The sequence below is a fragment of the Amphibalanus amphitrite genome, unplaced genomic scaffold (assembly GCF_019059575.1).
Source record: "Amphibalanus amphitrite isolate SeventyFive unplaced genomic scaffold, NRLGWU_Aamphi_draft 000086F_arrow, whole genome shotgun sequence".
Lineage (NCBI taxonomy): Eukaryota > Metazoa > Arthropoda > Thecostraca > Balanomorpha > Balanidae > Amphibalanus > Amphibalanus amphitrite.
Genome location: NW_024881582.1, coordinates 612085 through 684173, shown reverse-complemented (window position 1 = coordinate 684173; position 72089 = coordinate 612085). Strand labels below are relative to the sequence as shown.

Sequence of the window (72089 nt, the reverse complement as noted above, 5' to 3'; positions counted from 1 at the left end):
GTATTGGCATGGATGTTTTTGTGTGTGCGTGTTTGTGTGCTTGTCAGTGTTTGTGTGTGTTATGACTGCAGCCGTAACTGGGCCTTGGCCTGTGGTTGTTTTTTGGTCAAATAAACAAATGAACATCAGATCGTGCTGCTGACGCCGCATGGACAGGGGCTCCAAACCGAGCCGTGTTTCGAGAGCGTCGTACCTCAGCGGCACATCAGTGAAGCGTCGTACCTCAGCGGCACATACCTCAGTGAAGCGTCGTACCTCAGCGGCACATACCTCAGTGAAGCGGCACATCACCTCAGCGGCACATACCTCAGTGAAGCGTCGTACCTCAGCGGCACATACCTCAGTGAAGCGTCGTACCTCAGCGGTACATCAGTGAAGCGTCGTACCTCAGCGGCACATACCTCAGTGAAGCGTCGTACCTCAGCGGCACATACCTCAGTGAAGCGTCGTACCTCAGCGGCACATACCTCAGTGAAGCGTCGTACCTCAGCGGCACATACCTCAGTGAAGCGTCGTACCTCAGCGGCACATACCTCAGTGAAGCATCGTACCTCAGCGGCACATACCTCAGTGAAGCGTCGTACCTCAGCGGCACATACCTCAGCGAAGCGGCGACGACAGCACAGCCACACCATAAACTTATGTTGGACGCTCTCCAGGCGCGACAAGTGCACACCGGCAGCACCACTCCATATAACACTGCCGTACTCGAGCACTGACCTGACATTTGCACAGTACGTAGTGTTGTGTTGTGTTGAGGTTGGCGCTGGACCACCTTCTCAACCACCTTGGCAATGACGGGGAGGACGGAAATAGGACGGTAGTTGGAGGGACTGTCAGGATCACCGGATTTCAGAATGGGATGGATCCGGGCATGTTTCCAGGTGGACGGGATGTCGCTAAGGTTAAGGCAGGTGTTGACGACATGCAATAGAACAGGTCCCTCCTATGGCGCTAAAAGACATCTTAAAAACTCTTAATACAAAGTCCGTCAGAACCACACGCGGAAGAATTTCGTATACCAAAAACAACACGTCGTAAGAATCCGAGACTTATAGGGTTGACAGCAAAACCACATGCACCGACACGCGGCAGTCGTACAGGTAAGCGTACCGGAGTGTCGTTCACATCAGATTGTAGCTCTGCAGCACCATTTGAACCGACATTGACGAAGTATTGGTTCAGCGCGTCAGGACTAACGCGGCCACAGACTGTCTGCGTATCGCGCTTACCCTTCACTACTTGGCGTAAGTTACGCCACACGGACGCCGGCCCGTCCGCAGCGATCCTCCCCTCGATATCGCATCTCACATCGGCCCGCACAGCCGCCCGTACCGCTCTGTTGGCGGCCCGGTAGTCATCCGAGCCGCGCCTGCACGGCCGGCGAGCGTCGCAGCCCGCCGGGCCATCAGGTCACGGGTGGCTGCTGACAGGGGCGGCGCGGAGGGCTTTCTGATTTTGATCTCACGGTCGGGAGCATGGTGATCAAGGGCACATCGTACGGTATGGGCAGTGGCGTATACAGGGGGGGGCCATGGGGGCCATGGCCCCCCCTTTTCCGCCCAGCCGCCCAAATGGCGCCCCAATTAGCGCCGACTAGGCTGATGCCGTTTTACAAAGAGAACATGAATTAAAAAGTGATGTGCAGGCAAAGATCGAACTCAATATCTCTTTGGGGGTGCCTGGACACCTAAATGTTTTCCAGGGCACCCCCAAATATGACCTGAGCCCCCAAATGTTGAAGGGCGCCCCTCCGGATACCAGAATATTCCGAACCCCCGGGGTCGATGGCGCCCCTGAAGAGCCGCTGGCACCCACCTGAACGGAACAGTCGCCCCATTAAAGCTTGATGGCGCCTGTTGCCGACAAATTGCACCTATGCAAGGCGGTACGGGCGAGAGACTCAGCGCTGCTGAGCCGAACCGCCGCCGCGCCGCCGAGCCGAGATCCGTCCGCGGTCGCGGGACGCTGGCGTCCCCTCTGACCCGGCTGGCCGGCCGGCGCGGCAGGGCGGCTCCCTGTTTGCGTAGGACCGGCCCAGGTCCGGGCCATTGTGTGGGGCACGCACGTGCGCGCCCGGTGTGTGTGTCTTCCGGGTGGAGCGCTGGACGCCCGGGCCATTTTTAGCCTTTTCTGTGTGCTCTGACCGTCCTCAACGCGTCTTGTTTTCACCCCCTGTCGCCGTATATAAACTAGCTGTAAACACCCCCGGCCCTCGCTTCACCTTTCGACTTCGACGGGGACACTGCGCTGCCCCTAGCTCTCTTCCCGGTACGTTTCGCTGCCTTGTCCGCTAAATATAGTGAACTAGAAGACAAAGTGTGTGAGAAGCCCGAGTGAGAAGTGAAACAGTGCGCGGTCAACACACAGATGAGATATTCGACGGAGATGCGGCAGGCGTATCGGTTCCGGTGACCAGGTCTACTGACTATCCTTTTTGATCCTAAAACATTCCTAAAACTCTCTGAGAAGGGGGTTTCTTTGTCGTCGGCATCCGGCGCTCTATATTTAGGCCCTAACATACTCCCTGAGAGGGGGGTTCCTTTGACGTCGGTATCCGGCGCTCTCATAATTTAGGCCCTAACATACTCCCTAAGAAGGGGGTTCCTTTGACGTCGGTATCCGGCGCTCTCTTATTTAGGCCCTAACATACTTCCTAAGAAGGAGGTTCCTTAGTCGTCGGTATCCGGCGCTCTTTTATTAGGTCCGAATATACTTCCTTAGAAGGAGGTTCCTTAGTCGTCGGCATCCGGCGCTCTATCCTGTATCCAATATTTAGTTGTATCTTAACTAGGCTAACGTGATAGGTTATAACATTATTTTCCCAATTTTCCAATTAAACCATTTTCCTCCTGGATCTCGGTCACCAAACAACCAAATGCTGTGCGATGCGCGATTAAATACGGTCCACACCATGAAAGGAGATTCGAACGAAAGCGTCGCCAACAGCGCCCCTCTAGAGCACCCGGCGCCCCTCTGAAGTTCACAGCTGCCCCAATCGACCCATCCAAGATCGATGGCGCGCCCTGAAACCACTGGCGCCCCTCTAAAGCACCCGCATTCTTCTCAAGATCACAGTCGCCCTATCCGAGATCAATAGCGCCCTCAAGAGCCACTAGCGCCCCCCCCCCCTTGAGACTGAAGTCGTCCCGCTTGAGACTTAAGTCGCCCCATTCAAGCCCAATGACGCCCCTCCAGAGCGTCCGGCGCGCTTCTGAAGATCGCGCCCATCTAAACGAAGGTTACAGCTGCCCCATCGTAAGATCGATGGCAACCCTCTGAAACCAATGGCGCCCTTCTAGACTACCCGGCACCCCTCTGAAAATCACATTCGCCCCATCCGAGACAACGCCCCTGGAGACTACAGTCGGCCCACCCAAGCTCAAGCCCCTCCAGGGCCTCCCTCCAGCGCCCTGCTGAAGGCAACAGTGGCCCCATCCATGCCCAATGGCGCTCCTCAACGCCGTTCTAAAGATCACAGTCGCCCCATCAATCCGAGGTCGCTGGCGCCCCTCAAGAGCCACTGGCGCCTATCTGAACCGGGACTTCAGTCGGCCCATCCTTGATCAATGGCGCCCCTCTGAAACCACTGATGCTCCTCTGAAAATCCCAGTCGGACCATCCGAGATCAATTGCGCCCCTCCAGAGCGTCCGACGCCCTACTGAAGGCAGCAGTGACCCCATCCAAGCATTGCACCCCTCTAGAGCACCCGGTGCCCTTCTGAAGATCACATTCGCCCTATCCGAGGTCGTTGACGCCCTCCAGTAGTCACTGACGCGAAACTGAATGGAGACTTCGGTCGCCCCGCCCCATTCAAGATTGATAGGCCCCCCCCCCCGAATTCACTGACGCTAGGCAATTATTGGACAATGGGGCTTTCTCATCGACACCAAGGGCCCTTTTCAAGATGCAGCAGCCAGGCTTAGATCATTTTTAAGGTTAGGTCGAACTGGTCGAAGGTCAGGTCACCAGCGACAACCGAAAATCAAATTTCGCCGATGTTGACATTTTTCGACAAAGCGGCGCATGTCAGGATTCAGAAAGAGATTGAGCTACAGCGCCACAGCAAAGCGTATATTCGATAGCTCTTTTTATGCTCTCTCTTATTGATTATCTCAGATTTGACCTAAAGTAAACGTTTTAGCCTCAAAATATACTTTTCGCGGAGGCCGTTTGTCTGTAATACTCTTGGCTCAGACCTGCACGAGATTAGTTTATCCAGCATCGTGTTCCATTTTTCGAGACAGACGAGTCAAATGAACTAGAAATTGACATTAAAAGGGCATTTGAGAATTTGACCTAAGGTAAAGGTCATCACCTAACCGGGAAAGGTCATACTGCATATTAGTCGATCCATATTTTCGAGAAGGAAAACAATTATATAGGGTGTTTCATTGGTCTATCATATCTCTATCAAAAGTTATTGTCCAAAATCTACTGGAGACCTTTCATGACCTGAGATGACCTCAGTAACATAAAAGTGGTCACATCACGAGTGACATTTACCGATTAAATGTGTCATATTTACCTGAATCCCGATGTTTAAGGTTGTTTTCGTTCAGAAGAAGAGCATTTCAATTGTCTCCCATTAATCTGCGCCGTGCTGGAAGGGGGTTCCGCCCCCTTAGGTTTTTTTCGCGCATATCTCAAAAACGGCGTAGCGCAGCGCCGCTGTTTTTGGTACACCTGTTCATATATCTTTTCTACACAGCTTGTAAAAATTTCAGATCAGGGTCGTTCAAGGTCAGGTCACCAGGGCACGTCAAGTGGCCTTACCTCAAAAAAGTTTAAAGGCCCGCTATAGCTACAACGACTGAACGATCACTTTTGAAACTTTCAGAGATTGATAAGACTAACAATATGTATAAAATACTCATCTCGGACTTTTTATTTCTGTGACCTAAGGTCAGGTCAATTTTGGGACCTCAAGTCAGTGGGAGAAAAGTGAAATGCGCCTCTTTTGCACGAATGTCGTTTAAAACCCTCCAAACATCGGTTCATAGGTAAACATAACACACTGAATCGTAAAAATGCACCTGTTAAGCTTTTGTGTGCCCTTGAGGTCATCTCAGGTCATAAACGGTCACCAGCAGTTTTTTGGCTATAACTTTTGATAGAGACGTGCTAGAGCGGTGAAAACACGTCAGATGTGGTCAGCTCGACAATACGGATCGACTGATATGCAGCATGGCCCATTCCGGTCAGGTCATGACCTTGACGTGCGGTCAAATTTTCAAAATGACCTTTCAAGGTCAACGTGTAGTTCATTCGACGCGTCTCGACGAGAGGAACACGTTCCGCGGCGCTGTAGCTCTATTGGTTTCCGAGTTAGCCGTTGGCAGTTTCCAAAATTGTTGAAATGGACTAAATTTTACCTTTGATGACCTCTGGTTACCTGACCTTTGACCTGACCTAAAAATTGAAACGAAGTCTTTCCGTCATTATTTTTGACGCTCATTCGATTTCCCCTTACAGCGTGTCGCTACGTGGCCCAGGAGCCGAGTTAGAGGGGGGACTTGAAAACGCCCCCCCCCCCCAGCACGACACGGAAAGCACAGGCCACCAGCACGGCGCGGGTTAACTAATTGATAATAGAGAGGTCGCAAAATTGACCTGGCCATCTCAATGTAGATATTTGGTCTGAGTATTACGCAAGGCGAATGTTCGGTGAGATCAGCAGGTTTCTATGGCGCTTATTAAAGTCGACCATGCACACTTACATCATCAAAAGTCGTCTTCTATACTACGCCGGCCGAAGACATTCCCTTCGTGCCACTATATGGGACAGTCTCACGCCTCACCCATCTGGCACTCATGCAGTCATGAGTGTCTGAGATTCTAAGCACGGCCACCCCGGTCGACCAGAGGCTGCAGTCCACAGGTCACTTTGGATCAGTGAGTGAACTTGTATGTTTTTTTTTTTGCAAAGAATATAGATTGTGCCTATCGATCAACGTATATTTTACCGTTTCGAATTCGCATGGGTGTGTGTTTTGAGATAGCATGTCCGTAGCCTGAGCTCGTTTCCTATATCGTGCTAAATATGCATAAAGATCAAGGCTTTTGATAAAAAACACCGGGCTGCAAATTGCAATAATTTGATTTTATGAACAATCAGCGAAACCTGGTTCTTATACTCGTATTTTGCAACACCTAGTAAATCATGCATGAATATATGACGTTACATTTTAGACTGACCCCCTGTCACTAGCTCAAAATGGCGCCCCTCTCAAGGGAAAAGTCGCCCCCTCGAGCACCATGGCCCCCCCCTTTCGCTGATTTCTGGCTACGCCACTGGGTATGGGCAAGGCCATTCCACTTGTCAGTTACACTAACAGACGAGTAAACATGGCTCCAGTCGTAAGACATATGGTATACGAAGTTTCAAGTTGATAGCGTGAGCGGTTCGTGAGTTATTCATGAAAACGGAGGGAGGGGGGGTCGAATCCGATACCCCCCAAACGGTCGCGGGTTAGCCCGCGCCGGGCCGGTGCTCTGAGATTCCGCGCCGGGCCGGGGGGGGGGTGTCTGAACTCCCCCCTTCTAACTCGGCTCCTGGGCCACGTAGCGACACGCGGTAAGCGGCAATCGAAAGAACGTCCAAAATAAGGACGAAAACACTTCGGTCATTTTTTTGGGTCAGGTCAAAGGTCAGGTCACCAGAGGTCACCAAAGGTAAAATGTTGACTATTTCAACATTTTGGAAACTGCCCACGGCTATCTCGGGAACCGATAGAGCTGCAGCGCCGCCGAAAAGCGCATTCGATAGCCCTTTTACAGATCTTTCTGAGCAATGTTCTCAGATTTGACCTCAGCTCAACGGTTTAGCCTCCAGAGGGCAAAAACTCCAAAAATAGCCGTTTTTACGAAAAGCAGTTTTTCGGCAATAACTTTTGACTCAAAAGAGCCATGACATTACATTTGCCAGCATCGTGTTCCTCTTGTCAAGATGCGTCGAATGAACTATAATTTTACCTTGAAGGATCAACTGGAAAATTTGACCTAAGGTCATGGTCATGACCTGACCGGAAAAGATCATGTTGCATATCAGTCGATCCGCAACGTCGAGCCGAACACATCTCGTTAGGCGGCACGGGCGGACATCGATAGCAGCGCCTCTATCGGTCACTAGGGAAAGCTGGGCTGTAGGCGACGAAATACCGGCTGAGTTGTCACACGTTGAATAGGTTTATAGACATCAGTCTTGTGAAAAAGTTGAACTTTTGCCTTCAATATTTCTACAGGCAATTTTAGAAGTGTCTTCACATAGATTACAACACCGTTTAGATTATTGTATCACTTCAAGCCTTCCCTATTGTTCTTGATGATGCGGGAACTATTTCTAATTAGTGTTTCTAGCTTAATAAAAGAACATATTGTGCAAACGATGAAAAAAGCATAGATGGAAGATTTTAAATGCAATTTTCTCTAGCAATTAATGGTAAATTCTCTACAGATCAAGGAAAAGGTGCATGCTAACTGATAATTTAAAGTTCTTGGGGCCAGTTGTTTTCTTCTTTTCTTACGTCGCCCCAATGGCCGCGAATACACTTGTGATAACGCCTATCGTAAGGCGTTTTCAGCGCTCTAGCACGCCTCTAACAGAAATTATTAGCGAAAAACTGTTAGATTCTGTTCGTGACCTGAGATGACCTCGGGGACATAACGAGGGGTCACAGTTGCCATTTTCCGGTTCAGTGTGTCAATTTTACCTACATCTCGATGTTTGAGAGTGTCTAGAATAGCGTTCGTGCAAAACAGACGCTTTTCAATTTTCTCCCATTGACTTGTAATGGAGAGGCCGCAAAATTGACCTGACCTTAGGTCACCGATATCAAAATTCCGAGATATACATTTAATAGATAATGTTGCTCTCATCAATCGCTGAAAGCTTCAAGGCGATCGATCAATCGGTGTAGCTATGACGAGCATTCTTATTTTTTCTGAGGTGAGGTCACTTGGCGTGACCTGGTGACCTGACCTAAGGCGACCTGGGTCTATAATTTTCACAACATGTGCGAAAAAGATGCACAAACAGGTGTAAAAAACGGCGGCGTTCCGCGCCGCCGTTTTTGAGATATCTGCGAAAAACCGCAGGGGGGTGTTCAAACACCCCCGGCCCGGCCCGGCGCGGGTTAACACCGTGTCTGTTTCCGGCTGATTCGGTGTTACATAATTACCAGCATTGCACTCACACATGGCGCCAGCCGGGACGCGAGCGCCAGGAATCTGTAGCGACTGCATTGCCGAGCCGGGCACTATCCGCAGCAGCTACTGTGGCGTCTGCGGGCGCGACTGGGGTCCTAGCACCGGCCCAGACCACTGGGCAGCCGATAGCCTTCCAATGCAGTGCTGACTGTCGCCTCAGGCTCGCTGTTGGAGAGCTGATGAGAGTCGGCAAGCTGTTCTGACGGGCGGCGGTTGCGCCAGCGCTGCAGTGACGGCGGCGGCGTGTCTTTATTAGTGGCCGGCACGCGGCCGTCAGCCAATAATGCGCCTCGGTCACCGGCGGGCGGCCATCCGTCTCGGTTAGCGGCTGACGTGGCCGCACGGCGGCTGAAACGCCGCTAATGCACGGCCGCCCCGCCGCCACCGGGCCGGGGTCCGACCAGGCCCATGCAATCTGCCGCCGGGGTAGGGGGTCCGGCCAGGCACACGGAACCTACCGCCGGGTTCCAACTCGCCATATGCCACTGCGGTGGTGGTGGTGGTGGTGGGGAGAAGGCGACTCGTTCCATTAAAGTGACCATCCCACCTTAACATTAGTTTTGAGTTGAGATAGCCAAATTGGTGGTCATGGCCTGCAAATACCGGTTTGGGCACTCACAACATCGAAAAATGCTTTATTTCGGAGATATGGAATTTCAAAACTAGCAGTTTTCGGATTCTAAGGGGCTAATGCATTGGAATGCCCCCTAAGAATTTGTGACGCCAGCGGAGATCTAACGATTTTAAATGTTTCACTAAAATGTTTGGTAGCACGCGGCGGTATATGCTGTTTTACGTGCAACAAGTGCCGCACTTTCAAATAAAGTCGCTAGGAACAGCGGAGATCCCAAAAAAGTAAACAAAAGTAAAAATATAATATCTTGAAAACCGGTGAATATTTTTCGGTGAAATTTGGTAGATATTCGTTTTTGCTCTTTCTGAACCGAGCGACATCACTTTCATGCCAATTCATTAACTTTTTTGAAGGTGGGAGGGTCCCTTTAAAAGCGTGCCATTCAACGGCTTGCAGTTGGTCTCAGACACAGAGAACCGGACAAAACAAAGAAGAGCCCTTTCAAATACATGTCCATCAGCAAGAAAAGTAGTCTCCTCACCGACCTACGGGTCGGTGAGGAGAGGAGTGCGGGGCCAGACGGATCCGGCATACGAGTCAAGCTGGTCCCAACCGCGCCTCAGACAGCCCAAGGCCCTAAATGCAAGGTTGCGCGGACTATTTTCTACTAAATCTACCAGAATATAGTTTCACGGTTCAATATTTAAAAAACCGTTTTATCGTTCACTCAACATTTCCTTATTATTATCTCTGTACCATTTATATGCAATTTTGTAAATTAGCTTTCAATTTTGTTACCTTTTATTACAAAAATAGCTTTCTAGTATTGGGCCAAAATAACTGTGTAGCAGTAGGAACCATATCTGGAAAAGCGCCCATACCTATATAGCGCGGGAGAGTGATAGAAAAGTGGGAAAAGTGGTAAAGTAAAGTTTACGTGTGAAATTATAGTTAGAAATAAAGAAAATTGCCACATTTCGTCAGTAACTTCTCCCTTGATAGACGGTCTAAGAAGAAAATGAGCAGACATAATAGAGGAAGAACAAAGACAGAGAAAATATACACCGGTGCTCTGAGATTCCGCGCCGGGCCGAGGGGGGGGGGGTGTTTGAACATCCCCCCTTCTAACTCGGCTCCTGGACCACGTAGCGACACGCGGTAAGCGGCAATCGAAAGAACGTCCAAAATAAGGACGAAAACACTTCGGTCATTTTTTGGGTCAGGTCAAAGGTCAGGTCACCAGAGGTCACCAAAGGTAAAATGTTGACTATTTCAACATTTTGGGATCTGCCAACGGCTATTTCGGGAACTGATAGAGCTACAGCGCTTCGGAAAAGGGCATTCGATAGCCTTTTTACAGATCTTTCTGAGTAATGTTCTCAGATTTGACCTCAGGTCAACGGTCTAGCCTCCAGAGGACAAAAACTCCAAAAATAGCCGTTTTTACGAAAAAACGTTATTTCGGCAATAACTTTTGATTCAAAAGAGCCATGACATTACTTTTGCCAGCATCGTGTTCCTCTCGTCAAGACGCGTCGAATGAACTATAATTTGATCTTGAAAGGTCAACCTGAAAATTTGACCTCAGTTCAAGGTCATAACATGACCGGAAAAGGTAATGTTGCATATCAGTCGATCCGCAACGTCGAGCCGAACACATCTAATGGCTGGGTGGATCCATGTGGTCGCAAGGCACCTCGCAGCTGCGATCAAACGTAAGTTAAATCGGAACAGATATTGGAGGGATCCATCACATCGTAGGCTAAGTAGGTACGCAAGCTGCATCGCAAATTGTATTGTATTGTATTGAACAATCATGAGCGATCCACATTCTGAAAGTGCGTGGCGATTACTGCTCAGAATCCGTATCCGCGGTTACTAATCTAAACATTCACAGCATTCACACATTCACTCACGTCAAAGCACGGACAGAGACACTTTCGTAGTACCACAGGTAAGTACAACTCACTGTTGGTCAGCGACGATCAGTTGATGCCCCGTCCACTATCGCGGCTTTAACAGATCGGGCAAAGGGGGCGGGAGACAGCTGCGACAGCTGAGTTGGGAGACTGTTGAGTAGAGCAGCGGCTCGATAGCCGAACCGCCGCCTACCCGTTTCCAGCCGTGGTCGCGGAAGGTGAAAGAGGTGGTCTTGCCTGGAGTGTCTCTCCCGGACAGCGCTGTTTGTGACGAACATGGTTGCCAATTCCTCGGGTTCGCCGCGCTGAATGGCTTTGTGGGCGATAACAAGGGTTTGGTAATCAGCCATATGACGCGGGGACAACCACCCGAGCTTTTTTCGCAGGTCAGAGACATGGGCAAATTTACGGCGACCGAAAATGACTCTAACAGCGAAGTTCAAAATTTTTTGGAGACGATCGAAATTTTTTTGGGACCCATTGCCATAAACTGAGAGGCAGTACTGGATGCGTGAGATAACGAGTGCTGTCACGAGCGTTCTAATGATGCCATCCGGGAGACTGTGGCGCGCATGGGAGAGACCGATCAACAGTCCCGTACACCGGCGGCTGAGTTCGGAGACGTGAGCGTCCCAGGATAGGGTACTGTCAAAAGTGACGCCCAGGTTCCCCACCTGCGCGCACGGCTGCAACGCTGCGTCACGGAACGATACCCTGAAATCTGGCAATTTGCGTAAATTTTGACGACTGCCGAAGACAATGAGCTGTGTTTTACTGGCGTTGACCTTCAGGGCGTTAGCGCAGAACCATTCGTTGAGTGACGCGAGCGAAACCTCCATGCGCGAGATGAGAACTCCAAGGTCCCTGGCAGGACCGCTAACCAATACTTGGGTGTCGTCGGCATATTGAAAGACTACTGCATCACCCGCGTACAGCGATAAGTTGTTAGAGAAGATGGTGAAAAGTAACGGCCCTAACGCAGAGCCCTGGAAGACACCCATGGTATTAGGAAGAGGCCGAGACAGCACTCTACTTCCGGACCCATTTTTCAACGACACGCTCTGTGTGTGTCCATGAAGATAGGCGGCGAACCAGGAAATTTCGATACCGTGCAGCATAAGTTTTTACATCAGAAGCTCGTGGTCTATCACGTCGAAACATTTACTAAGATCGAGAAGGCATAGCATTGAGATCTCCCCCCTGTCGGTGGCGGCCAGGATGCGTTCAGTGGCGGACAACAACGCGGTTTCAGTAGAGTGCCGGGGGCGGAAGCCGTGCTGTGAGGATGCCAGAAGGTGATTATGAGAGAGATAGATGTAGAGCTGCTGATGGACAATGCGCTCAACCACTTTCATGATTACAGGAACCAGGGAAATGGGCCGGAAGTTTGCGGGGTCTGAAGGATTGCCGGATTTGAACAGAGGGTGAACTATGGAATGTTTCCATGAATCGGGGATATCGGATTGAATTAAGCAGGTATTGATAATATGCAGGATGACACCACCAATAGCTCGGAATCCGGCTTTCAGCATGCGAACGCAGACACTGTCGGTACCGCAAGCACCCGAGCTACGCATGCTGAAAATCGTCCGCTCAAGCTCGGCAAGTGTGATTTCTCGAAGTTGAAAACTGCATGCGCCAACACGGGTAAGACGTACATTCAAATCGGTAGGCGCGTTTTGGGCTCGGATCTCGGCAGCGACACGAGGACCGACGGATACAAAGAAAGAATTTAAGTCATTGGCAGATAGGTCAGGCTGAACATCAGAACCATCCTTCTTACCGGCAACCACCGACCTGATACATTGCCAAACTTTGTTGGGGCCCCGTTCCCCGATTTCCCTCTGTAGTTCCACCCGCCGGTCGCGACGCAAAGCCGCCCGGACAGAGCGGTTAAGGTTTTTGTACTCGCTCGAGTTGCGGCCTAAATGGCGGAGCGCAGCGCGACGTTGGGACATGAGATCTCGAGTGGCGACGGAGACGGGAGGAGCAGTCGGGTTACGGATAGACACACGCTTAATTGGGGCATGGGCATCGAAAACAGGTACGAAGAAAGACAAGAAAGCATCCCACTTATCACTGACGGTTTCGGCGGAGAATACATGATCCCAGTCAACATCGAGTAAGTCATGATGCAGTGCAGGGTGATCTAAACGCTTAAAGGAGCGAGACGAGATAACAGTGGGCTTTTGACGCAGTTTCGGCACATTCACAACGACATCGATAAATTTGTGAGGACTGAAGTGACAATATTTAACACGGGTGTCGCAAACGAGCTCACGGTTGTTAACAATACACACATCCAGGAGCGAGCCGGAGGAAAATGTTGCAGTTGTCACTAATTGATCTAATGAGTAATTTGATAGGAAGCTGCTTAGGTGTTGACGCGCGCGGAAATTAGGCTCTTTCAATAAATCACAGTTGAGGTCGCCGCAGATGACAAGCGGAACACTGGGGTAATCGATTATAACTCGTTGCAGTTGGGCCTCGAGGTCCGTGAAGTCGGCAAGCAGAGCAGCCTCACTGTGTCGGGGTGGCCGATACAGGGAGCAGATAATCAGCTGCCGGCCCTGTTCAAGCTTTAGCAGCGCCCACAGTGACTCCAGGCTGCTGGCAGAGCTCCCACTGCCCGGGATCTTGAGTGCGGTTGACGTGATTTTAGCCTTGGTGATAATTGCGACACCGCCGTAACCGCTACCATCTGGGCGGTCCACACGACAAGGCGTGTATCCTGGAATGACCAGGAGGCGGTTCGGGGTGGTCGAGCGCAGCCAGGTCTCAGCCAGAAGCATGACAAATGGTGAAGATACGAACTAACTTTACGAATCTTCTCGGTCGATCGGAAGGCCGATCGTAGCGAAGTTTTACCTCTTTCTCAAGAGAAAAATATAAGAAATTTTCAAAATTTTCACAAAACCGAAGTATATTTAAAACAAATATGGTTGATGAACACGTGTGCAAAATTTGAAGTCGATCTCTTCAAAAATGGCTGCGCTAGAGCGCGTTTTACATTTACACGTTGAAAACGGTCACTTTCACGTCATTTCTGAAATTATTTTTTTCAATTTTGAAATTTAAAAAGTGTTTTGGGCAATTTTACGTGTTCATTGCGAAAATCTGACCCCAAAAATGTATCGCAACATCAATGATCGGATACGTCATCAGAGGCCGCGCCGCAGACATTTGGGCGCGGCGATAGGCCGCGTGGGGGTTGCACTGGTGTTCGGGAAGGGCTACTCGTATGTCAACGCGAGGCAGGCCGAGGGGGAGGCGGTGGCGGCGCCGGTCCGTATTTGTCGGCGCCTAACAGCGGTGCGTTTATGGCGGAGGGAGGGGAAGCGGTGTAGTGTCAGCAAGGCCGCGCACAGGGAGAGGGCACACGGGCCTTCCCCCCCCCATTCGAGTTGGGGCCCCTAATCTTTAGACCGCCGAAGACCGTGTAAAATGAACTGAAATAATGATTGAAAAGACCGGGAGTGCCTATCTCGTTCCCCCATCGCCAGCAGGCCCATACGAGTCCATAAATGCCCAGTAGCGCAGCCAGGGGTATTGTGGTGAAATTTTAATGGCCCTCAAAAGACCTCAAAGGGCCCACAGATGGGTTCACAGGGTCCTTAGATGGTCTCGAAGGGCCCTGGGTTATCGTCAAATAGCCCTCATCTGGTGTCAAAGGGCCCTCAGATGGCCAAATGAAGGGCCACAAGATGGCATCAAAGGGCCCTCAGATGGGTTCAAAGGGCTCTCAGCCAACGTTAAACCTACCTCAGAAGACCTTAACCCTCGCCGGCACAGGCCATTTTGCGTCCTTCGACGGCACAAGGTGGTGCGACCCCCCTCGCGTTTGGCCCCTGATCGAGCTAGAGCTTCGCGGAAAAAACGAGCGTGTTGCCCGTCACGAGAGAAAGCCGATGATACCCAATTTTAAGGTCCTAGGTCATCGGGTGACCTTCCAGGTCAGGTCAATGACCGGAAAACCGGGAAAATCGGGACCTGTTAGAAAGTCGTAAAGTGTGGCTGCTATGTGGTTTTCCGGGGTGCTGATCACGAATATCGTGTTAGTTTTGATCAGGGATGATGTCTTTAAGCATTTAGACCAGGTCGGGTCAGGTCAGGTCAGGGCAACCGGTAGGGGCTGTGACGGATATTCGTAATACGTGTCAACCGCCTCTGACAGCTTCGTAACATGTTACGAAGGCACCAAAACTACTTCGTCAATGTTCAAATGGTTGCTAAATTCGAATTCAGCTCCAAAAACTAGCCTAGAAACATGTAAAACTCGAAAAAGTGAACCGAGGTCACCCGAGGTCACCAAAGGTCAATGACCTGACCTGACCTTCAGGTGACCTTGACACCCACCCTAATGTATGGGAGCAACATCAAATCACATGTTTGAACGTTTGAAGCCACGAAAAGCTTGCAAACGCGCGGCTAATGCGAGCCGACATATGCCGAATCGCGATTCCGGCCAAACGTGGTCTCGGAAAAGAGGTCACAGGTCAAAGGTCATTGGGGTCAGGGTCATGAAATTTTAAGGGTAGATGTAAAATTGATCAATGCGAGGGTACTGAAAGTTTCGTCGCGATCGGCCGCTTTTTACGCGAGTTATTCGCGAAAAACCTTAGGGAGGGGGTTGCATCAACCCCCCCCTGTGCCGGCGAGGGGCGTCAAAGGGCCCTGAACCTGCGTCAGAGGGCCCTGAGCTCGAGGCAAACGACCCTCCGAAGGCCTTAAAGAGTCCTTAGCTTGTGTCAGAGGGCCCCAGCTGGTGTCAGTGAGCCCTCCTCAGCTGGCGCCAAAAGTCCATCTGAAGGCCTCAAACGGTCCTCGCTGGAGTACAACGGTCCTCAGATGCCGTCAAGCGTCCCTCAAAAGCCCCAAGCAGCCCTTTTAAGGTCTCAAAGGGCCCTCATTTGGCCTCAAAAGGCCCTCAGCTGGCGTTAACCGGACCTCAGAAGGCCTTAAAGGGCCCTTATCTGGTGTCAGAGGGCCCCCAGCTAGTGTCAGAGGGCCCTCAGCTGGCGCAAAATGGCCATCAGAAGGCCTCAAACGGTCCGTAACTGGAGTCCAACGGTCCTCAGCTGGCGTCAAGCGGCCCTCAAAAAGCCTCAAAGGCCGCTTAGAAGGCAGCAAAGGGCCCTCATACGACCCCAAAGGGTCCTCTGCTAGCGTCAAACGGACTTCAGAGGGTCTCAAAGGGCGTCAAAAGGCCCTGAGCTAGCGTTAGAGGGCCCTGAGCTCGTGTTAAATATAAAAGCGCCCTTAGCTGGTGTCAGAAGGCCCCCAGTTGGTGTCAAGGGGCCCCCAGCTGGTGTCAGAGAGCCTTCAGTTGACATCTACTGGCCATCAGAAGGCCCCAAACGGTCCTCAGATGGCGTCCAACGGTCCTGAGATATCTTTTGCTGGACGAGAGAATAGTGTCTCATATCGACCACAACAGGGCCAGCGCACACGGATGCATCAGATCATATCACGATGGCACAGTACACACAGGCAAAGCCGGAGAAGTCAACATCGCATTGTATTTTGATGAGTTCAATGTGGTTAATCCTCTGGGGAATAAGGTAGCCAAAGAGAAGCTTGGAGCCTTTTACTTCAGTCTTGCAGATTTGCCATCAGGTCAGCTGAAACACATTTTCCTGGCATTGATCGTTCGATCGAAACGTTTCAAGAAACACACTCTGAGTCATGTGATTGACCCCCTTCTTAAAGATTTGACGAAGCTGGGGACGGAAGGCATTGACATCATCAAAGAGGGAACCAGGAGGACCTTCAAAGGATCTGTGAGATTTCTTGTTGGTGACAATCTGGGACAACACTTCCTGGGAAGATTCAATGAATGCTTCAGTCGTGGAATTGTTCTGTCGTCGCCGCCGCGCGCTGCGCGCGTTTGACTTAGACGCGCCTATCGCCAGGCCGGCGCAAGGTACCCGACGTCGTGTCTGTTGATCTGTTGATCACTTTACATTTTTTTATTGTTTTGTCGTGGCGCGCCGCCGCGCTATGCACGCGTTTGACTTAGACGCGCCTATCGCCAGGCGCAAGCCTTTGCATCTTGTTCTGTCGTCGCCGCCGCGCCGCCGCGCGCTGCGCGCGTTTGACTTAGACGCGCCAATCGCCAGGCGCAAGCCTTTGCATCTTTCTTGTTCTGTCGTCGCCGCCGCGCCGCCGCGCGCTGCGCGCGTTTGATTTAGACGCGTCTGACGCCAGGCGCAAGCTACCCGGCGTCGACTACGATACAGAGCTACAGCGCTACCAGGCTACGATACCTTTTCATACATAGTTACCTACCTTTATTTTCATTTGTTTGTTTGCGTTCCTCGTTCATAGCGGGGAAGTTCCATTCCACGATAATGGCATAATCAACCATGATTTTCGACGTTGGAGGCGCCAACTTCGCACAGGTACCATGACACGACCGACGACGTGCTCAGACAACCGTCTACGAATATGAATTTACATATTTATTACGTTCAATGTTAAGTTCAAATTTGTCGACGCCACGGGCACGAGGCCTAACCATATCACCTACGTATATGCATACATAACTTTGCATTTTATCCATATCAGGGACAGGCTCAGACACGGCTCATGCCGGATCAGCCACGCATCGGGCACTGGGCAGGCACGAACACGGAGATGACGAGAGATTAGGAGTGGATGGTAACTGATGGCGGCCGGCCGGTCACCGAGACCGGGAGAAGCAAGGGCTGGATGGCGATGACGGCCGGTCACGGGTCCGGAGATCAGGAGAAACTGCAGGACAGTGCTGGATGGCAGTTCTGATGACGGCCGGCAGGAGACTTGTAGGCACAGGACTGCAGGAGAGCCCTCGATAGGTAGGTATACCCTGCAACAAACAGTAGAATGCAAGTGTCAACTTCCAATTCCAAGTGTCATTTGCTGGAGTGTTGTCATTTGTAGTTCGGGTGCCCGATGCCTTGCAGTAGTGATGAGTATCTACTTACTTCATTTTTTCATGTTGTTTCTATAAGTTACGTTTTCCAGCGACTAGCTGTTCACGCTTATTTCGATGCGTTCGTTCATAATTATAATCAATACGCTATCACCGCCCGATGGCCAGGAATTGAATACGCATTTTCTTGTTGATAAGCTGATAGGTATCGGTACATTGATGTAGGTATGAAATGACATCACTTATCATTATAGGTTTTAGATGCAGTGAATATCAACATCGTTATTTCTCATAAAATATTGACGTCTTTGCGCTATTTCGACGTCATGCGGCAATTCAGCACACTCTTGGAAAAAGTGATTTCAGGACACTGTTCGAAGGTATAAGACGCAAGTCGCCAAATATTTCCATCTAATGCCGGGTTCACACCGGATTCCGGACCGGCAAAATTCCGTCTGCCGGGCCGGAAAAATGGCCAATTCCGTGCCGGAAAATTGAAAACTGGTGTGAACCGGCAAATCTGGCAACTTCTTTTGACCGGTCCGGCAGGCCGGAGAGCCAGATTTTCCGGTCCGGCAAAAAGTTGAAATCATCTCAACTTTTGCCTTGCCGGATAGCCACCGTTTGTGATATGAAATTAAGGCACGAGGGAAATAATGTTATGTTTCAGCGCTACAGGACCAATTTAACCAACGGTGCCCTAATAGTCTCGCGATTTTTCACGAGAATATAAAATTCAAGCGTAAATTTGACGGCGTTTCATTTTTATTTCAAAACATTTGCATCTCAAACGGAGTGATAGCTACATTTCTGTTTTTGTATTTCACATGACTCATGGCCTTTTCAAATTATAAATTAATTTCATTGGTGGGAAAATATCCATGACTTTATAGTAAAAAGATAAATATTATAAGGAAGCGGTGAAAAGGGCGAATTTGTGGAACAACATTGCGGACGCGCTGGTTGTAGAAGGAGCGGAGCCAGTATCTGCAGAAGAGATTATCAAGCGCTGGAGCCGGCCGCAGGACAGGTAGCACAATGTACGTATTGCTAACTTCCGTCGTCTACGAAGTGGAGCCAGCCGAGTAGATTCTGAAATCTACATTCTACAAGACGCGCTGACAACACTTCTCTGCCCTCGATGCCCTCCTACACAAGCACATAGCAGCTCGGGAGGGTGGAGGCAGTTTTGCCATTCAATCGCAAGTAGAAGATTCAGGAAATACGATGGTACTGAATGCCAAGGATATTATCCCGCGCCCTGCTGGGGGTGGGGGTGGGGGGGGATATTTGAACCCTCCCTGTGGTTTTTCGCGATCATCTAAAAAACGGCGGCTGTTTTTGGCACACCTTATCATGCATCTTTTCTGCACATGTAAAAATTGTAGAGCAAGGTCACTTAAGGTCAGGTCACCAGGTCACTTCAAGTGACCTCACCTCATACAAAGTTTCAACGTCTTCCATATGCTACATCGAGCGACCGACCTCTTTGAAACTCTCAGCGATTGATAAGGGCAACAATATGTACACAATTTAAATAAATAACTATCTTGGAATTTTGATATCGGTGACCTAAGGTCAGGTCAATTTTGTGACCCCCCCCCCAATTATATGTCAATGGGAGAAAATTGATGCCAAGTTATGCGTTGGCTTGTTGTAAATCGTCGACATTCGACCTGAAAATCGGTGAAATTCGGCTTTCCATTACCTCTGGTGACCTGACCTTTGATTTGACCAAAAAAAGTGACCGAATTAATTTCGTCATTAATTTTGACACTCTTTCGAACGCCGCCTTCCCCGTATCGCTACGTGGCCCAGGAGCCGAGTTAAAAGGGGGGGGGGGTGTTAAACACCCCCACCAGCAAGGCGTGGAAATTTAGGATCCCCAGCGGGGCGCGGGTTATGGCAGTAGAGTTCAGTGACAGTCAGATGACCGATTTTGAGACCCAGCCATCTACATCAGCAAGCGTAATATCAAGCTCGCCGTCTCTAATGCGCCCTGCCCAGCCCTCAATTCCTCTTTGTTCGCAAGTGTTTTTAAACCAACAACAGCCAGCGCGATTGAAATTTATTAGTGTCTTTTTGTCGATACCAAGCCCGCATGCTGTAAATGTTAAATTGTGTTAATCTTGCTAATATACCTACCAGTGAAGTATGGATGATTTTCGGTTGGGTGGAACTGCATCAGGGACTTGTAAAGCCGTCACACAAGTATGTTCGATTTCAAAATAATTCGCGAGATTGCTTGGTACCTACATACTTATCGTACTTGATGGTTGATGATTATGACATTTCCGGCTCGACTTTCCGGTTTTCCGGTTCTAGCGACTTTTTTGACATCTAGCGGCAATTTCAACATTTTGGTGCCGGCCCGGCAGACGGAATTTTTCCGGACCGGAAAACCGGTGTGAGCCCGGCTTAGCCTAATCCTATTTCCATTCTGCCTTCCGATCTTGCCGCACTTGGTAAGATTAATCGCTGTAACAGTGACTTGCATCCTGCCTACCGATCTTGCCGCACTTGGTAAGAATACTCGCTGTAACAGTGACTTGCATCCTGCCAGTGTCCTGCTTCCTAGTTTCCAACCCTGTATATATATGGTCAGGCATCGGTAGGATTGTGATTGCAGGATTGCAAAATCCTGATTGCATTCCTTTTTGGTGGATTGCACCTGGATTTGAAATCCATTCCAAAAAACAGGATTTGATTGCGGATTGGATTGCATCCTGCATCCAATTTTTGCAATCCAATCCGGATTGTGTTTGATTAGTACTTTGAAATGGTTTGTTGCGATTGAAAATTATAAGATCGGCTTCATCGGCTTAATGTACTTTGCTATCAAGGGCTTTACATCGAAACTTGAAATAATTTAAACGCTCAAAATAATATACGCTGATGAACTACATAGGAAGGGCAAAATTACGTATTTGAGGGCAAGTTTTAAAAATATAAAACACTGGTTGGGTAGAGGTTTAAATGTGGGGGTGTTTGAGGCCAGTGGCGGCGGAAGGTAATTTTGGATGGGGGTGCAAATTTTTCTCAAGGGGCCCCTCTGGAAGTTTTGGGCCCCCCTTCATTTTTTTTTTTTGAGTGATTATTATTGACTTATGAAACACGAAGATTTTGGAAAACTATCCCATACACAAAAGTTCTGTAAAAGGTTTGAAATTGCAGTGTACCTTCCTATATCAAATAATGGAAGCATAAAGAAGCAAATGCAGCTAGTTTTTTTATCGGCTAATTTTTTAGTCTAGCCACAGTGGCGCGAGAACAGGGGGGGGGGGGGCTAGCGGGGGCTGAGCCCCCAGCTTTTCGGCTGAGGGGCTCGTAATGTATTTGAGCCCCCCCCCCAGCTGGAGGAATTGAAATCGGAAATCTACCAACATAATTTCATAGATTCATATATAGGCGCGCGGGAACCGGGGGAGGGGCAGTGGGGGAAGCGTGCCCCCATAACTCTGCGGCCGTGAGGGCGGTGCCCCACAACTTTTCATGAGGCCAGGAACCGTTGGGCAGCTTGTCCTCCCCAAATTAGGGGTTGTGGGTCACAAAGGAAGAAAGCATGTAAGTGAAAAATCCACCTCTTTCACTGGCTTGGCAACTCATTTGGCAGATTAAAACCTTTACTCCAGGTTGCCAAAACGGTAGTTTCTTCACTCAGCTGAGACGGAATGCCTCACTTTTTTGCTTTTTTTTTCGTTTTTGTTGTTGTTGAAAAGGCCAAAGTCTGAAAAATAAGTGGCCTAAAACCGGTGATAAAACTAGATTTGGGGGTACCCTAGGTTGATCTCTATTATGGTTCAGCCCCCCCCCCCCCCACAGTCTGGAAGAAGTTCCCGCGCCACTGTCTAGCCACCACCCGCAGCGTCTCAAACCATTTTTCTAGATCCGCAGTGGACCATTGATGGCCCTACGAGACCGTTCCAAGAAGACCGTGTTTAGAAGCCCCTTGGAAACCGAACACATAGAGACTCCTCCAGAGACCTACATGACTCCCCAGACTGAATGAGCCCTCCGATCAGGGTCGGTCCCTTGAAAGTTGCTGAAAGGTTTCAGAAGGCAGTATCTCGAAAGTCTTTTGAGGGCTCTCAGAAACCGGCATCTGACCCCAAAAAAGCCTGTATGGAGGCCCTCCAAAGCCGGGATGGAGGCCACAGGAGCCGATGTTTAGCCTAAAGAGCCGGTATGGAGGACTGAATAGAAGAAAGGTGTCTCAGTGGGGCCTTCAGGGGCAAGCGTTTGAGCCCCAAAAGTATGTGTGGGGTCTTAGAGGCAGGTAGACCCCTGGGGTATGCACGGGGTCCCAGGAGCTCGCGTGTGAGCCCAAATATTCGGCTGGCGGCTACTAGAACCAGCATGGGGATTCTTAGAAGCCGCTTAGACCCACATTTTATGGGTCAATGGTCATGAGTCCCAAGAGTCGATGTAGGGGCCATAAAAGCCGGTGTAGGACCCATGACCCCATAAGTTCCGACATTGAGACTCTCAGAGGCCGGCGACGGGGCACCAAGAGAAGATTAAGTGTCTCAACAAGCCGACATGGGGCCTGAGAATCAGTGCGGAATTCCAGGAGCCTGCGTGAGCCCTCGGAGACCTTCGTATTTCGTAAGGTCCACAAAGGTCGTTGGGTCCTCTGAATCTGAACTCTGCGGGGCCCTCAGAGGCCAGCATGTCTCCTGGCACCTGCCTGCGTTGAGTTGAGAGTTGAGACTCTCTGAGGCTAGGGTTCTTCAGAGGCCAGCGTTGGCCCTTGAAGCCTTCGTTAGGCCCTAGAAACCGTCATGCAGAAATCATGCAGAAACCGTCAGTGTTCCACTGACCGGCCGCGGGGTCAGACGCGCCCGGCCTCGCTCCGCCCGACCGCTGTGACCCCGTGACCTTTACCGGTGTCAGTGCGCCCAGAGCCCGGCTCAGGGATAGGTGCCGAGTAGTTTGTGCGGCGCAGCAGTGGGTGTGTTAGTGTCGTTCCTGTCCAGTCCAGTAAGGCGAAAGTGAGAGAATATGTCTGTTTTGGGAGAAATGAAGACGACGCTACTTGCAATGCTGGAAGACAGCGAAGTAAGAGCGACGCTGCGAGGCTTGTTCGGGATTGAAGAGAAGGAGAAGGAGATCAAGGAACTGAAGCAAGAGGTAGCGGCCCAAAAAGTTCTGATCACTGAGCAGAACGACAGGCTGGCCGAGCTCGAGCAGTACTCGCGGCGTAACTGCTTAAACTTCACCGGCATCCCCGAAGCCCGCGACGAGAATGCGGTTCAGCTGGCGATCGACGTCGCCAAGATGGCCAACGTCAAGCTGGACAGGGTCGACATCGACCGAGCTCATCGTGTGGGCAGGCCCCGGGCCAGGCTCCCCCACCTCCTCGTCCACTGATCGTGAAGTACGTGTCGTACCTGAAACGGGAGGCCGTCTGGTTTGGACGGAAGGAGCTCAGAGGCGCAAAACCGCCACGGGGCTCCAGCTTGACGGAGGGGGTCATGAAAAACGTATTTATTCAAGAGAATCTGACGAAGAGGAACCAAGAAATAATGTACCAGGCAAGGCAGCTGAAGCGTCAAGGTAAACTGTGGGCCGTCTGGTCTGATGGATGTGTCCTCAAGGTCAAAAAGTCCCAGCAGTCGGCGACGGTTCGTCTCAGCTCCAAGGAGGACCTGCGTCAGTTCGAGTAGAGCCGGCACTATCTGGCTTGGCCCGGTGCTGTGTGCTCCCGTGCCTGCCGGTGCTGCCGCCGTCGCCGCCGATCGGACCGTCCACCGCTGTCGTCTGGTGGTGACCGGACTGTCGGCTGCTGCTGCTGCTGCTGGGATCGGTGCGCCCGCTGTTGCCGCGTCTATGGTATGTACAGTGACTACAGTGTAGGCGGGGCCATCGACTGTTTAGGACCAGATGGAGCCTATAAGCGGCAAGTTTTGGCGCATGATCATGCACACCCTACCTGTCCTTCCCTGAAAAGTCATATTTTCCTTCTGTCTTCCTGAGGTGAATGAGGGGGGCGGCCGAGGGTCTCGCCATCGAGACACTTGGTTTGAACTCGCTTCCCGTGTCTCGCCATCGAGATGCGGGTGCGAAACTCCTCTCATTCAAAGGGTGCCAACAGTCGGCTCCGGCTAACCTTGCCATCAAGGCGCCGGAGTACCACAAATCATAGATATGTCTGTATTCAGTGTCCTCGCCATCGAGGGGCTGAATCGGACAGCGGCTGGCACCTTCCTCACCATCCTTATCCTTTCCCATTCCTATGGCTCTTTTTGGCAGTGACCGAACCGTCGGTTACGGGCGGGTGCGAGCTCGTGCCTTCGTTACTGCCGGGACCATCGCCGACGCTTCCGACCGGGGCTACTTAGTGGATGTATTGCTATTACTTTTATTGCTGTTATCATTATTATTATTGTGTGTGTGCTTGTGTGTTCTGAGGAATACTCTCTACATTTCCCTCCTCACCTCGTTTACTACTGTTTGTCTTGTTTGACCAGGCCTCCTTGCTGGGTTATGATATACTATCTTGGCAAATTATCTTTGCTTGTTTAGTTCTGTACCCGACAACCTACTTAACCGTATTGTACAGTGTTGAATATTTTGCACGGATTTCATCATGCCAGATTTACGATTATCTGATTTTGTGGTCAACTGCTGGTTGCTCTTTTATCGTTTTTATTTAATTACTCTTGATTTACGTCTATCGCGTTTTCTGAACACTTATCGTCTATAATAGGACACCCACTGCTGTGCCGCCGCCGACACCTAACGAGCTCCCCTTCTGTGTCTTCCTTGGGCTCCGTCCACGGGGCGGCCTCTGTCGGCTCAGCCACGTCGCCATCACGCCAGTCCACATCACCCAAAGTGCAGGGCTCAGACAACACTCAGCTTAACATCTGTCACGTGAATATAAACTCTGTCACATCTCGCTGCCGACTTGACGAACTTTCCCATTTTTCCTCACTTAACGACATTGACATATTATGCCTATCAGAGACAAAACTAGACGATCAAGTTCATCCTTCCCTCTTCACTCTTGACAATTTCCACGACCCATTGACGAGACACAGAGACAGGAAAGGAGGGGGTGTCGCCATCTATGTGCGCAATAATATAGCTGTTAAACGACTTAACCACTTAGAACTTGAAGGCATCGAGTGGATATGGTGCCTAATCAAAACAAAAACATGTACATTAATAATATGCGCTGTTTACATACCACCAAAATTTACATCAAATCAACATTCCGCATTTCTTGAAAAATTGGGCGAAAGCTTTGCGCTCGCGCAAGTATATTCCCCCGACAATTCACTTATTTTGGGAGACTTTAACGCCGGAAACACTTTCCTCAATCCTATATTCAAAAATCACAGCCCAGTCACCCCTTTCGAAACTGCTCTCCACGATGAAATTTTTTCATTGAATCTCAAGCAGCTCATAAGTGAACCAACACGATATACAGAAGACAACAAGGTTGCAAACCTAAGAGATATTTTACTTGTTTCAAACGATAGTCTGGTTCGCGAGAGCGGTACTCTTTCTAGTTTTTCAAACATAGATCACCTACCAATATTTGCATCGATCGAGATAGGCAAGACCGCGACGACTAGACAAACAACACAAATATGGGACTACAGACACATGGATTCGGACAAACTTGTCGCATTGCTAATGGAGACGGACTGGGACAGCCTAATGAACTGTGACGTAGACGAAGCAACAGACAATTTCACACAGACCTTGCTCACTGCCGCCATGGAATCAATTCCTATCCGAACAATAACAAAGAAAAACAGTGACAAACCATGGCTCACATCTGAACTAAAACGGCAGATACGTAAAAGAGACAGACTATTTCACGCAGCCAAGAAGAGTAACACCGAACTGGATTGGAAGCGTTCGAAACAACAACGAAACTGTACCACATACACTAACCAAAAACTAAAAGATGCTTACATTCAAACACAGGTCATGAAACTGCTGAAATCGAAAAAAGACCCACATATCTATCACGCAATTCTTAAAGATCTAATGGGAAGGAGAAACAATCGAAGCATGCCTCCACTCATCGGACAAGACGGTACACCACTGACTGACGACATTGACAAAGCGACTACACTCAACAAACATTTTGCCGCTCAGACACGACTCGACATGCATGACAAACCAATGCCTCCTATTAGCCCCCCGGGACCTCACGTCCAGGGGCGGATCCAGGAATTTTCGGGAGGGGGGGCGGCAAGTCGAAATAGGGGCGACCTGGCAATCCGTGGGCGCTCCATACAAAGGGGGCGCCAAACCGTCAAAATCGGAAGCTAAAAGCCCGCGCCGTGCTAGGGGGCGTTATCGCGCTCCCCCTCAGGTTTTCGCAAATATCTGAAAAACGGCTGCGCGCAGCGCCGCCATTTTCAGCATACCTTATCATGCATCTTTTTTGCACGTGTTGTAAAAATGTCTGACGCGGGTGATGGAAGGTCAGGTCACCAGGTTATGCCAAGTGACCTAGCCTAAGAAAAAGTTCAAATGCTTACCATTGCTATACCGACTGAACGATTGCTTTGAACCTTTCAGCGATTGATGAAAGCAACACTATTCATGAAATGTATATCTCGGAATTTCGATATCTGTGACCTAAGGTCAGGTCAGTTGTGCGACGTCTCCATTAGGTAGGTAGGTATAATTAAGTCTTTGGGAGAAAACTGAAAGGCATCTCTTTTGAACGAGCGCCATTCTAGACAATATGAAGCATTGGGATACATATAAAATTAACACACTGAATAAGAACATTGGACCTAGTGTGACCACTCATTATGTCCCAGAGGTCATCCCATGTCATGAAGGTCCGCAGCATTTTTTTTTAATAACTTTTGATAGATTCAAGCTAGAGCGATAAAAACACCTCAGCTGTGTTCAGCTCGACGATACGCATCGACTGCTATGCAGCATGACCTTTCCCGGTCAGGTCATGACCTTGACCTGAGGTCAAATTCTCAAAATTACCTTTCATAAGGTCAACCTTTAGTTTGTTCGACGTGTCTCGACGACAGAAACGCAATGCTGGCAAACGTAATGTCGAGACTCTCTTGAGTCAAAAGTTATTGCAGGAAAACATTGTTCGTAAAAAGGCTATTTTTAGAGTCTTTTGCCCTCTGAAGGCTAGACCGTTGACCTGAGGTCAAATCTGAGCGCAGCTTGCAGAAACACCTTTAATAGGGCTATCGAATGCGCTTTTCTGCGGCGCTATAGCTCTATTGGTTTCCGAGTTATGTGCCGCTGCTTCGAAAACGGAAAAATGTTGAAACAGGCAACATTTTACCTTTGATGACCTCTGGTGACCTGACATTCGACCTGACCTAAAAAATGACCGTTTTGTTTTCGTCCTGTTTTTTGACGATCTTTCGAATGCCGCTTATCGCGTGTCACTACGCGGCCCAGGAGCCGAGTTAAACGAGGGAGTGTGCCCCCCCCCTCTCCCCAGCAGGACACGGAAAACTCAGACCACCAGCACGGCACGGGTTAAAAGTCGTAGATGGGCACCGCTACCCTAGCAAAAGATATTAGCAAAAAGGTGACCTCCATTTACTGGTGCAGTCCTTCTTCTCCCGGTGATGCCCCCTCCTTTTTCTGGAAGCGTCTCACTTATGCTGGTATGCCTCACTTCCCGGGGACGCCCAACCTCTGCTTGGATCGCCTAATCCATTATGGAGAGACCCACTTTGCTTAAGTCGCCTCATTTCTTCCTTCTAAGAACGACCAATTTGCTGTAGGCGGCCCACTTATCTGGGACGCCCATCTTCTGCTGGAAGTGCCCCTCTTCTTCCTGATGCGTCCCACTTCTACTACGAGTGCACCTTTTCTGTTAGGGCGCCCCTTTGCTGCTGAGGAGTCTTTTTCTACTGTGAATAGGGCGGCCCTCTCCTGTTGGGCGACCCCAAATTCTGCTGGAGGCGCCCCACTTCTGCCCAACTTTTGGTGGGGTGCCCCTCTCTTGCAGGGGGCACTTCTCTTTTGCTGGAGACGCCACTCTTGTGGGGGCGCCCTTCCACTGCGGGGAACGTCTCTTTTCTGCCAGAGGCACCCCTTTGCTTCTTATAGGGCTCCTGTTTTTTTTTCTGGGGCGAGGCGACCCTCTGCTGCTCGGAACGGGGCACCCCTCTCCTTTTACTGGGGCACCGCCCCTCTGCTGGGGTTGCCCTTCCGCTGTCGTCAGGGGCGCCCCTCTTGGTAGAATATACTCCTTTTCTTTTTGTAATGGGGCACCCCTCTTCTACCGGGGGCGCCCATCTGCTGCTGGGGCGTCTGTCTTCTGCCGGATATTGTCAATGGGGCGCCCATATCCTGTTTGGCGGGCCCAACCTCTGCTGGAGGCTCCCTATTTCTGATTAACTTTTGCTGTGGCGCCTCTCTTCTGCTGCAGGGCGCCCCTCTTCTGCTTGGGGCGCCCGTCTCCTGCTGGAGACCCCTCTCTTCTGCTGGGGCGCCCCTCTTCAATCAATCAATCAATCAATGTGTATTCACGATAGATCCACGCAAAATGGTGGCTTTTCGCCATCGTACGTAGTAAAAATAAAACAGTGATAAAAGGTAAACATACAGTAGCCTCCATCCAAAGCACAGATACACAAACAAAAACGTAAGGCAGGTGACAGTATACCCATTATCCATATAGGGCGCACAGGTAATCACAGCACTCGCCAACAAACCTCATGGCTCCAGCTCTCGTCACGTTTCGACGGCACGCAGGTGGCGCTTTGCAGCAGTCTTGAATGAGGTTCCTGCAGGCTTCGGTACCTCATTATACAATTTCACACCGCTGAAACACAAGCGCTTGCGACCAGTCTCGGTACGAATACGTGGCACAGTCAGGAGGTCAGCAGACCGTGTGTCGTGATCGTGCTGGCGGCGAACAGGAGCACCGATAGTCTGCGCTAATGGCGGCGGAACGAGGCATGACATGAGTCGGTGAATGACAAGAACTCGATGATAGGAAATGAGCTCGTCTGCTTTGAACCAACCCAGCGATCGAACCACGTCAGAAATATGGTCGGTCTTCCGACGTCCAGACACAACACGCGCAGCGAAGTTAATCAACTTTTGAATTCGGTGGACCTGCGTTTTGTTACAAATGCCGTATACAGACATGCAGTATCGCATCACGGGAAAAACTAGCGCGGTAATGAGATATTTTACAGTGGCCATTGGAATCACGTGTTTTGCATGGTTCAAAGCGAGTAACATGCCGGTGCACTTCGGTACAAGCTGGTCTACATGCAGACGAAAGTCGAGGTGTTGGTCAAATATCACTCCTAGGTTGCGGGCCTGGTTCATAGATCTAATGGTGGCACCATTAAATTTAACGGTCACCTCCGCGATATCTCTCAGCATTTGCCTTGTTCCGAATAACATGAGCTCTTCTGCCAGTGGCACCCATTTTCTTATTATGGGGCTCCTTTTTTGCTGGGGCGCCCAGCTGCTGTCAGGGCGCCCCTCTTCTCGGAATGGGGGCGCCTCTCTCCTTTTGCTGGGGCGTCGCTCCTCTTCAGGGGGACACGTCTCCTGCTAAGGGTGCCCTTCCGCTGCCAGGGGCGCCCCTCTTGAACAGAAGGTATTTTATATTTTTGTAACGAGACTCCCTCTTCTGCTGGGGGCGCCCATCTGCTGCTGGGGCGACTCTCATCTGCTGGGAATAGGCAATTGGGCGTCACTCTCCTGCTTGGTGAGCCCAACTTCTGCTGGAGGCGCCCTATTTCTGCTGAACCTTTGCTGTGTCGCCGCTCTTCTGCTCGGGGCGCCCTCTCTGCCGCGGGATATGGGCGCCTTTTTCGGATGGCGGGGGGGGGGGGGGGCGGCCGCCCCCGCCGCCCCCCCCTGGATCCGCGCCTGCTCACGTCCCCACGCTAGCAGAGGTCCGAGTTACTGAGCCTGAAGTTCTTAACATTCTTAATCGCCTGGACTCAAACAAATCCTCGGGTCCAGATAAAATTCCAGCTAAACTGTTGAAAATGTGTGCCATGATAATCGCCAAACCACTAACAATCCTCTTCAACAAATCATTACAATCAGGTGTATTTCCGGAATCTTGGAAAAAAGCATGTGTCATACCCATTTTCAAGAAAAAAGGATCTAGCTCAGACCCGGGAAACTATCGTCCAATAAGCCTCCTTCCAAATGTATCCAAAATCTTAGAAAAATTGGTATTTAACAAAATCTACAAACATATAACTGAAAATGAACTTATATCCGATAAGCAAAGCGGATATCGTCCAAATCACAGTACAGATATACAACTTGTATACCTTACCCACCAATTATTTTCAGCACTAAACAAAAAAGAAAATTTCACAGCCGTCTTTCTCGATATTTCAAAATATTTTGATAAAATATGGCACAAAGGTTTACTTAAAAAATGTGAAATACAATACAACATAACAGGAAACGTCTTGGAATGGACAAAGTCATACTTGAGCAAACGGACGCAAGTAGTAAGAGTAGAAGACAGTTTTTCTCCGCCGGAACAAATTTCGTCAGGCTGCCCACAAGGTTCAGTGCTCGGGCCTCTGCTGGCTATTATGTATCTTAACGACCTGTCAAAAGTCACGCAGAACGAAGCACTTTTTTACGCCGACGACACTTCCTTATATTCATCACATCCACATGACAGCCAGGACCATAGAACGACGATACAAAAAGACTTGGACGACATAGGACGTTACGGAGACGACTGGGCAATCACCTTCAATGCACAGAAAACTATACAATTGACATTTTCCAACGTACATGACAACCAAGACTTCAAGCTACATTTTAAAGGGCAAGACATTCCCACTACGAGTTGCCACAAGCATCTCGGACTCACTCTTTCGACTGATCTTTGTTTTCACCAACATGTTAATAGCATTGTCCGTACAATTAATTCATTACTTGGACCTATCTACCCTATAGCCAAATTTCTCACTAGGCCTATGCTCAGCGACATCTACACAACATACATAAGACCTTACTTTGACTACTGTGACATCATTTACGACGGCAACTTGACAATCAAAGACAAAATCCGCCTCCAGAGACTTCAAAATCGATGTGCAAGACTCGTTACTGGAGCACTATACAGATCACCGACAGACGCACTTTTGAATGACTTAGGGTGGGAAAGACTGGAAACGAGACGACTCATTCACAGACTCATTTTCTTTCATAGACTTTATAATAACAATCCTCCCCTACCTACATATATCACCAACATTTTGACTGACACAAGACAGGGTGCTACAGGACTTCAACTTAGAAACGCCACCCTACTATCGCTTCCCCCGATTAGACTCACATCCTTCCACCGATCCTTTATCCCAGCAACTATCAGGCAGTGGAATCTTCTTCCTGCTGCTATGCGTGCCATTCAATCCCGCTCTGATTTCTCTCGTGAAGTCTGGCAGCGATTTGGGACAACAGAACCTCCACTGTCACATTCAGTCGGCACAAAGACAGCAAACACACACCACACTAGACTGCGCATCGGACAAACATTTCTGAACGCACATCAATTCCGAACGCAACACCCAAACGTCCTTACTCCAGCGTGCATTTGCGGTCACCCAAATGAAACAACCACTCACTACATAATGGACTGTCCTCTGTACCAAACAGCCCGATCGCAACTGTTCGGTGTCATGCAGGCTATCGTTCCAAACTTTGATAATCTCTCAGGAAAAAGTAAGCTTGACATCCTTTTATTTAACCCGCGCACCGACGGGGGTCTGCGCCAACTTCGCACCGACGGGGGGGGGGCGGATGACCGCCCCCCCTGAGATCTCGAGAACGAAGCAAGATAGCGACAAGCGGTAAACGGCATCGGATACGCACGGACAAGGTCTACAATTTTTGCTAAGGTCATTTTCAGGTCAGGTCAAAGATGACGTCACAGGGGTCGAAAAAGTCAAAATGGCGGCGCTAGATATAGAGAGTTTTTCTCGAATAACTTTCGAATTAGTCAAGATAGGAACAAACTAAGGGCATCATCGTGATCCTCTTCTCAATCCGCATCGAATGATATATATGTTGACCTCGAAAGGTCAAGGTCAAAGGTTGACCTCAGGTCACGTGACCTCGAGGTCATCATGTATATCATTCGATGCGTCTTGACGAGCTGAACACAATGAGACCATCCGCGCGGCTGTATCTTGTACCTGTACGGAGTTATTGGCAAAAAACCTTTGGTGACCTTTGATGACGTCACATGACCTTACAGCTGCCCAACAGCAAAACAGACCTCAAGGTAGTGAAGATTGATCGTATATGAAGTCACGTATGGTATATGGGGCCATTCCGACGCGTTTTAGTGGTAAAAACAGGGAGTTGATTTTCCCCCCATTGACTTATAGTGGGGAGGTCGCGAAATTGACCTGACCTTAGGTCACCGACATCAAAATTCCGAGATATACAAATTGTAGATACTAATGACCTAATAACATCCTGCGACTTTCAAAGGCCTCCGACATCTACTGTAGCTCTGGCACGGTGAACAAGTTGCAAAAAAGTGACTTGAGGTTGGGTCATTCAAAGTGACCTGGTGACCTGACCTTAAAAGTTAGGAGGTTCAAACTTGCACACCATGTGTAAAATTGATGAGAGAATAGTCGTATTAAATTTTGCGGCGCTACGCGCCGCGGTTTTACCGCTATTCGCGAAAAACCTCAGGGGGGCGGATATCCGCCCCCCCCCGTCGGTGCGCGGGTTAAAGGGACCCTCCCACCTTTAAAAAAGTTTATGAATTGGCATGAAAGTGATGTCGCTCGGTTCAGAAAGAGCGAAAACGAATATCTACCAAATTTCACCGAAAAATATTCACCGGTTTTCAAGATATTAGACTTTTACTTTTGTTTACTTTTTGGGATCTCCGCTGTTCCTAGCGACTTTATTTAAAAGTGCGGCATTTGTTGCGCGCAACGCAGCATATACCACCGCGTGCTACAAAACGTTTTAGTCAAACATTTAACGGACGTTCGAAAGCCTGATGACGTCATCAGATTTAAGTGCCGATACCAATACATTGTGGCACTTATTTGCACAGATGTCAAAATCAAACTCAAATTTCTTTGCGATGAAGTAATTGCTGGAGAAACGGTTTTCACGGCACTGATTTTCAAAGAACGTCCATCAAGATGGCTATCTCAACTCAAATCTAATGTTAAGGTGGGACAGTCCCTTTAATAGAAACGTCACAAGCATGGTGGGTGTACATGTGGCTCGCCACTTACAAACATACATTCAAAACACCAGGCGATTTACTAACACAACGTAACATTGACACAAGTACGAGTATACACACTCACAGCCACACACCACCTTCCAGCACACACACTCACATCACTCATCTGAGCCGGCGGTGGCCGCCCTGTGCGCGGGACCGAGCGGGCTTTCCCTATTCCAGTTGGATGCTTCGTGGGTAGTTGGCGGGGTCGGCGTGGTTCTGTCCCCTGCTGGCTGTGTTAGTGGATCCATGATTTATTATCTTGTTAAATTCTGTTGCAATTGTTTAGCTTTGGAGAGGCGCCTCGACTTAAGCGTTAGCTTTTGCGCCGATCCGCCATGTAAACGTGTTTGCATTTGTCAATGAGACAATAAAAATACTTGTGTGTGTGTGTGTCAAGAGGGCCCTCAGAGGTCAGCATAGCCCCTGGAGCCTGCCTGCGTCGAGGCCCTCAGAGGCCGTCGTGGGGCCCTCAGACGCCAGCGTGGGCCTTTGGAGCTTGCGTTGGGTCTTAGAGACCATCGTGAGGGCCCAGAGAGGTCGTCTTCAGGGCCCTCAGCCCCTCAGGGACCGTCCTGGGGTCCTCAGAAGTTGTTGTGAGGGCCCTTAGAAGCCTTCGAGAGGATCATCAGAGGTCGTCATGAGGGTCCTTGGCCATAGTGAGGGTCTTCATGGGCCCTCAGATACCTTTGCAGGGCTCTCAGAGGCCTTGGTAAGACCGCTAGAGGCCATCGTTAGGGCCCTCAATAGACCGTTGCAGGGCCCTCAGATGCCATCAAAGCCCCTGCAGCCTGGTTGTGTTGGGGCCCTCAGAGGCCGTCGCTGGGCCGTCTGAAGCCAAATGGGCCCACAGATACCGTCGTAGAGGCCCTCAGAGGCCAGCGGGGCCTCTGAAGTCCTGTGGGGCCCTCAGCGGTCGTCATGAGGGCCCTTAGTGGTCGTTATAGGGCCCAGGGGACAGAGGTCGTCGTGGGAGCCCTCAGAGATCATCGTAAGGGCCCTCAGAGGCCGTCATAGGGCCCTCAGAGGCCAGCGTGGCCCCTGGAGTCTCCTTGGGGCCCTGGAGTCTCTGTGGGACCCTCAGCGGTCGTCATGAGGGCCCTTAGTGGCCGTTGTAGGGCCCCAGGGGACAGAGGTCGTCGTGGGAGCCCTCAGAGATCGTCATAAAATTCATCATCAGAGGGCCCCTCTGAGGCCGTCGTGGCGGCCCTCAGATGCCGCATGGAGCACCAAATGCGGCTCGGGACACTTCTAGCCGGTGTGGGGGCCCCAAAGACTAGCATGGGGCGCTCCTGACCATAATTGAACATCCCGGATGATTCCACATCAGTGTTCGTTTCCCGATCACTGGTTTTCAGGAGAAAATGTATTGGATGGTGCGATGGGCCCCTTGTACGGATTTTGGGGGTGCAAAAAGATATGTTTGCACCCCCATGTTTTTCGATGGGGGTGCAGCTGCACCCCCTGCACCCCCTATTCCGCCACCACTGTTTGAGGCAAAAAATATTTCCCATAAAATACCTGTGCCTTAGATAGGAATTACTCGCAAGACTAGGTACTAGAAATGGGTGATTTGGGGATGGAGGCATGGCCTTATGCCCCCCTCCCTCCCCCAGATCCACTAGTGCACATAATAATACAAAAGGATTGCAAAAAAGGATTGCGGATTTGATCACAATCCAAGTGAAAAAAGGGGATTGCGGGTAGGAATGCAATCCACTTCGGCACTAGGAATGTGGATTGGGAATGCAATCCTTTCAAAAAGGATTTTACCGATGCCTGCCTATACCTACCTACTTAACCCATTAATGCCGCTTGGGTCATACTCGTATATGACCCAAAAGCAAAATCTTTAGGGTTTTTTTCTCAATGGAGGCAAGTGGCACTTTGAGGAACTTGTGCGTGTGTTTTGCTGGATTTGTGGGTTCAGTGACGAGCGTCGGAGCCGCAAAAAACTTGTGTGAGCTCGTCCACTGAAGTTTCTGGGGGTGAGTATTGAAGCATCCAAGAGCGCAGCATCCAGGGGACGCAACACCCAAAACCTTGGCATCCAGCGATCAAAACGTCCAAATAACATCCAAAACCGACCCCTTAGGGATGATTCAGAGCATCCAAGAGCGAAACATCCAAAACTGCAACATCCAGGGCCACAGCATCCAAAATCGTATTATCCAAATTGGCAGCAACCAAGGACGAGGAATTGCAGCATCCAAGAGTGAAACATCCAAGGATGCAGCATCCAAAACCGTATCATCCAAAAAACATTTTTGGCACCGCAGCATCCAAGACCGTATCATCCAAAATAGTGACATCTGTTGTACAAGCTGTAAACTATTAGTTCAATGGCTGTCCGATAGGTGGCGGTACGTACGGTTCCTAAGTGGCGGAATCGTATGACATCACTGAGTCTCTATACAGTGGCATCCCTAAGGACCTTACATCCTCAAGACGGAGGTGCGCAGCCGCTGGTAGCGACTAGCGACATCGCTGCGATACCACTACAACCTTACAGATGACATGAAGACGCATTGCAGCGTATCCGCTTTTCGACGTCTTGTCAGCGCTTCCCTACGATCGAGATTTTCGCCGCCAACGTAAGTAACACGCTCTACACTTAACGTAATCCTCGCACTTGCCTTTTCCACAAGCACGTTCTCACCTACAACAACACACTAGCACACACCACTGACATCCACCCACAGCACCACCCTACAACACCACCTTCCCAACACCCACACCTCTACACCAACATGCCTGTCATGTCCTCCCACCTCCCTAACCCCGGTCCTTCCGCCCAATCCTTCATCCGCTTCCGGCTCCTGGACGGGTCACCCATGTCCGGGCTTTCGCCCTGGGCCGTCGAGGACGCCTTCGTCGGGGCGGTCGGACGCTGTCTCAGCGCCCGTCCGCTCCGCGGTGGCGACTTGCTGGTCCGTTGCGATCCGGGGGAGCGTCAGCAGCTGCTGGCGATCACCCGGGTCGCGGGGGCGGAGGTCCGGGCATGGGTCCCTCCTCACCTCAACCAGAGCCAGGGTTCCATCTTCGCCCCATCCCTCCAACCTCTCTCTATCCCGGAGCTGGAGGAGGGCTTTCGCCGCGTGGGAGTCCGCGGGGTGTATCGCCCTCCCCGCTCTCCCAAAATCCTTATCCTCACCTTTGACACGCCCCAACCGCCGGCCTCCGTCAGGGCCGCGTACCTGTCCTTCCCCGTCCGCCCTATCCCGCCCAAACCCCTCCGCTGCCGTCGGTGCCAGCGTTATGGCCACCGCCAGCAGCACTGTCGTGCCCCCCATCCCGTCTGCTCCTCCTGTGCCCAGGAGGGGCACGACTCCCCATCCTGCTCCAGCCCCTCGGTGTGCTGCGCCGGGTGCGGCGACGAGCATCCCTCGAACGACCCCGGCTGCCCTCGGTGGCTGGCAGAGTGCCAGGTGTCCCTCCTGATCCGACAGGGCTGGGAGCCCAGGGACGCCCGCCACTACGTGGCGACCCACCCGGACGCCGACCCTACCACCATCCCCTCCAACTCTGACTCTGTCCGCCGTCCTCCCCCCATCAACCACTCTGAGTACCCCCCTCTCCCTCAGAAGCCTAACTACATCCCACCTCGCCCGCCCACCCCCCGCTACCCTTCTTCCTCCGGCCGGTCGACTCCCAACGCTCCCCCTCCGCCCCCTCCCCGACCGGCTAGCGCGGCCAGGTCCCCTGCTGTGCCGCCGCGGCCCCCTCGGGCCGCCGGTGCCGACTCTCACGGCACCCCTGCACCTCCTCCACCTCCCCGCGAGCGCCCGGCGCCCCCGGCTTCCCAGCCGAAGGATACAGACGAGAGTCAGGCGCCGGTCCGTAGCGGGTTATCCAACTCCGACTCCAACCTCACCGACTCCAACACCACTACCGACCACTCATCCACGCCCAGCCCCACCACCCCGCCGGGCCGCCCACGCCGCACCAGACTCCAGTCGGCACCCGCCGAGTCACACACTTACACTCTCAGACAGAAACACTAAGTAGTCCCACATGTGCATAACGCCCCACCACGCCAGACACTACACTGACACGTCCTTGCTGCAGTGGAACGTCCAGGGTATTCCAGAAAATTGGCATGAATTAAAACAGGCACTTATCAAATTTCAAAAGTCAATTTACTGCCTCCAAGAAACTCATCTAAAACCAACTGATCCATACAACTTCAATCTCCGAAATTACACTCTTATCAGAAAAGACGCTTCAACAAATCCGGGAGGAAGGAGAAGAGGCGGAGTCTGCGCGTATATCGAGAATCACATCCCCTTCAAAATTATTAACCTAGCAACTAACTTTGACATTCAAGCTATAGAAATTAAAACAACTAGACGATACATAACAATAGTTAACATCTACGCCCCTCCAGGGGTAGTTTTTGATGAATTTACGACTGACCTTGAAAGAATATTAAATAACATAACTACTCCCATAATATCATGTGGTGATGTAAACGCGCACCATCCACTTTGGGATAGGTCCAGACAAAACCCGGACTCAAAAGGCCAAGCCTTCAGCGAACTTTTAGACAGACAAAATTTAAATCTAAGCAATGACGGATCCCAGACCTTCCCTGTAGCAAGACAAATACAACACAACGACACAACTCCGGACATCTCAGCCACATCACCAACACTTACACTCTATACAACATGGCACACATCCCCAGATCCTCTCTGTTCTGATCACCTCCCCATACACATCACAATACACCACTCCACCACACCTCCCAACAGAATCACCAGATTTAACCTTAAAAAAGCCAACTGGACAGCATTCACCGAACACATTGACAAATCAACTCCAAACAACCCAACAGCCTCCCAACTAACAGACATTATCACACAAGCAGCCGATCAACATATACCAAAAACCAAAACAAACCATCCTCGTCCCAAATCCGCCCCATGGTGGGACTACAACTGCCAACGCGCCATTACATTCAGAAATACGGCAAGGCACAGATTCGAAAAACACAGAACAGAGGAAAATCTTCTGGTTTACAAAAAAGCAAAAGCAAGGTGCCGTAAAATAATTAAGGAAGCTAAAAAATCATCTTTTTAAGACATTTCAAGCTCATTCAATAGATTCACTCCACTATCAAAAATTTGGCAAACTATAAAAGCTTTCAAGGGATACAAAACACCTATCAACAAAGCTTCATACATAATCTACAACAACATCACATACACAACACCAGACGAAATTTCCCAACAATTTGCCAACCATTACAACGAAATTTCATCACAATGTCCAGTTCCTATTCCTCTACATATCCCACACCACACAGACCATCACCCATACAATCTACCATTCACCCTCACCGAGCTAGAAAACGCACTAAACCGAACCGGCAACACAGCACCAGGCCCAGACGAAATTCACTACCAGTTCTACAAACACTTAGGAAAAAGGGGCAAAACACTTTTACTCCACGCACTAAACCACGCATTTACCACACATACATACCCAGAGACATGGTTCCAAGCACACATCATTCCAATACAGAAACCACAAAAAGACGCGACCTCCTTATCGAGCTACAGACCAATATCCTTAACAAACACTATCCACAAAATTTTTGAGCGTATCATCAAACACCGCCTCCTCTTCATCATTCAGACCCAAAACCTGATCATCCCACAGCAAAGCGGCTTCCTCCCTGGCAAAAACACATTAGACAACATAGTATCCATCACAGCAGACATAAAACACAGTCTACACATGAACCGAACCACTGCAGCTCTATTCCTCGACCTTAAAAACGCATATGACACCCTAAACACCTCTTTTCTTCTAAATTATCTCCAGCACAAAATATCCGGACACCTCCTACATTATCTCAACAATTACCTAACCCGAAGATCCTTCCAAGTCAAATACCTGAATTCCTTATCTAACCCCAAAACTCCCACATCAGGATTAATGCAAGGTTCCGTCCTTAGCCCAATCCTCTTTATCATAGCTCTAAACTCAACCCTAAAAAATGTCCCATCCCCCTCCAAAATAGCACTTTATGCAGACGATATCGCCATTTGGACAACCTCGAAACACCAAAACAATGCCCTACAACAACTCGACAAAGCCCTCCAGCATGTTCACCAAGCACTGCAACCGCTCAACCTACATATATCTCCCGAGAAAACCAAATGCGTCCTTTTTAGCAACCATAAACCACACCGTCCCACACCCCTATCCATCAACGGACACGAAATTCCAATAGTTGAAGAAGCAAAATTCCTTGGCATAACTTAAGATCGCCCACTAACCTTCCAGACACACATCTCCAACACCGCCACTAAAGCATCCAAAAGACTAAACATTTTAAAAGCACTATCAGGCACCGACTTTGGAGGAGACACCCACACACTACTTAAATTGTACAAGTCCTTAATCCGTCCTATCCTTGAATACGGAGCCATCGCCTTTGACAACGCAGCCAAGACACACCTTAGAAAATTAGACGTCATCCAAAATTCAGCACTTAGAATCTCCACGGCAGCATTATCCACCACACCAATAACCAGCCTACATGTATATACAGACATTGAAACACTGGCACAACGGAGAATCATTTCACTATTCAGATACTTCTATAAAATACAAAAGATCCCAAACCACCCATGCACCCCACTAATCAGATTCCGGTCACATCCACGATTCATCAACAAGAAAAAGCAACGTAGATTTGCCTACGGTACAAGCATCACAAAACATTCACGAACACTGAATATCACACTCCCCACAATCACACCTACACAGCGCCCGGTGGCGTGGTGGGCCCAAGAATACCCAAAACTCTTCCTTCTCCCCGATAACAAGAAATCCTCCTACAGCAACATCGAAGTACAATCCCTTTTCAACGAGTTCATGGCACAATTCCAAAACTACACCCACTTCTACACAGACGGAAGCAAAATAAACGAACTTACAGCGGCGGCGACGATCAGTCGTACAGGAGCACGCGCTAACACGACGGTAAGAGCCAGACTGCCTAACGGTACGTCAATCTTCTCTGCCGAACTCTTTGCAATAAAGGCAGCATTTCAAAAAATCAAAAACAATAATATAACTCGAGCGATAATTATCTCCGACTCACTATCAGCCCTCCAATCAATATCTACAAACATATCACAATATCATCCCCTTATTACAAATATCTTTCAAATAAAAAGCACATTAAACCAGCTACCGATACTTCTCTGGATCCCTTCCCACACTGGCATCCCTCTTAACGATTATGTAGACAAATTAGCTAAAGAAGCTCTCACTTTAGAAAACATCACAAACATACCTCCAAATCCAGATGACTTTCTCACAAAATTACCTAAAAAATTAAAAGCGATCAACCAAATATTCTGGGACAAAACCAACACAGCCTTAAAACAAATACACCCAAAAATAGAACCATGGAATTCAATCCACCAAACATCAAGAAGACGAGAAAGATGCCTGGCCAGACTACGTTTCGGTCATACAAAACTAACACACTCTTTCATTTTTCTAAATCAAAATCCCCCACAGTGCCCTAATTGCAATGTTCGACTCACAGTTAAACATCTACTATTAGACTGCCCAATCTACAACCAAGAAAGACACACAATTATTAACTATAGCAATACCATCAAAATCCCCCTAAACTTAACAAATATTCTCGGAGATAATTATCCTCAATTATTGAATCTTCTTTTCGACTTTCTCTTGCAAACTGGTCTAGAAAATCAAATCTAAAACATCTCCATTTAAATGGAGATAAATCCTTTAAAAAAAAGGGAGAAACTCAAGTATAAGAATACAGAAAGTCTTCCTCCACGAAGAGGCAAGACATGTTATAAGTAACTTTCTGGCACCATGGCACATTCACGCGATGTACCGCAAGGTGACAGAAAGTCAGTCATCCCTCCTCTCACAAGCTAGAGGAGAGACAGAGAGTGAGGGGAAAAAAATGCATGAAGAGAGAAAAGAAAAGAAAAAAAAGAGAGAGAGAGAGGGAAAAAAATAGCAAAAAAAAAAATGGAAGAAGAAAAAAAAAGACATGCGTGACATATATGTGACATTTTAATGTTTTGAAGTAAAGCTTTTTGTGTGATATGAATGTGTATGGAAATGCGTGCTTTGAAAATGTGTGTTTCTCAAAGTTTAAAAAAAGAGGCAAAAAAAAACGAAAAAAAAAAACAAAAAAAAACAAAAAACAAAAAAAAAACAAAAAAAGCCCACAAAAAAATAAAAATAATCATAAAAATGTAAAAAAAAAAGATAATAAAAAAACAGCGATAGCGAACGCCAGGCTGGCCTGAGAGGTGGGGCGGCACCACCTTCAACTCCAGAAGTGCTGCCCGCCTCTCGGGCTCATACTGTCAGATCGGCGGACTGGCCTGCGGGTCGGGGAGCGGCATAGCCCCCGATAGCGGGGCTGCTTCCCGCCCTACGGGACCGACACCAAGAACAAGACCGGCCTGGGGGGCGGGCGGCGCTTAACTTCAGCACCGAGAGCTGCCGCCCGCCCCCAGGGCAAAACACCAACATCTTCTAACGACGGACCGGCCTGCGGGGCGGGGGCGGCGCAGTCTCCGGCTCCGGCGCTGCCGCCCGCCCCGTGGGCCGGCCACAGCACCGACGAGGAGCGGGGGGCCGACCGTGGGGGCGGGCGGCTCTAACTTCAACACCGAGAGCAGCTGCCCGCCCCCCGGGCCCCCATATACCTGCAGGACAACGTTCGACGGGCCGGCCTGTGGGGCGGGGGCGGCGCAGACTTCAACATCGGGGAGGCTGCCCCCCCCCTACAGGCCGGCCCAACCACCACCACCACCACCAGGAAACAACGCGAAGGATGAGGGGGGGGGGGGGGGCGGGCGGTAGCAACTCCAACTCCTTGGTTTGCCGCCCGGTCCCCCCTCCACTGTGCCATGTAAACATACAAAAAAAAAAATGAGCCCAAAAAAAAATAAAAAAAATAAAAATAAAAATAAAAATAAAAATAAAATAAATTAAAAAAAAATAAAAAAAAAACAAACAAATAAAAAGGCTCAACTATCCAAAAACTCGTGCATGTGATGACTTTATGTAAAAAAAAAAAAAAAAAAAGGACCTGTTGCTCGTGAGGCTGCCGTCAAACAGTGCAATCCGCCACCGTCCGGACCCAACACAAGCGGTTCAAGAAGGAAAAGAAAGAAAAGAGAGAAAATCGAAATGCTCCAAAGCCCACCAAAAGAACATACCCCCGACGCCACGCCCGCCAATACACGCCGAGACAAGGAAACACCATAATACCACAACTCGGCCGATATCGCCTCTGGCGGCAGGCCAGCCACATAATACGAGAGACGAGACGAGACGAGCAGCGTATCCAAGCGCACGTATGTAGGTATGCTGAAGTGTCGATAATGGAGACCGATACCGAAAGTGGGATGATTAATTGCCCTTTCATTTTTCACACCAGAAGTGCCTAATAAGTCGTGTAGTGTCCACTATCCCCGTAACCAAGCCTCCGCAAGGATCTTTATCTCACCGTCAGATCGCGCTTATCATCGTCAGCTCATCCCGTTCCTTCACAGTTAACCTTTTCCTGTCCTATGTGATATATTCCATGTTCCAGAGGGCAAAAAATATAAAAAAATAGCCGTTTAATCAGGGGTGCGGAGCCGGAGCCGGAGCAGCCGGAGCCGGCATATTTTGCCCAGAGTCGGAGCCGGAGCCGTGAAACAATATAGCCCGGAGCCGGAACCGGAGCCGGAGCCGTCAAAAAAGGGGCGACTCCGGCTCTTTTTAAGAGGAAAGAAATGATTGACCTAGTTCGGTTTGACAGTAGGACAAGGCCATGTGGTATTCACTATTCAAATTAGCCTTGTTATGCAAATACAGAGGCAACGTGTACCAATCCAATTCCAATCGCCCTTTTTCTTCCACCCGTAGGTATTTAATTAATCGCATAGGAGATGTACTGAGTAGGAGCCGGAGCCGCCGGAGCCGGACCGTTTTACTCGGAGCCGGAGCCGGAGCCGGACCGTCTGAAATTTCCACGGCTCCGCATCCCTGGTTTATACGAAAAAAAGTTTTAGGTAATAGCTTTTGACTGAAGGGAGCCACATTACTTTTGCCAGCAACGTGTTCCTCTCGTCGAGTCGCGTCGAATGAGATTCGGACTTTTAACACGCGCAGTGGAAGGGTTGCGAGTACTACGCCCAGTGGAAGGGGGGGGGCGGATGTCGCCCCCCCCTAAGATCTCAGCTCCCACTGGAGCTAGAAAGACGAAATTTGGAGGGTAGGTGGGGGCCATGGGGAACTCTGTTGTGTGTGAATTTCATGACCCTAGGTCAATATCTTCAAGGTCAAATGAGGTCAAATGTGGTCAAATCTGCCATATTAGCGACTTTTTTGCGTTTACACGCCGATAACTCAAAAAGTTACTGGCCGATTTTTTAAAAACTTTCACTATACGAAAGAGCAAACATTTGTGAGTATGTATGGTGAATTTCTAGATAATCCAACAATAAATGTGGCAGTTAGAAGCCTGCTAAGGGTAAGATGTCGCCGGCTGAAGCGGCGTCGGCCGACGCGGGAAACGCGGCAATCACAATTTTGTGTTTACACACTCATAACTCAAGTTGTTACCGGCCGATTTTCAAAATTCTTTGACCATATGATTGCCTGTACATTTCTCAGTCTTCTCACCGAATTTGACGCGAATCTAATATAATCAGCGGTAAGGAGCGCGATGTAAAGACGGAACCGTCCCGCCCCGGCACAGTCTACAATTCAGGCGGCGCGTAACGGCTAGCGCCGGCCGCCGCGCCGCCGCGGCGGCAGGATGTTTGACTTTACACCGCTATTACTACAAAAGTTGTGAACCGATTTTCTTACTGTTTGCACGAGAAGATCCGCAATTCAATTCTGGACAGGTAGCCGAAATTTCACATTGATATTATGCTTGCGGCGCGAGTTATTGGCGAAAAACAGGAGGGGTGGGCGAAATCCGCCCCCCCCCCCTTCCACTGCGCGTGTTAAGGTCATTTGGAAAATTTGACCTCGGGTCAGGGCATGACCTGACCGGAAAGGGTCATGCTGCATACCAGTCGATCCGTATCGCCGAGTTGAACACATCTGACCTGTTTTTACCGCTCTAGCACGTCTGTCGTCTGTTATATCAATTCAAAAGTAATAGTTTAAAAAAACTGCTGGTGACCCTTCATGACCTGAGATAACCTCAGGGTCACACAGAGTGCAATATTCGGGTGTGTCATGTTTTCCAAAAAAACCGATGTTTGAGAGTGTTTAGTTAGCATGGGCGTCGAAAGCGGGGAGACGGGGGACGCGTCCCCCCTCCCCCGGCAGTCGAGGAATCCGGGGGGACGTCCCCTCCAAATAATCGCCCATAAAGGATTTCAAAAGTGACTATTCGCAACAGTCATTCACAATGGACTGGAGTCATGTTAACAGAAATAAACCATTTTTTTAAAGAATACTGATGCTGGTCAGTTCGGACAGTACAACTGAGAACTCAGACACTTCAGCGGCTCAGGTACACCCACCAAAGGCTGAAGTGCGGTCCTCTGGGTGGGGTGACAGCTGCATAAGCCACACATTCGAGTATTCACAATACTCAAGCAAGACCCCCACTTTTAAACGGCCATCCTCCCGTGCTAGGCAAAACGAAAGCCGAAGGGGATCACCACTTCACCATGACCTTAGAGTACCTGATGCTGGTGTGAGAGGTCAGAGGACCTCGCCACGGTCTGGGATTTGTTTTATCGGGTTAGGCCTATTCGGTCTGACGAGACCATTTCAGAGCCGGAAGGAGATAGGAATTAGGGGAGGGGGAGGGGGGACAATTGGTCTGGGCGAGCACTCTGGTGAGTCGACGAGGCTGAGCCCGTCCAGAGGGCAGGCCGACCAGCACCCCAAGCACTCACCAGTCACCGCACCCGGTTACGGGCGTGCTCTTATCGGGGGCTCCCGCATGGGATAAAGTTGCCCGTCCAGCCCGAAACAAGGGGTTGAGGCGTGGAGGAGAGGGATTTGACTGTCCTGAGGATAGAAATGATGGAACGGTGTGTGGTATGAGAGGGTCCAGGAGGTTTGAATACTCAGTGTGGGCCTATATTGGTCTGACCCTTTTACTGATACAACCATCGTCCACCAGTCACAACGGCCAAAAGAACCTCCAGCTCTTATCCCACCCGTCCTTTGGAAACCGCTAATTTTTATTGTCATCCACGAATTCCACGCGTACCGTAAACGACCGGCTAAAACGGCTTCATAAATTTCGACAAACCAGTTAAGAGCAATGAGCATGACTTCAAGCCAGAGAATGTCGACTCTGACTTCGGAGTCGAAGTACAAACGACTTCGGTGACTCAAGCTCCGACTCTAGCCAGAGCTGTCAAGTCAAGCTGACGAGCTGTCAAGCTCCGGCTCCGATCCCGCAGTCCTGCAGTTGCACTACACAAAATTTCAAACTTCTAAGAAATAAGTTATACGGTTAAATTAAAGGACCACAATTTTTTTTTAGAGGCAGGGCTACTTGACTTGGTGAGTGTGACCAGACCTTAGTTAGGTGTTCTGGCATCAAACTTGTTACACGGGCTGCAAAATTAACCCGCGCCCCACTGGGGGGGGGGGGGGCTATTCATAGCCCCCTCCCGTTTTTCTGCAATAACTTCCAAACCGCTTGACGTATCGACGCCAAACTTTCAGTACCTTTGGCTGCATCAATTGGACACCATGTGTCAAAATATGAACTTCGTAGCTACCATAGATCGGCCGGAAATGACGCCAGTGTGACGTCATGTTCGGCCGATTTCAACGCCAAACATTGAACAACGGCAATCGCTCCCAAGAGCTCAGTTTTTTAGCTATATCTAATTTCTTTGCATGAGAGGACTCAGAATAGAATGCGCTATCAAACTGCTATCTCGGATTTTCATAATTGTAAATTTTTTGAAAATTATATTATTTATATATAATTAAATTAAAAATTTAAATTTGTATATGTTTTTTCAAAAAAAAATTGACTTTTCGAAAAAACGGAATATATGTGATAGAACACATGGTTATGACTTACTCTAGCAAGTTTAAGCTAAATATCTTCAAAAATGGCCAAGTTATACGCATTATTGCAAAAAAATAACAATTATAAATTTTCAACATCAATTTTTCAGTACGTTTTTGACATCTTACACCAATATAAGTAGCACCATCGTGTTCCTGAGCTCAAACTGCATCCGATAGACATGTTTTTTGTTGAAAAATTTCAACTTTGAAAGTTGACCTCTTTTGACCTGAAAGTGACCTGACCTCAGCTAAATTCAGATGAAAATGGCCTCAAATGACACAGGCGACACCGAATTCGACATCTATGGCCTAAATGGACCATAAAACATGTGTCACGTGACCGACTTATGACATAAGATTTCCTTGACCTATGATGACCTGACCGGGCCTGACCCTGACCTGAAAATCAAAATACAAGTTTGGTACCCTCAGGGTATCTAAAGCATCTGTTCACGAGTGTGCAAACCAAAAATCAGCCTGATCTGACTTGTAAGACGGCAGCCAGAGCCCAAAAAGCCAAATATCGATAATTTTTACTTTCCTGACCTGTGACGTCATCGGTGACCTCGAGGTCAATGAAATTAGGTTTCTATCGACAGTTTTTCCGGGGCTATCAGATGCCGTTTGAATTTTGACGATCGGCCCAATAGTTTCGGAGTTAGGAGGGGGGCTATGAATAGCCCCCCCCCCCGGCCGTGGGGCGTGTTATATACAGACCCCGGTGGGGCGCGGGTTAAGGTGTTTTGGAGCTGATTCATACTCGAGTCAAACATAAATTGTGAGTAGTGATTAATAAAGCATCCCCCAATGCAGGTATGTATGCATTACCTATCCAACTGGTGGTCAGTTGTGGGCATTTCGATAACTCCCATCGATAACGATTATCGAACTCGTTATCGACGATAACGTTTTTTTCAAGTTTATCGTTATTGATTATCGTTATCGAAGTAATGTTATCGAAGTCCCCGTTTCGGTCAATCGATAACGATAACTCCATCAAATAGACGCGAACGTATTACAGAGAATAGTTCACCTTCAACATGGGGTTTTGAACTGAGATAGCAGTTTTGTAGATTGAACACTGAAAAATGCTATTAGGAATGCCTTTTCGCCCAAAAAGCTCTGTCGCCAAAGATATTCAAGTTTTTGTTTGTATGTTTGTTTGCTTGTTTGTACGAGAAAAATGACATTTTCGCTGTTCTAAGCACTCCTTTTTGTGTAAGCAGCTGGGTAATAATGGTGTTGTATGAGCGAATGGGTTAAATACTGACCAGTATAACGCCTTTTGGGGCGACTAACGGAGCGAGCGAGAGGGTGGGCCTTGCACGTGCGAAATTTCGACGGGGTACCTCCAGCTGACTTGTGCACGGCGCCCTACTAACCGGTCTCTAGCGATGTGCCAAATTTGAGCACAATCGGCCCAGCCGTTCTCGAGATCTGGAAGCGGCACCCTGCACGTGCGCACGTGCAAAATGGGTCCCAACTGACTTTTGCACGGCACCCTTCTAACCGGTCCCTAACCATGTGCCAAATTTGAGTGTCATCGGTCCAGCCGTTCTCGAGATCTGGAATCGGCCCCTGCACGACAGGACACTTGCTGTGACGGGGGCGGTTCGCCACGTTACAGCGGTGGGCGCACACGGTTCGCCGTGCTATCCGCGCACCAACTGGTGCCGGTCGCCTCTGCCTGGCCTTCAGCCCTATATGCTTAGCTAATTAGGTAGGTCATACAGGGCAAGGTCGACTTTTCCATCTTTCCTATCACCCGCTCTTCGGGAGACTCTTAGTCTCCCCCCTCCCCCATCGCTCATCTTTCCTCCTCGCGGTGAGTCGGGTTTTCCGCGGTAACCGGCAAGCCGGCCCGCTCCGCCCAATTTTTTTATATTTTTTCATCAGCTATCTTCGACTTAGTCTCAAGTTCGACCGTACCGGTCATGTATCGGCAGGGGGAGGATCCCCCTGCCATCCTCGAACTTAACGACAGACCGCCGGAGGGAGCTTGCTTCCTCCTGGCAACCAAAAAAGACAAGTCCACGGACTTTAAAAAGACAAACCCCTTCGCTCTCGCCCGCGAAGTTGACCGGTTGCTCGGCCCCGTTCTGGACGCTAAACCGATCCGGTCGGGAGCCCTCCTACTAAAGACCCACAACCTGAACCAGACCAAAAAAGCACTCGCGACCCAGTCCATCTTGGGTCAAGATGTCAACGTGCAAGTGGCGGTGCACCTAAACAGTGTGCACGGCGTGATCCGCAGCGAAATGCTGTCGGACATGTCCAACGCCGATCTCCTGAAAGAGCTCGCCCCCCAAAAAGTCATCCGGGTGCAGCGAATGCCCTCAAGGAACCTCGCGACGCGAGGACCAAACCCTACCATCAGGGTCAGCTTCGCGGGCACAGAGCTCCCCACCCACATCCAGTGCGGGTATGCCCGGGTACAGGTGGATCCCTGGGTCCCGCCCCCGCCCCTGTGCCAAAATTGCTGGGCAAATCACCCCACCCGACACTGCCGCCGCCGTAACCCGCTGTGTGGCAGGTGCGCGGACGAGCACCCGACAGAACACTGTGAGGCCGCGAGCTGCACCTGTGCCCACTGTGGCGGTGAACACCCTGCCTGGGACAGGCGATGCCCCATCCGGCGGTATTCCGCCGAACTCCACCGGACCGAACAGGCCCGCGCCCGAGAGGAGCATCATGCTCGCGGGCCGCGGTTCAACCGCCCCATCTGGCCCCCGGAGGAACAAGAGTTCCCAGAGCTGCCGGCACGCGCCCAGCGCACGCAGCAGTGGCTCGACCCCAACCGGGAAGAGCATCAACCCAACCAAGGTCGCAGGGATGAGCGCCCACAGCGCCAACCCATTCGAAGCGACAGAGCCGCTGAGCCACCTCTGACGAACACCCGACATGAGCACGCTAAGCGAGCTCCAGGTCACAGGGACGAGCACGCACAGCGCCGACCCATTCAAAGTGGCCCAAACGCAGCCGGCCCTCAGCCAGCTGTCGCTCACCCGACCCGATCAGAAGAGTCCGAGCGCGCAGAGCACGCTCAAACTCGATCCAACTCCGACCAGGGGCAGTCTAACCTGACTCCCGACCCGCGCCATCCTGCTGACGCAAAGAGCGCAGCGGCGCCACATGCGCAGGAATCCGGAAAAGAGATAACTGCGCATGCACCCCTCGTAGCGACTGAAAGTGTCGCTACACTGAAAAAAGGGGACCAGCTGGGAAGCCCGGCGGAAACGGAGTCCCCTTTCAACTCCCCACTCTCGGACGCCTCAACAGTGGAACACGAAATCAGTGTCACTGAAGAGGACGTGAACTCAACAATAACGGAGAACCAGTCGCCCCTTGACTCAGAGCAGTCTTTGCGGCTGCGTAATCGCACAGTCTCCAGGTGCAGCTCGCGGACCTTATCCCCGTCCACCACCCAGAGCTCCCCGGTTCTCCGTCAAACCACGCTCTAAAGTTTTCTAACCACTAACATGGGTAGCATCAGACAGGAATTCATTCTCCAATGGAATACAAGCTCGCTTGTATCCCATTGGGGAGAATTCCGAGAATATATGACCGACAAAAAACCATTGATAGCCGCAATACAAGAAACCCGCTTCCTTGATTCAGACGCTGAGAACTATTCCTTTACTTTGCCTGGTTACTCAGCCTACTTCAATAACGTAAATGAACAACCCCGCCGAGGTGGCACGGCACTTTATATATCAAATAAGCTTCTCCACTATCAATTTAACGTAGACTCGACGCTTAATTATGTAGCAACTAATGTTCAACTTGCAGAACAAAGTATCAACGTAATATCAGTTTACCTTTCTCCAACTAACGTTATCCCTAGTGAAGAAATTGATAAGTTTTTTGAACAACTACCTACCCCGACCCTCATACTTGGTGATTTTAATGCTCATCACGTAGCCTGGGGCTGCTCCACAAACAACACTCGCGGAAACATACTCAACACCCTACTTGACCAGCATCAGCTTGTCTTTCTCAACGACACTACTCCAACACGACAAAGTCTTTCAACTGAGAGACATACCCAGTCAGTAATTGACCTCGTTATATCAACACCTAGAATAGCGCCTATTTTTAAACCAGAAGTTCAAATCGATACTTACTTTAGCGACCATTTTCCTATTCATATTATGATAGGAGCACCTTCAATACAACAAGAATTGTTTATGCCAAAATGGAGATTTAAGAAAGCAGACTGGAATAAATTTAGAGAATACGTTGATGAGAATCTAATTGAAACCGAAAATGAATGTATTGAAATAAATCAAATACTTAACGTAATATCACAAGCTGCTTTTGACAATATACCCCGTAATACAGGTCGGAAAGATCAAAAACACGCACCTTGGTGGAACGATGAATGTAGGAAAGCGGTAGCCCGGAGACGCAGAGCGTTGCGGGCTTTCCAAAGACATATTACGCCTAGATACGAACAGGAGGCTAGGCAAGCTAGATATGATGCTAAAATGACAATCCTTAAAGCAAAACGTGAGGCGTGGGAAGAATTTTCCAGTAAATTTAACCCTTAGTGAGATATGGAACCTTATTAGATGCTTTAAACTCAAACGTAAACCTAACTTTAAAATACCTCATCTCTCAATTGAAAACATACAATACACCACACCTTACGACGTCGCAAACCAGTTTGCAGCCCATTACGCTCGAGTATCAGCACACAACATCTACACACAGCAACAACACAACACTCTCAACAGCATACTTTCAACACTCCACTTCGAATCTGACAACACAGAGCATTACAATCAACCATTTGTACTAAAAGAGCTTCAACTTGCCATCAGCAAATGCGGTAATACTTCAGTTGGTCCAGACCTACTAGCCTACCCCTTTTTTCGAAATCTTTCAGAGTCTGGACTTGAAATATTTCTTAGTGCAATAAATAAACTCTGGGAAGAAGGTAGCTTCCCTGATACTTGGAAAGATGCCACGCTTATCCCCATACTAAAATTCGGAAAAGATCCAAAGGATCCCTCCAGTTATCGCCCCATTTCTCTATGTAGTCGTGCCTCAAAAATCCTAGAAAGAATGGTGAATAGTCGAATTAGAGTTGACATTGAATCAAACAATAAACTTACAAACTGTCAAAACGGCTTTAGACCTGGCCGATCCACTTCCGACGGCCTAGTCCATATAATTGACTCAGTACAGCGCGGATTTCAAAACAATAACGTAACGGTAGCACTCTTTCTTGATCTTAAGGCCGCCTTTGATAAAGTACATCATTCTGCCCTCCTAATTAAATTACACCAAATGGGCGTTCGCGGCCTTCTCGCCACTTACCTCCGAAATTTCATTAATAACCGAACTTTCTCTGTTAGGTGTGGCGTAGCACACTCAGTGCGCACATCACAAGAGCATGGAATACCTCAGGGTAGTCCGCTCTCACCTACACTTTTTCTGATGCTTATTAATGATATTTGCAAAGACCTCCCTAGTATTTCTTCTAATATTAAGTTTTCTCTTTACGCTGATGATCTGGCGATATGGTTTTCACACCCCAGCGTAGATAAGGCAAATGAATATATCCAGTTAGCTCTAAATCTGATCCAAGAGTGGTGCTCCCGATGGGGTGTGTTTATTTCCCCTGCAAAATCAGCTACCATGATTTTCTCAACGCAGCGTCTGCACATTTCTCCACGCATCCCCTTGCATTTGAATGGTCAAATTATCCCACTAGTTACGTCATTTAAATACCTCGGCTTGACACTAGACAGACGCCTAACCTTCAATGATCACGTAGAAAAACTCAAAGCTAGATGCGCCCGCCGCATAAATGTTCTTAAATGTATAGCAGGAAGGACATGGGGAGCGGACCGTCGTACGCTCCTTCGCCTCTATACATCTCTAATTCGACCCATTCTAGACTACAATGCTTTTTTGTTCGGTGATATATCTCAAACGGTCCTTAACAAACTAGAAGTAATTCAAAATGCAGCACTTAGAATAATAACAGGAGGTCTTAGAACAACTCCGGCAATGAATCTCAATATAGATACAAATATTCCCCCACTCGCAAGGCGAAGGGATACTCAACTACTGAGATTCTATATTCGCTCAATGGCGCGGCCTGAAAATCTTACTACTCAAATTCTGAACATTCCAGTACCTCAACGGCTAACTACCAAACAAGCTCGTTATCGAACAATTAACGTAAGGATAAGCAAAGTATTGCAAGATCACAAAATTGACCCACCTAAGGTTAAATTGGTTCCCAAATTGCAGCCCTTCTGGCTATTTGAACCACTAGATACAACACTTCTTTTCTCTGACCCAAAAATCCTAATACACCCCCTAGAAATCCAGGAGATGTTCAATGAATTCAAAAACGAACATAATGAGTATGATTTTATATATACCGACGGTTCCAAATCAGAGAACCGCACAGGTGCAGCAATTGTGCACAATAACTTTACTCTTTTTTTCCGGCTACCAGACATTGCTTCTATATATACAGCAGAACTTTCTGCGATATTTGCAGCTCTAAAATACGTAAATACCGAAAGCATTGATAACGCAGTCATTTGCTCAGACTCTAGAGCAGCTATTTGTGCTCTGGCCTCTCTCAACTCACTATCACATCCCATAGTGGATGAAATAAGATCATTTATTAATACCAATAATCATAACATCAAATTCCTCTGGATTCCCGGTCATAGCGGGATAAGTGGAAATGATCGAGCTGACCTGGCAGCCAAAGAAAGCTTGAATGACCCCCAACAGAATCAAATTAGCTGCCCAGTCAATGATTACCTTAACGCAATAGCATTAGCCTCTAAAAAATCTTTCCAACTTGATTGGAACGTAAACCCACATTTTCACCTTTACCCTATTAAGCAAGAGGTGGGACATTGGCACTCCTCTAGTCAGGATACTAGAATTAAGGAAATCATACTTGCTAGACTACGGATGGGTCACACCAAAATTACACATAATTACATTATAGAAGGAACGCCTCCTCCAAACTGTCACTATTGCGGGGATGACGTTAGATATAATATAAAACATTTTCTTATAAGCTGCCCACAATATCATCGTTTTAGACAACCATTGATTGATTACACGCAAAGACATAAAATAACTTTCAACATCGAAAATATACTAGGAGATACCTATCCAGATTTGCTAGAACTGCTTTTTAACTTTTTGCACAACACAAAACTAGAAAACTCCATTTAACATAAGGTTTGACGGAGACCGGGACCTATCCTGGGGTCCCAATTGGACTTGACTTCCTCCTTCTGGGTCTCGCCCGGTTCTCGACAGGGATCCCGCTTAACGGTTGAGGCCCACTCGAGACACAGGATTGGTCGGTCCTAAACCGGCTGGTTATTAAGCCTTTCAGGGGGGGGGGGGGGGAACCTGTTCGGCCAGCTGCCGCCGGGCGTTAAGGGCTCCCCTATGGACAACCCTGGTGCCGGGGGGATGTGGCTCTCCTCCCTCGCCACTGGGGCACGACAAGGCCTGACCGGGCTTACTGAACGCGACTTCCCGACGTTACCTAGTTCTAACGTGACAACCACTGAGTCGCAGCGTCAGCTCTAAGAGCTACTTCATTACCGATGGGAGAGCCAAAAATTGCTACCAACATTGACACCAACCGACTATGACTACCCGAATATGAGACTTCACTGGAATTGAAACTTTGGTTCAGCTCGCGTTGTTGTCGGCGCGCTTGGCGGCGCCGGTCGCTGCTTGGGGCCCGGCTCGCACCTGGCCCTTCCGCGTTAGCTGATGGGGTAGGGGCGGGGCGGGGGCTGGGTCCGGCGGCGGTCGGCGCCGGCGGGCGTGCTGGTGGCGGCGTCGGGGGAACCCTACCGATTTTGACCTCCTCCTGGCCCACCGATGCGGCATTGGCTTCAATTGATGCTGATGCACCACCGGTACTACCCGCTACCTTTCAGTCATTCATAGACCCACAAAACAGTGACACTCTAGTGATATAACGTAAAGTAATTACTTCTAAAGGGATTTTTCCTGTGCAATTTGGCAAAAACGCACAGGTTTTGCCCTCTTAGCTAGGCACCAGGTTTTTTCTAGTTAGGACTTTTCCTGGTAGAAATCATACACAACAAACACTCCACGAAACAACACCACACAACAAAACACGAAGATACAGCTGCAAGACATCAGAAGTAAGTACTAAAATTCATCTAAATCTCGGCCTTGCCACTCTGGCCTTCTTTTCGGCTCTCCCTAGCTTTCCTCCCACCGGACGTCACATGAGCCGGTATAACGTAGCTATTTGCCTTAGTCGCTAGGTTTGGGCCGGTCTTGAATAGCCGGTGGTAAAGTAACGTAAAACGGAAGATCTGGCTCATTGCCAGCTATTAGCTTCCCCTCCCCGGTATGCCTTAGTGCAACCGGGATGCAAAATTCAAAAAAAAAAAACCTGCACGTGCGCACGTGCAGCAGCACCCCAACTCTGGCACATGGATATGCATTGCCTAGTGGGTGCCTACCTACATGCCAACTTTCAGCGCAATCGGCCAAGTAGTTACCGAGATATTGCAACAATTACAAAAGTGACACCTCTTCGTTTTGCACGTGGCACGTGCATAAGGGGTCACCCACATGCATCGGGAATAGTCCAATACTTGGTAGAAGGAATGAAGCTACCCTACAAAAATTACCGCGTGTAAATCAGTCAAGTGGTTGCTGAGATATAAGCGTCGCAGAATCGTGACCACGGCCGGCCGGCCGGCCGGCCGGCCGCTCATACTCAGAAATTTCCGTTAATCTAAGGAAAGACTACGCTCGCTTCGCTCGCTCCGTAATAAGAAGTGTATTCCTTTCAAATGTTTTATCCTTTCGATTTCTTTCTTTTTTTGAAGTTATCGTTATCGTTATTGCGTTATCGAAGTGACCGTTTTGGTTCTCGAGTTATCGTTATCGAAGTCGCTGACTTCGAAAGAGGTTATCGAATTATCGTTATCGAAGTCCCGCTCAAGTAACAAGTGCTCACCACTGCTGGTGGCATAGGAACAATTACCTAGGTATATCCTGATAGAAGACCAGAGGCGTTGTCCTTAGCAGTGTCAAAATGAATCTGACTTCAAACGTGTGCTGTGTATGAATTCGGTCTATTACCAAAAGAGAGATAACGCATCGGCCCGAAAAAGTACGGTAACAATACCTAATATTGGGTTTTTAGTCGGACGATCCGTCCCCCCTGTCGAAAATCCGTGGCGACGCCCCTGATAGGTAGGTAAACGACATTCGTCCAAAAGAGGCGCATTTCCATTTTCTCACGTTGAATTATGATGGAGAGGTCGCAAAATTGACCTGACCTCAGGACACATATATCAAAATTCCGAGAAGTAAACATTTATTATAAGATATAAGATAAACAGAGGTCAGCGAAGGGCCTCCCAAAGGCCGGTATGGGCCCCCAGAGGCCAATGACGGGCCGGGCCAGTGCGTGACGCTCAAAGGTCAGTCTTGGGGCCCGTGAGACCATCATAGGGCCATCGGTGGCCGGTGTAGAGACCACGTAGAGGAGGCAAAGAGGTAAGGCAAAGAAAGTGGTTGAAAAAACATTTTGCAAGGGGTGTAAAGAGAAAATGTGTGGGAAACAAGTACAAGATGATGAACTGGGAGGTATCGAATGTGAAGTGTGTTTGAACTGGTACCATCCGACTTGCCAGGGGTTAGGTCCCGATGCTATTAATGCTGTTCAGAAGCATGAGCTTTTCTGGATCTGTGACAGTTGCAAGGAGCTGATCCCAGACTTCAGAGCCCTCGTTCAGGGTAAAATAGCACAGGAGACTGACGGGGATAGGTTCTCAAGGATCGAGAAGAAGATAGAAGATATTAGCAAGACAATACTAGAAAATGCCAATACCATGAAAACAGAGATAGCAAAAGTAGAATTGGCTGCAAAGACCTACTCTGAAGTAGTCAAGTCTCACCAGTCAAGTAACGAGATGGACCTGAAACATGTATCGCCGAGCAACTTTCAGGAATGTTTTGAAAGCTTCCAGCATGAGAAAGTGGAGCAAGAAAAGCGTAAATGTAACTTGGCAGTAGTCAACATGCCTGAGAGTACAGCGACGGAATCTGCAGAAAGGATGAAAGAAGATGCCGATCTCTTCAAGGACCTAGTTAAGGAAGAACTAAGACTGCATGTACATGTTGAAAAAGCTATCAGGATTGGGAAGAAGACTGAGGACAGACCCAGAGTATTGATTGTTACTCTCAAGGATGAAGATACCAAATGGGAGATCTTGAAAGCATCAAAAGCACTCAGGAACAGTGAAAACGACATTGCAAAGAATATGTACATAAACAAAGACGTGACCCAAAAAGAAAGGGAAAGAAACCGCATACTCCGAGAAGAACTGAAGAGACGAAGGGCCCAAGGAGAGAATGTGAAGATAGTCAAGGGAAAATGTGTTCCTGTTGAAGACACCAGAAGAAGGGACAAGCAAACAAACAAAGCTGCAGAGCGTGAAGAAACACCAAAAGAGGCACAGCAAGTGTGACTACAAGATTCAAAAGGTAGATCACAAATAGTTGTATGGTATACAAATGCTGACGGACTGATAAATAAGAAGGACGAGCTTGTACTAAGGATACAAAATTCAGGAAACCCACCACAAGTTATTGTTGTGACTGAAGTTATCCCAAAAGGATTGAAAAGTGCCTTAACACCTGGTGACATGCACATTGAAGGATATCAAAGTCCGTTCACCAACTTTGAATCCTGTACTAGCTACCCAGGAAATGGCAAAAGGGGGATAGCTATATATGTGTGTGAACAAATATCACATGTTGTTGAAGAAAGATCAGACTTCAACCTGACGCTGGTAGAATCTGTCATAATCAGCATATCTGGACTAAACCACAAGCTCCTTGTAGCAGGAATATACAGAAGCCCTTCGTGTGATGAACCAGATGCTACTAGCAACTTATGTGCCTTTCTAAGTGTTGTCTCAGAGAAACAATTCTCTGAAGTAGTCATCGTTGGTGACTTCAACTATCCCGAAATTGATTGGGAAAACCATACATCAAGAGCTGGTCCCCAACATCAGTCTAGTGCTTTTCTTATGGGAATTCAGGAGAATCTCTTTAATCAGCATGTGACAGAAGGGACACGTTATCGGTCCGGCCAGACATCAAACACCCTGGATCTCTTGATAACATATGATGAAGATAGTATCGCAAGTCTGGACATAGAAGCTCCCCTTGGTTTAAGTGACCATGCTATGATCACTTTCACCATTTTGAGTGGAAAGATTAAGAATAAGCTCATATATGCCCCGTATCAGAGAAATTTCAACAAGGGAGATTATAAGATGGCAAACACACTTCTGGGAGGCATAAACTGGGATCCTTTACAAACAGGAAGTGTTGAGGAGTCATGGGAGTACTTCAAGTCAAAGCTTGAAGATGTTTGTGAGAAAACTGTCCCGAGGAAAAGGAATAACAAAAAGAGAAGCCTGTTCATCAACAGAGACGCCTTGAAGGCAAAAAAGAGAAAAGACAAGAGCTTCCGAAAGTATAAAATGTCAAGATCAGAAGAGGATTTGATCAGATACAAGAGAGATCGCAATGATCTTCGCAGTCTGACGAGAAAACTGAGAACAAATTTTGAGGAGAAACTTGCTTCTGGGCTAAAGGAAAATCCCAAATCCTTTTGGAAGTACTGTAGGTCCCGCTCTAAGCTAGTATCTACTATTGGGAAGATCCAGAAAGCAGATGGTTCCAATGTACTAGAACCAAAAGAGAAGGCCATCATGTTTAATGACTACTTCAGCTCTGTCTTTGTTAAAGAAGACCTAACAGACATTCCACTAGCCCCTGAAGTAGGTACAAACACCATTGAAAATGTTGTCATCTCACCAGAAATGGTCAAAGTAAAGCTGAGTAACCTCAATGGACATAAATCACAAGGTCCAGATGGGATTCACCCTAAAATACTACAAGAGACTGCTGATGTGATCTGTTATCCACTGGCAAGGATATTCACTAGATCTCTGAATGAAGGGGAACTGCCTCAAGATTGGAGAACAGCTAATGTGACACCTATACACAAGAAAGGAAGAAAGGATTGTGTTGAAAATTATAGACCCATTAGCTTGACCTCTCAAGTATGCAAAGTGCTTGAATCAATCATACGGGAAGAGATCATATCTTTCCTTATGGAGAACAACATTATCTCGGATGCTCAGCATGGTTTTGTTCCAGGGAGGTCCTGTGTTAGTCAACTGCTGCAAGTGCTTGAAGACTTGACTGACAATTTAGACAAAGGGAATCCCATAGACGTGCTGTACTTAGATTTCAAAAAAGCTTTTGATTCGGTCGCCCATGATAGACTGATTATCACTCTCAGATCTCTAGGAATTAAAGGCAAGCTCTTGAAATGGATAAAAGGTTTTCTAACGAATCGGAAGCAGAGGGTTGTACTCGAAGGGTCAGTCTCTGACTGGACCTCTGTTACAAGTGGAGTGCCCCAAGGAAGTGTCCTCGGACCAACCCTGTTCGTTGCAGCGATCCACTCACTTCCAAACGAGGTCAAGAGTACAGTAAAAGTCTATGCTGATGACACCAAAGTTTACAGGCCAATAGCTAGTAGTCAAGATGCTGAACAATTACAAGAGGATTTGGACAACATGTTGAGATGGTCAACTAAATGGCAACTGCCCTTCAACACTGCAAAATGTAAGGTAATGCACATCGGCAACACAAACCCAAAGCTGGATTACACCATGGTGGGATACAAGCTGGAAAACACAACCCAAGAAAGAGATCTTGGAGTCATAATCGACGATTCTCTCCATTTCCATGCTCATACCGACGCAGTGGTAGCTAAAGCCTATCAGACCCTCGGAGTAATCAAGCGTACTTTCCTGAAGCTTGATGAATCGACCCTGCCACTGGTTTATAAAGCGATGGTACGGCCAGTTCTCGAGTACGCAAACACCGCCTGGGGACCTCTATTTATTGGAGACCAGTGGAAGGTTGAAAAAGTCCAGAAGCGAGCAACAAGAATGATAGCAGCTATCAGGCACCTTCCGTACAATGAGCGACTCAAGAGACTGAGATTACCCACTCTGCAGTACAGGCGGGACAGAGGAGACATGCTAACGGTATACAACTTGTTCAATGGCAAAATCAGAATGGACTGGTCCAACTTCTTCTCAATGGCTCCAGAAGATGCCCCAACCAGAGGCCACTCCAAGAAACTGAGAAAACCAGCAGCAAGCAGAGCTCTCCGACAACGTTTCTTCTCACATCGAGTCGTCGATCTCTGGAATACCCTGCCAGAGGACGTAATCAACTGTGACACAACAAACAACTTCAAAAAAGAACTTGACAAACACTGGAAGGACAGAATGTACAATGTATGATGGAACAGAGAAAAAGAAGAAAACAATGATAATTCAGTAATGAGTGGGAAAACCACAGGTTCTTCTGATCCTATTTTCTTCCCAATATCCCAGTATACCAGTATACCAGTATACGTAGGCCGGCTGGGGGCCCATAGAGGCCAGTTTGGGGCCCTCAGAGGCCAGTGTGGGTCCTTTGAATGAGACGAAATGACCAAGGACCTTAAAAATGGGCAACAGCGGCTTCCTATAGTCACGGGTAGCACGCTCGTCTTTTTATGCACAGCTCCATCTCAGAGTTCGAGAGGCCGCGGGGGTCCGATCGACTCCTCCCCCTTACGTTAGCGGCTGTGGAAACGCCAACAGACGGGCGATGGCTAAAAATTGCAGCTGCTTTTGTACGACTGTACGGAGGCGGTGAGATGGTGAAGCGAACAGCTACGTGAAAATTGATATCTTATCAATGTGTGCTGTGCCTTTTGGCCTGGGCTAATCTTTGAACCCCGGGATGCAACAGTCACGATGGTTCCATCAATGGAACCACTATCTCTAAAAAGATAGGCTTTCTCAGAATCTCTCATTACCCCCACCGAAAGGGCTCCATTACCCCAAAGGAGCCATGCCCCACCATTTGCCGACCCCTGATTTAGACGTTGCCTAGAATAAAAGCAGATCTAACACATCCCAAGGTCATTTTAGGGGTGCGACATTAGCCGTTTTCACGACGGCCATCTGGTACACATTTGGTGCACATCTGGTACAGATTAGGTGCAGATTTGGTCAAATCAGGTTCAGTGTGGCCGTTTTCACGACGGAACTTTCGCAGAGGAACCTATTTGATACCTGAAAAGTACCTACCCTTTGAGGCCTTAACATCCCTCAAACTGAAATATTTTATGTTCAAAATAATTTTAGAAGTTTAAATCCGGGCATTTTTTGCCCTAAAATCACTTATTTATTTACAAACACAGCAATTTTTGGTTCTAGTAGCCCACCTTTCGACTATGAGGTATCAAATCAGCGTGGCAACTTGCTCCCTGTTTGCTCCCTCGGGTATCTAATTCCGGAATTCTTAAAAACAAGGAAAGTATATATCGAGCTTTCTTTTATGCCTATTGAGTTATGTTTTAATGGTAATTAAAATATGACAAATTTTTAAATTCCATTTTTGATAAGAAAAACACGGAAAACAATGAAACAAAAATGTGAAAAGTAGAACTACGGTGTCTCATCAGCATCCAACAATCACCCCGACCAATCATGGCCTGAGTAGGATATTGCGTCATACCTGGGACATGCCAGCGGCGTTCGGGTCATATAGCCTTGGTCTCGCAGGCCGTGGAGTAGGTCATTACTTTGAGTGGAGTGTGATTACGTTTCTTATAGGTATCTTGGTCATTACTTTGCTTCGTGAGGTGTGGTGTCCCGTTTATGTTTTGTTTGTTATTGTATTATCTGAAGATCTGTGATTGTGCGCTGGACTATGGACGGTAAGCGACCTCTCAAGCTGATGGGGAGTGTTGGGATCATTTGACATGATCAGGGCGTTGTTTTGGTAAATGTGAAGATGAAGTCCCGTACTGCAAAGAATGGCTCGTAGGTCGACGAGGCGCACTGGCCCAAGTTCAAAATCCATACCAACCCTTCAAACAGAGCTGGAAAATCCGCACCAAAGCAGACTGAGAGTAAAAGGAAAAATCCGCACCAAACCAAAAAATGACCGACTGCTGCACACTCATTTAGAATTAGACCCGAGAGCACACTGAATTACATGTCAAAGCTCCAACATTATTTTTTATTCTCCTTATCTATCTCGTCTTGATCCGTCATGTCCGTTGCCAAGCCAAATCCGCACTGTGCTACAATCCGCACCACTCCAAGCCAAATCCGCACTGCACCGCACCAGGGCCCTGTTTCAGGGGCGCTAGCAGCGCGCTGCCAGCACTTTTTGCGAGCTGATGTCATATGGTCATGTGACAATAAGGACGGTTCGTGCCATCCGTGAGCTCCTCCATAGCTGCGAATGGAACAGAGTTGCTGTCACGTTGAACGTAAATGTATCAGACACTAAGGATGGTTCGTGCCATCCGTGAGCTCCTTCATAGCTGCGAATGGAACAGAGTTGCTGTCACGTTGAACGCAAATGTATCAGCAAGTAGCAACTCTGTTCCATTCGCAGCCATGAAGGAGCTCACTGATGGCACAAACCGTCCTTAGTGTCACATGACCATATGACGTCAGCTCGCGAAATGCGCTGCCAGTGCGCTGCTAGCGCCCGTGAAACAGGGCCCAGATCCACACCAGCCAAACAAGCCTAAACCGGCGAAATCTCGTCGAAATTGTCATGCTTTGCAGACTGAACGAAGTCCAATGAAGATATTGAGCATAATCTATCCTCACCTCACCTTGCCTACAAACCTAAAACTGTCAACATACCAACCTACAACAAACTTACCTACAACCTACCAACAGCCAACCTAAAACCTACATCATAACACCTACAACCTACCAACCTACAATTCAACAACCTACCAACTGGACTTTATCCAAACATATAACGTTGTGTCAATGGCATGCTGCCAGCTCATATAGCAATTCAGGTTTTCATAGAGACAGCAACAAGCTAATTGCTCCAACACTACCACAAGTGTGAGTGTGGAGGGGGAGGGAGAGGGAGAGGGAGAACACGATACTCTGTGCCGTTCTCTAACCCTCCCCCCCCCCCCGCTCCATTGGCTATTGTTGGATTTCTTCTGCACTCATGCACTCACACTGCTCAAGCCGTTCGTGCCCCCATGATAACCACATATTAATTGCTTCGTTAAACATTGATGATGTTTCTGTCCCTAATTTCAGATCCTGCTGTACAGCTGCTCGTCTTACTTTTAACACAGGAGGATGGTGCAAAACGATGCATGAAACGGCTTCGACGTCTCTTGCATGTTACTGCTTTTGGTTTAATAAGACACCATCACATACGCAAGACTGTGATATGCGCGGCTCTGAAACGGCGACTGAGGCGGCGCAAAGTGGTGCGCATGAGCAAATTTTGGGAAAACGAGGTTCCCACATGGGTCGACCAAAAGTTTCGTGCAAACTTTCGGGTATTTTATTTTATTTAGTTGAGTAGGTGCTTCGGCCCAAACTTTCGGGTACGTACTTTGCTTCAGTTGGCGTCAAAGCCCTATCATTGCTGACAGTAACGAGTGCGCAGCCGACGAATCCAGTTTGTTTCATGGTAAAGTGATGACTTGATGCCAGTTAGCTTAGGTTGGGCAAGTTAGCTCAGACTTAGTAGGTACATGATACATGGATTTATGCTTCCATAAATATCCCATGCATAACCGTTATGAGTCATGATGGATGTAACCTCAATAGTTATGATAACACAAGACTCATGTTGTTCCTTTATGGTTCTTCACAGATGTCCAGACAGTCATTCGACAAGCTGGTTGAGTTGGTAGCCGATGAGATGGCTCCGGACCCATCGACCCCAGCAGCTGCAGTGGCTGTTGATAAGCGTGTCGCCATCGCGTTGTGGACAATGGCGACAACATCCGAGATGCGCACAATCGGCTGCATTTTTGGCGTGGGGACGTCGACGGTCCACAAGTTTTTCAAGATGTTCGTTGAGTAAGTTCAGCCTTACCACCAGTAAAACGCCTTTTGCATAGGTGGAGAATTGTATTCAACTGTGGGTGTCCAAACACCCATGTGATCCAGCCAACACCCACGCCAAATAAGTGAACACCCACGTCAAACTTTCAACACCCATAACATAAAAAATGAAAATTAAAAACCATAAGCACATTATAAAGTTGAATATACTGTCGATTTTACGAGAGAAAATGAAACAACTCTCTGACCTAGTACATTACCTAGTCTATTGATTTAGTCATACTTGATAATGGACTACATCCGAAATATTTATCTCGTTTTGTACCTTATTATGTATTTGGCAATACCTATATTCAACTTTATTGTTTTAGCTACACGGTCTTGTATCTTCATTTTTGTTATAAATTAAAGTTAAAGTTAGCTCATTATAACTTATAATGAGCTTCGAACAGCGCTTGCTAACATCCATGACATAACTTTTATTTGTACAAGATAGGTAAACATCGCTCAGTGACTTTTAGAAGAAAACATTCCGAAAAAATATTTGAATGTGTTGGTGTCGAAACACCCGTGTCAGGTCCTGCCAACGAGCATGCTAAGAAAGTCACTAAGTTATTCCAGAACTAAAAGTCTGTGTTGATAGGCCTGCAAAAAGCTTTTAGAGGCTAAAGGTTGTGTGCATATAGGGCCCACAGACGTCGGAGTGAGGGCTTCAGGAGCCTGCGTGAAAACAAGGCAATATATAGGCGTGAAACCGCAAAGAACGCGCCACTGGGGCTCTCGGGACGCAAGGGCACGCTCAAACAAGAGCGTGGGGACGCTCAAAGGCAGGCGGGCGAGGACAAGAGCCGGTTTGGGGTTCTCAGAAACCGACGTGAGTCCTCACGGACTTCAGAGGCTGATGTGATACCCCTAGGAGCCGATGCAGGCCCTCAGAAGCATGCGTGGGACCCTTACATATAGCCCTGTGTGGAGGCTCAGGATCTGGAGGAGGACCCAAAGACACAGTTGAGGTGCCAGGGTCTAATCTTATGAGGCAAAGTACTATTCTATTGACGGCACAAGGTAACATGATAAGACTGTTGGTAAATACGTGTCCGAGCTAACAGAATGGCTCCTGGGACCGTCAACATGGCGTTACAAATATTGTGCATGTAATAATCGTTTTCAGCAGCTAAACATCAGCTACTTAGTGCTGCAAAATCCTTTATACGGCATTAATAAGTTTGGCCCCAGTTGACGAGACGGCATAATACCCCCTGAAGCTGTCATGGGGACCTCAGAGTCAGAGTCAGTAGAAGGCCTGTGTTTGTTCCAAAGGGTGTGGGATCCCAGCTGAGCCTGGTTGGGGGCTAGGACGTCAGGATTATGCCATTGTCTTTGGGCCCAACATCTGTCTCATGGGCCCGGCCAAGATTACTTTACTACTCGGCCCGGCAGGCAGCAGTTTCTCACGAAAATGCATGATGTTGAAATATGAACGTCTTAAATGTCACCCTTTCCCAATTTTGGGGTGCAAGAAGTGGTGTTTGCACCGCTTCTCTTATTGAAAGGGGGTAAAACCTGCACAACCTGCACCCTCTCTTCCGCCGCCACTGCCTCTGAGGGCACCATGCATACAGACTTTTCAAAGGCCGATGTGGGATCATCTCACGCGGGCTTGGCCCGGCACGGAGGCCGCCCTGGAGTGTCTCAGAGGCCTCCGTAGGTCCTCAGAGTGGCTTTGGTTCTCAGAAGCCGACTGGACCCTGAGAAGCCTATGTACGACTTGCGTCTCGTAGGACTGATGTGAACTATGACAGATCGGCATGCTTTTATCTGTAGCCAATGTAGCCCCAACGAAACCGACTCCGGACCAATTGGGCCCTGGATAAACCCTCAGACGCCGGTGAGGACGGTTAGGCGCCCGTGTGGGTCTTCAACGACTGACTGGGACCTCAGAGACCCATGCCACGTGGGCCGTGGGGCCCTCAGAGGTCCCAGCATAGGACTTCTATGACCGATTTGGGGCCCTCACAGGCCTAAATAGGGCTTTCAAAAATCGACGTGGGCCAGGGTAAGATCCATAGAGATATAGGGTGTGGGATGTCGAGCCGACAAATGGGGTCTTTTAGTTTAACAGTTCTTGTAGATCAGTAGCGAGAAACGAGCGAGCCGAATAGTGAGCCCTGCACGTGCGTTGGTGTGACGTGATGATTTTTGCAGACTATCCTGGCGGTGTTTCACGGCCGATAGCAGCACGCTGCTATCACACGTGTCAGATTGGGTTTCCATGAAAAATTCAACAAAATCGTATCTCCAACACTGCCACAATGACGTCACATATGTAACGTCAGCTCGCGAAATGTGATAGCGGCGTGCTAGCAGTGTGTCGAGTGAAACAACGCCCTTTCCTAACCGAACTGTGGTGCTTTAACAATTAGACTGTAATCAACCCACCAGTTTTTAACATGGAAGTAGCCTCTGCACGTGTGCAACGTGCACGTGCAAGCTAATACCGATTTGATTTGAATGGCAATTTTTCTAACTTGTCATTAACAGCATGCGTGCTATAACTTGAGGTTTTAAGCAAAATGTTACACACATTTCCGTTAATCATTTTGGCCAACAGTATCAAAAAGTAACCGAATTCCGATGAGTATAGCCGATTTGGGAGTACCAGACCTTGTTATAGAGCCGACCAAGTCCAACATGCACCATCGGCAAGACACGGGACACCCAACACCGCCACTGACCCAACACCCACGTGGATTTTTACAATTCTCCACCTATGGCCTTTTGGGGCGACCAACGGAGCGAGCGAGAGGGTTTGCCTTGCACGTGCGAAATTGCGAGGGCGTACCTCCAACTAACTTGTGCACTCACCCTACTAACCGGTCCCCAGCGATGTGTAAAATTTGAGCGCAATCGGCCTAGCGGCCGTTGTCGAGATCTGGAAGCGGCACCCTGCACGTGCGCACGTGCAAAATGGGTCCCAACTGTCTTTCAGGAATAGTCCAATATGAATGTAGAAGGAATGAAGCTACCCTATGAAAATTGCCTCATGTAAATCGGTCAAGTGGTTGCTGAGATATAAGTCTCGCAAGGCCGCTCATGCTCAGAAATTTCCGTTAATCTACGAAAGACTATGCTCGCTTCCCTCGCTCCCTAACGAAAGACTACGCTCGCTTCGCTCGCTCCGTAATAAGCTGAAGGATGCCATTGCGTTCGCCAGGAGATGCGCTACAAAACCAGGCATCCAGGTGCTTATATTGATGTTAAGTTATGAATCTCCTGCCTTCGTCCAGCAGCTGTGATTAAGCATGTAAATTGCGCGGACTTGTATAAACATGGGCCTGTACACTGGGTGATCAAGCTCAGAGATTTAGGAGGGACAAACTATGACAATAAAGTGGTTCTTTCCATGCACTGTTTATAGGCGTAATGTTAAAGTTTTGCCGATTGAGAGGGGCGATGTCCCTATTTGCCTTCCGCTGGAGCCGCCACTGCCCACTGGGTCTGTAGCTGCTTCTCCTAAACCTGCAAATACTTCTGTTCTATGTAGTTAACCAGTTTAAAGTACCAGTCACAGTTTCATGTTCCCTGTAAAAGCGGTACGCAATGTATGAGTTGACCGTGAGCAGCCGCCCACGTCACAAGAGCTACTGGCGTAACTGTCCACGGGGTATGTATGTCGTGTTATGACACTTTAAGGTAAAGAAATTGAGTATAGTTCAGATAGTTATTGCTTGTTTGCATCTGGTACAGGGTCTTACCTTAATCGTTATCCGCAGCGCCTTGCTGACAGAAGGTCTTCCGATCTACATCCGACTACCTACTGATGAGGAGGCTGCTGCTGGCGCTGAACGCGTACGTCAGAAGACAGGCGTACCGGCGGTGTGGGCAGCCATTGATGGTACCCACATACCCATCTCGGCGCCGAAAGGTCGTCTCCGCGATTACGTCAACAGAAAGGGATGGACGAGCGTCATTGCTCAGGGCGTCGTCGATGACAGAGGAAGGTGTGGATCGCACTAACACTGCAACGCCAACAGTAGTAGGTAACGTGTTAGTTGGAAAGAGCAGGGCCCAATCTTACCAATGCCGTGAATAGGCAAAATGCAGTGAATGGAGCCCATTCACGGCAACGGCATATTACCAATGCCGTGGATAGCTATTCACGCCATCTCATTCACGGCATGCGGTCGATGTTTATCCACGGCATTTTGGCAGTGCTTTAACATGGGCAGTGGCACAAGCTGCCGCGAAGGCGGCAGAACAAACGCAAATAATCAGCTGTTTGCGCTGTCGGTGGCCGTTCCATTCACGCCACCTTTTAGTGCCGTGAATGGCGGGTGTTGTGAAAGGGATAGGTCGCTGGGAGGCTGTTACTATGCAATATTTGACACTATTATTTTTTTTAAAGTAAAGAATTCTTCATATAATGCCCTTGACATCTTAGAGCGACGATTACACGCATAGTTATTATTTCAAAAACATGTATTTTTCAGGGTTAAAATCATACTCAAATCCATAAAAATAAACATGTTTATTCATTATATGGTCGTATTCTTCAAATCCATACGAGATCGTGAAGGCGATTTTAGCATCTGGGCCCAATCATACCAATGCCAAACCTATCTATATATGCTATAATATGGGTGTTTCAGTGTTCACCCCGTCCGGACGTCTCACAAACATCCTTCATGATTTCTAAGTAAATATTTAAAACAATTAAATACCGTAAACTTGTCAAACAAGTATCAGCACTCACAATGATATTTTACCACTTTCTGTCTGGCACAGACAGCTACGGAGCATGCTGTCTTCATGCGTCTTAATCTAACTTCTGAACTGAATGCCTTTTTCTTGATATGTTATGGTTTTGAGATGTAGACGGGTTTCTTCAATATTTTGAGTAATTCCTTTTGTTATCGTGCTCGTAAAAAGCAGCAAATAAGGCTATAGCTTGAGCTGGCCGGGTGCATGTACCCAAAGCCAGAGTCAAAGTTTAAACTTTACGAGCTGCATTTCAATTGCATTATTCCAATGTCTTAGAAACAACAGCGGAGCTATCACTAGGTCGTTACTTCAATAATTTTATCTCAAAATTGTTGCAATATCTTAACAGCAAGTAAATAGAAATGATGAGCAGCGAAACGAAGTTGAAATCTAATCCACTCGATTTTCTCAGCGCGAGAATGTCCTCGCGGAAGTTTACTAGGCCAGTAATCCGCTTTTCAGGAGAATTCTTTAGGCAGGCTTTAGTTTTTCATAGTTTGTGTATTAGAATCTTGTGGCCGCAGTCGTGCCACTGCGGCGCCGCCGCCGCCCCGTCCAGGCTCGGGATGAGTTATATGGCATTGTGCGGGGCGGGGCCGGGAGGAAACGGCCGGCGGCACGCGCAGCGCAATTGTAAATTTAAGATATGTCATTTAAGGCACGTAGGCCGCCAAGCTGGCGCCTTCCGTCACCTCGTCGCTGCTGTGCAAGTTCGCACTCGTTTTGGGCGTGTTCTAGACGTTTCGTAACCTGTTGAATAAAAGGTGGGTCACGTACGACCCCCGGCCAGTCTGGGCCGGCGCGCGACGGAGGCAGCTGGCAATACAACGGCAATGTGGACATAAGGAGTTTACTACAAGCTATTTCGGCCTTGGAAGACTGCCGTGATGGGGAACGAGAAGGAGACCTGTGATGGTTCGGACGCTGCGGCTGATCTCCGCCTAATCCCGGAGTTTGACGGTGTGTCGCAGCCCGTGTGCGAGTGGCTGGACAAGGTCGAACTTGTGTGTCAGCTGCGCGGCATCAAGGGACTGCACGTCGTCGTCCCGCTGAGACTCACTGGTGGTGCGTTTGCGGTATATCAACAGCTCGGAGAAGATGAGAAGAAGAAGTACGAGGACATCAAAAGGGCCCTGACATCGGCGTTTGCTTCGGATCGGTTTGAAGCCTACGACCAATTTGAACGTAGAAGGCTGCGTCCAGGTGAGACGGTGGACGTGTTCGTCTCTGAGCTGCGCCGGCTGGCTGGCTTGTTCGGAGGTATGCCGGACGACAGCCTGGCCTGTGCCTTCGTGGCCAAACTGCCAGATTCAGCACGCCGTGCGCTCCGGGCTGGATCACGGATGGAGGACATGCCGTTTAGCCAGCTAATCGGTCGCGCTCGGGCCGTGCTAGCCGACGAGGAAACAAACACCGCGGCCGCCGCCGCTGGCACAAGGACTGGAGCACTCCCGGCCACAATGAAATGCTACTCGTGCGGGCAACCGAACCATATCGCCCGCGACTGCACGGCAGGCCGCGGACAGCGGGGCCGTGGAGGCCCCCGTGGTGGACAGAGCCTCGTGAGGTGCTACAACTGCAACCGGCAGGGGCACATCGCCTCTGCGTGTCCGGAAAACGACGCGGGAGGGGAGAGATCAGCGCCAGCCTCCTCTCCTGTCGACCAGTGAACGGGGCGCTGCCAGTCGCGCAGCTGTCGGTGGACGGAGCGAGCTGCAAGGCGCTGGTTGATACAGGATGCAGCCAGTGTGTAGCTCACGTGTCAGTTTGTCGGAGGTGGAACCGACGCCCGGTGAGCGTGATGACAGTGAGTGGAGGGCGTTATTGGTGTGAGGGGTCAGGCGTGGCACGCGTGCAGCTGCGGTCCGGTGAATCAGTGTCCGTAGATGTGCTCGTCGTAGCACGTAAGCCACTGGGGTTTGAGTTCATCCTCGGGATGAATGGTATCAGAGCACTGGGTGGCGCTACAGTGAGTTCGGATGACCGAGTCAGATTCGGAGTTGAGGCAGCGGTGTCTCATATAGCGGCGTCAGTGGCCTCACCCGGTGACCGGGTCAGCTGTGATGGTGAGAGGACTGGGGTGTCGCGTGCAGTGGCAGCGACTGCACGGGTGAGTCATGATCAGGCGAGCAGTGAGGCGGCCCCAGCGTCAGGTGCAGCGGCGGCAGCTGCAGCAGTGAATCGAGCTGACAGCAGTAAGGGGGATCCGGTGTTGGGTGCGGCGGCGGCGGCCGCACGGGCTAATCGAGCCGACGAGAAGGACTTTGTGGTGAGCTTTGATGAGACAGAAAAGAAGTGGTCGGTGGAGTGGAAATGGTGTGGAGGAAAGGAGCCCGAGCAGCTGCACAATACAGCAGAGGAGTACGCGATTCCAACAGAAGCCCGACACGAATACGAGCGAGAACTCCCCAAGTGGGTGGCGAATCAATTACCGGGGTTACATGAGCAAGTAAATGCGTATCAGGAACGGATTTTCCTATTCGCTTACCATTGTAGTCCGTTTGTAATGCGCATTAACTCTGCTCATGTAACCCCGAGCAATGGCTCGTCCCTTATGATGAGAGCGTGCACGGGAGGGTCAAAGGCACGATCCCGCTCATGGCGGTCATCCAACCGAAGAAGGACAAAGTGCGTCCCGTCATGGATTTCAGGGAGTTAAATACGCACCTGGACCCGCATACAGCTGACGCGGATGTTTGCAGTGAGAAAATCCGTGAGTGGCGTCGGTGTGGACGAAACGTGTCTCTCCTAGATCTGCGAGACGCTTACCTGCAGATCCACGTGCACGCATCGCTGTGGCCGTATCAGACTGTAGTGTTCCAGGGCAGACGGTGGTGTCTGAGCAGACTTGGCTTTGGGCTCAGTCTCGCACCGATGGTGATGAGAAAGGTGCTGGAAATGGCCCTGAAACGTGACCCGAGGGTGCACACCGCTACATCACCTTACGTGGACGACATACTCGTAAATGAAAACATCGCTACTGCATTGGAGGTGAAGGGTCATCTGGAGGCGCTCGGTCTGACCTGCAAATCCCCGGAGAAGGTGTCAGAAGGTGCTCGTGTCCTGGGCATTCGAGTCTGGGGGGAGCGGCAAGGACTGTTCTGGAAGCGGGACAACCAGGATCTACAGCCGCCGCCAAAGCTGACGAGGAGAGAGGTCTTCTCGCTGTGCGGACGTCTGACAAGTCAGGTCCCGGTGTGTGGCTGGCTGCGTGTCTCCGCATCCTACCTGAAAAGACGCGCCACTGCAGCGACAGACGGCTGGGATGACGAGATCACCGACCCAGAACTCCAGAAAATGGTCATGGAAACGCTGCAGCGCGTGAAAACGGCCGATCCCGCACGAGGTTGCTGGGATGTCACCGGCGATGAGGGAGTCGTGTGGGTGGATGCCAGCTCCCTCGCCATAGGAGCCGTGCTGGAGATGGAAGGCAGCATCGTTGAGGACGCCTGCTGGCTTCGGAAAAATCCCGAGACACACGTGAACCTTGCAGAACTGGACTCTGTTGTGCGTGGCATCAATCTGTCCCTGGCATGGAACCTGAAGAAAGTGACTGTCGTGACGGACTCGAAAACGGTCTATCACTGGCTAACAGATGCGCTCTCCGGCAGAGCTCGGATAAAGACGAAGGCGGCGAGTGAAATGCTGATTAGAAGGCGCCTGGAGACCGTGAAGAGTCTGAGAGATGAGTACGGCCTCCAGCTGACCGTGAAGTGCGTTCCGTCAGTGGACAACAGGGCTGACGCACTGACGAGAGTGCCGAAGAAGTGGCTGAACCAACAAAGCGATCCTGAGGTCTGCGGCGCTGCCTTCTCGGCGCCGGATGTGGTCAGGATCCATGAAACAAGCGGACACCCAGGCATCGGGAGAACGCTGCGCCTGTGTAGGGAGCACGACCCGGCTGTGAGCAGGCACCAGGTGCGCAGTGTAGTTAGCCAGTGCGAAAGGTGCCAGTCCATCGATCCAGCGCCCCAGCGGTGGACACATGGTTCGCTGAGCGTGACTAAATGCTGGGACAAGGTCAGCATGGACGTCTGTCACGTAAACGATCAGCTGTACCTGACTCTGATTGACTGCGGTCCGTCTCGGTACGCGATCTGGCGGCGGATAAAGCGACAGGACACCGACAGCATCATCAAGGCTCTGGAGTCGGTATTCCTGGAGCGCGGCGCTCCGAGGGAGCTGCTGACGGACAACTTCACCTCATTCCGCAGTGCCGCATTCCACGAGTTCGTCAGCCGGTGGGGTGTCAGCGTCCGGTACCGAGCTGCCCATGCGCCGTTCGGCAATGGTGTCTCTGAGAGAAACCATAGGTCGGTCAAAACAATCGTAGCGCGCAAAGGCTGCTCAGTGGCGGAAGCAGTCTACCGCTACAATGTGATGCCGCGCAGTGATGACCTGAACTCTAGTCCTGCCAACGTACTGTTCAACTACAAA

At 49.2% G+C, this 72089-nt stretch overlaps 3 protein-coding genes across 3 annotated transcripts in view; all 3 read left to right on the top strand.

Moving 5' to 3' along the window:
- The first annotated feature begins 35585 nt into the window (after positions 1-35585).
- LOC122379890 (vegetative cell wall protein gp1-like) lies at positions 35586-36839 on the top strand. The gene has a single exon (XM_043362469.1). The coding sequence runs from the start codon at positions 35586-35588 to the stop codon at positions 36837-36839; it is 1254 nt and encodes a 417-aa protein (XP_043218404.1).
- A 31700-nt stretch (positions 36840-68539) lies between these two features.
- On the top strand, positions 68540-69322 carry LOC122379889. Its single transcript, XM_043362468.1, has one exon. It carries the CDS (start codon positions 68540-68542, stop codon positions 69320-69322), a length of 783 nt encoding a protein of 260 aa, XP_043218403.1.
- Positions 69323-70526: 1204 nt separating this feature from the next.
- Positions 70527-72089, top strand: part of LOC122379888 — a 4297-nt gene continuing 2734 nt past the window's right edge. Inside the window, exon 1 of the mRNA XM_043362467.1 lies at positions 70527-72089. This exon is cut by the window's right edge and continues 75 nt beyond it. Coding sequence (XP_043218402.1) covers positions 70527-72089 — 1563 coding nt within the window.

What these genes read in the sequence shown, in the direction of transcription:
- LOC122379890 (XM_043362469.1), top strand. Translation starts at nt 35,586, where the DNA reads ATGCCTGTCATGTCCTCCCACCTCCCTAACCCCGGTCCTTCCGCCCAA.
- LOC122379889 (XM_043362468.1), top strand. Translation starts at nt 68,540, where the DNA reads ATGGGGAACGAGAAGGAGACCTGTGATGGTTCGGACGCTGCGGCTGAT.